This window comes from Apodemus sylvaticus, chromosome 8 (genome assembly GCF_947179515.1).
Source record: "Apodemus sylvaticus chromosome 8, mApoSyl1.1, whole genome shotgun sequence".
Lineage (NCBI taxonomy): Eukaryota > Metazoa > Chordata > Mammalia > Rodentia > Muridae > Apodemus > Apodemus sylvaticus.
This window is the reverse complement of record NC_067479.1, coordinates 21,303,556-21,375,644: the sequence shown is the minus strand read 5'-3', so window position 1 is coordinate 21,375,644 and position 72,089 is coordinate 21,303,556. Positions and strand designations below refer to the sequence as shown.

The following is a 72,089-nucleotide window of genomic DNA, read 5'->3' as shown; positions in this document are numbered from 1 at the left end:
CACGTGGAGGAGGCTCGGCTTCAAGCATCACATCAGCAAACAGCTAATGTCAGCAGCTTGGATTTATTTTGTTTAAAGATTTATTTTGCTTAAAGTCTTCTTTATACCCAGAATCTAGCAGCAAAGTACCAGTACAGTTACTGACAGATATTCTTCAAAAGCAAAACCCAAACAGCATAATTTAAAGGGAGACTTTATTCTTAATCTTGTGACTTGATATTTTTTTTTCTTAGTAGAAAAACCAAATGCAGTTTACAGCTGTAGCATTTAAAAAGAAAATCAGGAAGAAAAATAATGAAAATTTAACGTTAAAGGGTGCGTTTGATTTTAAATATATTGGTAAATCAAATCCTTAGAGAGCTGGCCCATCTTCCTAAGAAAAATATCAAAGTTTACTAACAAACTAGAAGTCTTGACAACTCGGGAAGGTGGAGCGAACCCTGAGAGTATATGTCCGTATATATAATTGTTGGGTGCGAGAGATAATTTAAAAAAAAAAAAAAATCAAAAGATCCCTCTCCTTCCGTGCTTATTTGATTCACTTTAACCTCAGAACTGAAGCTTGAAATTCGCCTGGCCCGCGTTCTCACCCTTCCAGCCCCCTGCTGAGAAGCCACTGCGCCCCTTTTGAACTAGATTCTGCGTGTTTGCTGGGCAAATAAATACTGTTCCGCCCTATTAAACCTTTTAGGTAGTTTTCATCTCTGGATTTCTCAAATACAGAGCTAATAAGGCGACGCTTTGAAGCTGTTTTACTTTCAAACTATAGCCCCGAGGCGTTAAAACCCACAAAAGGTAACTGAGAAGTAAACTGCTGGCAGCGAGGCTGCGCCCTTCCTTTCAAAATCGCTGGGACTCTAGCCCAAAATGGTCCGGGGTTTCAGTGCAGAACCTGGTTCCTATTGGAAGCCCCCCGGGGGTTTTATTCTGGTGCCGCTTTACCCAGGGAGTCAAAAGAGAAGAGATAGGTTTAAGTCTAAAAACCTGGGAATTTCTTGGAGGGAGGTGGAGATGGGTGCCAAAAGTCAAAATTGCTTTCCCTAAATTGATGTTGGCAAACAAGTGTCAGATGGGAGGTAAGATGAGGAGTTAGTTGGCGGTGAACTCTAGGAACCAGTGGTAGAACTTCTGCGGGAGGCGTGGCTCCTTGCTGGCCTTGCTTAAACTCACTTCGAACCTAGGTTAAGATTACCCTTTAGGAAGACTCTGTTAAGGGACAGTTGTTCCCTGCTTTCCCAGTCCCAGGTAAGCTCCAGCCCCCGCCCCCGCCCGCCCCTGGGCACCCAACTTGAGATTTTTATTTTATTTTATTTTTTATTTATTTTTTTTAATAAAACAACCGAAACGTATTCGGTTTTAGTGAAAACCGATGAAAAGCGCTTGCCGCTGAAAGGGTACACACTTTAAGTAGATTTTAGAAGAAAGCTAAGCCTGCTCAAAACACCTCAGTACCACCTCAAAGGCACCCTACCCACCTGCCTTTTCAAATACCTACATTTCCACTGCTAAAACAGAATGCATTTTAAGATTCTGCAGAACCCAGGCTCAAGCTCTCAAACCAATGAGCCCCGAAGCCCCCTTCACATTTAGCTTTGCTTTCTTTTTCTTTCTTTCATCGCAACGATTTGATAAAGTCGCATAGATGATCAAAATTAACATAAATCATTATTAGTTATTAGGATTTGCTCTAAATTACACTGTGAATATCGCACCAGCCCCATCTGCCGCCCCTGCTCTCTCAGCAATAGATTGCAGATAAAATAAATGTCCTTACCCCATTAGAAGGTTCCTGTCTCTGTAGCCAAAAGCCAAACAAAAGCAATAAATACCAGGCTTTTTCTCTCACTATTCAGCTGCGACTCTTCTCATCAGCCCTTCGTCTGGAAAAGCTCAATAGCTGCCTGAAAATATTGCATTTTATATCACCAAAGGGCGATTAATATTGCATTAACTGTATTTAACATTTTTAAGCGCGAGTAATCTACAATGAGTTACTTTCTGTTAGTAAGTACAGGGGCATCAGAACTCCTGCACACCACTTAAGATAGCCTTGTGAACGTATTATTTATCTCACACGTTGTAATTTTTTAAAAAAATAATGTAAGGGTGGGCCGCGCGATGTTTGAAGTAGAAGAAGCCGTGCTAATGGTCTGCTGAAAGTATTCTGACACTGTCTGGAGACGGCCAGGTCTCTGCCTTCATTAAATGTTTATTGTCAACACTTGGCAGGGGCGGGAGGGCGAGAAGAGACCTGTGCAAGTGATTTTCCGCGGTTGGAAATTGTCAACGTTTTGTTTTATTCCGATTCTCTCGTCTACAGAAGTTTGTATACATTGGTGCTGTGCTGAGGCTAGGCGTTGGAGTTATTAAACAAACTTACGCAAGCAGTTAGTTCGTTTTAATAAACGTGCGGTCTCTTTCCTCTTTATCCACCCTCTTTGACAAATCTTCATCACGCTCTCTTGCCAGACCCTTCCACTTCCCTTCACCCCTTCAATTTGTTCGCAGCCACCTCCCTCAGAGCAGATCCCCATTCCACCCGGGGATCTGATGGAGAATTCGAGGGCTTTGCAGCACCCAATCCTTTCGCCCAGTTATAAATCCCTAGTCTGACCAATTCGCACCCGTAGCAGGGCATTGGCCAACTTACACCTCAACAACAAAGCAAAAGCCTAGGTCGTATTCACCCAATTCTTTAAAACAAACAAACAAACAAACAAACAAAATATAAAGAATGAAAATAAAACCTGCAAAACCAAATTTGAAACTTCCGCATCTGTTAACAGACTTTGGATTTAGGCAAGTAGGGATGTAAAAAGAGAATTTTAACTAATATGAGATTTGAGTCTTCTTCCCTTTTCACTCAGACTGATCTCAAAGGCAAGCAGGAGAGGGACTCGACCTCTGGCAGCGCCTAATTTTTGACACCGGGAACTACAGCTGACACCCCCAAGGGTCCTAGGTGCGCTCAGTGCGCATGTGCCGGCTCTGCGCCCTCCTCCCCCCCCCCCCCCCCCCCGCTCCCGCCCCGCCCCGCCCCGCTCCACGCTTGGAGTCCGCGCGGACTCGCCCCCACCGCTGTCAGAGCCGCTACCTGTGCGCACGCGCGCGGGATGCCTTAGCCTTGGGCTCTTAACCCGCTCACATCCTCCCTTGCCTGGCTGAATGCTGCCCCTGACCGGGAAAATGCTGGTTGTCCTGGTGCCTAGGAACCTAGGGGCCAGGGATCTCCAGAAAGAAGCTCCGGCGTGGGGAGCTGGGGGGTCACCCCTGTTAGCTGAAAATACGACCCAGTTACTCTGGTTTGGGCCTGCACACGCTATCCTCCCCGCCCCGTCGTCATGGAAAGTTAGGCGGGTGAGGTGGGTGGGTTGCAAAAGGGCTGCTGCTGAGAGCAGGGAGCCCGCCAGCAGCTCGTGTGGTCACACCGAATCAGAGGAGTGCTCGGATGGCCAGCGCCACCCTCCGCAGCCTGCGGTTTTCAGGGACGGAGTCACCCAGGGCTGTTTCCCATCAAGCTGACTTGACAACAATTAAGAAAGTTTTTAATTAGCTTCTTGTTATCATTCATTTTATTAATTTCCAGAACTCTCAGGCCATGAATTATTCAGAGAGCAAGGCAACCCGAGTGGGGTGGCCGCGCGTCCGAGTCGCATGTGCCTGGCTGGACCGCGGCCCCGTTGCGCACTTGAAGTTGCAGAGGCGCGAAGGTTTGATCAAATATTAAATAACGTAATTATTGCGACAAGGCTTATCTCGCAGGTGAAAGAGAAGGCCCCCGCGAGAACTTGATTTCAGCTGCTTTTAAAAAAAAAAAAAATCAATTAAGCCGGTGGACTCCTTTAAAACAGCCACGAGGGAGGATTGTGTGGCTCCTCTGGTGTGGCTAAGACTGTTGTAGCAATGATAGGCAGAACACTATCTAGTATATTTGTGGTTGCCACATCCCCTCTGGTCATCAAGACCCTTAGAACTGTTGGAAACACTAGTTTTAGCCAGTCAAAGGCTCCTATAAGCGCTAAGTAAGGAAAGCCCACCCACTTGCAAGACAGAATGAGGGTATCAACCCAGGTAACATTCAAGTCCAGAGGCTCAGAAAACAAAGATGAATCTGAGCCCAGGGCAGGGACTTACCAACAGTCTTGATCTGGGTCCTCTTTCTGAGAGACTAGTGTAAGAACCAGATCCAAGCAATCTTAGTATCACAAGAAAGTAAAAACCAATACAATCACTGCAGTGAGTGCCTACTGTTTATTTATCAGTTTATAACTGAAGCTGAGAATAATTTAATAACACGCATTAGACAAAAATCTATCCAGAAGCTAGCTGATGGATGCTGGGGGACATCCTTTCTTAGACCTACAGAAAAAGCAGAATCCCCTGAAGAGTTCAGAAAGCAGTTTTAAGAGGAAGGTAGCATTTCTGTGGCGAGTTCATTCAACACATATATTTTCTTTTTCCCTTTCCTATTCTGCTCCTGTATGTCTAAAGAGACTAAAACAGAATCTAGAGCCCAGTTCCCCTATCTTCTGAAACTTGTGTGGAGTTCAAACTCACACATTTTATTTCCACAAATTAGTAGCTGTGGGAGGAAATCCATTTTGCGTATTTTCCCGACTTTCTGAACCAGAGAACTTGGAAAAGCCGAACTACCACCGATCAGCAAACTATCACCTTCTCTTCAGGAGTTTCGTTTTAAAAATTCCTGTGGGGTGACAGTTAAAGGAGTCTTACAAGAGCTCTATCATTCCTTTCCGCCTGTATACATCCACTCACTAGAAAGCATAACTTTTTAAAAAAATTTTTTGCACAGTTTCCTACTACATAAAATAGGAAACCCTGCAAAGTGATGCGTTTTCATGATGTTTTATTAACATAATAGTCTTTGTTTTTGTACTGGGCAAGGATTTACTTAATACAAAACAAATGCTTAAATTCTTAATACATACATTATCCATTATTATATAATACAAATGTATTTGCCTGCAACATTTCTGTTTGAGCAGATTATTAGAAAAACAACCTTTGTAAATCCTTTTATTTGTTCATTCCTGGATCTCCAACAATGAAATCTGGTCATACTTTTCTATAAAATAATGTGTTCTTTTACAAATGTATTTTATTAGAAACTCTGATGATATTTCAAGTCAATAACAGAAACAAATCAATTTTGATGGAAGAGATCTATTTTAAAAAATACCTCTAGTGCTTTTTAAAATATTAACAACTGTTTTAAAATCACACCTTTTTAAAATGTACTATTCTTTTCTGAACATCACTTTTCTTTCACAGATATGCCGGTGAAGTTAAAAAGATTTAGCTAAAATAGGATGACTTCAGAGGATATAGTCCCAACTATTAAAGTTTGTACATTTGGCATTTGATCTAGTTCCAGGTCACCAAAAGAAAAAAAGAAAATCTGTTGTCAATCTGAAGCAATAGGTGTATGCAAAATGTTCTAAATGAAGAGAAGCATTCGACAAGTTATCAGGCAGATCAAGGATACTTTTATAATTTATTAACTGCCAAGGAAAAGTCGTTTATTACAACATCTTTAGAAGTGTTTTTAGAGTAGAACAGCACATTCAAACCCCTAGATGCCTGTGTCCCTGACCTTCAACTTAAATGTTGTTCAGGTGCCTGATTATTTACAGCTTTCCATCACACTCTGAACGCAGTGCAGTGGCTTAAGAGCGTCTGCAATTAAAATTAAAACTTTGATAAGATGGACAAGTAATTCATCTTACTCAGAGCACCAGTTCCCATGAGTTAACTGAAACTGAATTCTCATTTAGAAAAAAATAAATCTCATCCTTTCACTCCCACTGATTCCCCTTCTTGCTTGTTTTTAATATGTTTGGTTGAGGCTTTCTATTTTATGTGGGTTTTTTGTTTTGGTTTGGTTGTCTTGTTAACCGGCTCTACCAGGACTTGGCTCAATGTAAACACAAAAATGCACCCAGATCATAAAACTGCTCTTCTTTCAGTCATGTTTTATTTGGAAGTGGACTGGGACACATCTCCCTGTTGTATGTTGGCGCACAGAAATGGTTCTGATGGGCTGGGGCGGGCAATAGGACATAACCAAGGGGAAAGCTCTGCGGATGGATGGATGGACGGACAGAACATGGACAGAGGATCAGTCAGTGAGACAGTTCAGGATCAACACTGGCAGTCTGTAACCAGTGTGAGCCTGTGCATGAAAGAAAATATTTACAATAATGTTGTGTTTTCAGTGGAAACAGGCAGTAGACTGTGAAATCACACTATCCACAAAACGGTCTACCAGAAAGCTAGCCCAGTTTAGTGCTCAGTTTCAAATGCATAGAATGTTTTGTGCTGCAAACAATGACATACAACATAATTAAATAAACAACGCCTACCCAGAGTGAGACTTAATCGTGTTTCTTTCTGCACCTTTCGAACCATGCATGATTTCAGTCTTGTTAAACAGTGTTTCCCCCCTTATCTCTTCAGTTTTCATCTTTAGTTATGGTTAAAAGATAGTAACAAACCATTTCCACGTGAGATCCAAATAGTATCTTGTACACAACAAAGCAGGCATTTCACTAAACCACATTTCTCTCTCTCTTTTTTTTTCTTTCTCAAATTGTCTTTCTCATTTTTTTTTCCTTAAAATCCATCAGCAGCTTGGATTATTACTATGAAATACCATACATGATTTTCTATTTTTGGAAACTCATAGTGCAAATTGAAGTTTTCGTGACTCAACATTTTCCCCAGTAATAAATGATCCTTGGATAACAACAAGAACAGGGAAATAAGGTTCTGCTTTTCCCAGGTTAAGTGCAGACCTATTTGAAACGAGCAAGGTGGGAGGGGCTTTAACTCTTTAAATCTCTTCCTTTCTTCTGGGATTTTAGGTGATTTTTTCTTACATGGACTCCTGCCCCCAAATGAAAGCAGAAACTTCTCAGCGTTTCAACAACTTCGTGTTCTCCAAGGGAGACAGGGACCTAGAAGAGTGAGACGGGCTGTATTCAGTGGACATTAGTGGAAACGGAAGCAAGTGTCTTCCCTAAGATCTCCCACCCTCTCTCAAGCTAAATTAACAAGTGTCGAGTTTGAATCCGAACTGAAAAATAGAGGGCACGCTACCGTGAAGTTCTATAAGTAGGGTGGGAGGAAAAAAACACTTTCAGATTATTTGTTCATGGACCCATGAACAAAAACATAAAAGTGAAACCCTACTGTAGATGTTATGCTCACTTAATTACCCCTGATAAATCTGTTTTTTCGGAGAACCTAATTTGTCCTTTGGGCTCTCATTGTCTAAAGGCCCTCACCTGACCAGGACCAGGCCACAAGACTATGGCCATTGGCTCCTAGAAAATGAAGATTCTCGCTGTGAATGCCCAGGCAGCCTCCCCAAGCAAGCGCCTGTGAGCTGAGCCCCAGCTGCAGAGCTGCAGCAAAGCCTTGGAGTCTCTTTGGAGAAGAGGAAATACTTCAGAGAGGGTGCAGGTGGGAGGTTTTAGGAGGGAAAGCTAAACACAGAACTGGCTTCCTCCCCAGGAGCTCCAGGTCCTTGGTTTTCCTGTATGACTCACTCCTGCTTGGGAAGTTGGGAAGGTGGTAGTGATGGTATTGCTGTTTTCTCTTCCTTGGGGGTAAATGAAGCTGCAGAAAACTGCTCCCAGGAGTTAAATTCCTAAAGCATCTTTCTTTGTCTCCCCCCCCCCCCTTTATTTGTCTAGGTTTTGTTTTTGGTGATGGTGGGTAGTTTTGTTTTTGTACATAGTTCCTTGGTCCCCAGATGATTTTGTAAGTGTCTCTGGTCAAGATAACTGTCCATTCCCAGTTCTCCCCCATCTCTCCCTCCCACCCTGGTCCCCAGAACCATCCTGCTTCTCCAACACCCCAACTCTAGTCTTTGCTTTCTTCCCCCACCCCCCCACGCCCTGCTCACCTAAACGTCCCCCATTCTCTCCTGCCAACCCAAACTTTCTTCACACACCCACAACACCCCTGCTCTCTAGGCCGGGGGACGGTTAGGGCCGGGTGCAGAGTGGGGCTGAGGGAAGGGCAAGAAAAGCATCTCCCCAGATGCAGGCAGGATAACAACGGACACTCTAAATGAGGGGAAGTAGGCCAGAGAGAGCCCCAGAAACGCACCCCCTCCGCTCCCCAGTGTGCCCCACCCGGCGTCTCACACCCTCCTCAGTAAGTGGCAGAGAATTTCATCCGCTTCTGCTTCTGTCTCTGGTTGCAAAACCACACCCGCACCACGTTCTTTTTGAGGTCCAGTTTCTCGGCGATGGCGGCGATCTTCTCAGACGAGGGCCGGGGCTGTACGGCAAAATAGGCCTCGAGGGAGCGCTTCTCGGGCGCGGCGATGGAAGTCCGCTTGCGCTTCTTCTCGCCGCCGTTGAAGAGCTCGGGCTTGTTCATTTTCTCACGCTGCGCGCCCTCGGCCTCCTCCAGCCACGCCTGCAGGATGGGCTTGAGCGCGATCATGTTGTTGTGCGAGAGCGTGAGCGACTCGAACCTGCAGATGGTGCTCTGGCTGAGTGAGCCCACGCCCGGGATCTTGAGGTTGGCCAGCGCCGAGCCCACGTCGGCCTGCGTCACGCCCAGCTTGATGCGCCGCTGCTTGAAGCGCTCGGCGAACGCCTCGAGCTCGCGCGGGTCCGTGTCCGAGTCGCAGATGGACGCCAGGCCCGCCGCGCCCACCACCGCCGCCGCCGCCGACGCCGCCGCCACCTGCCCGGCCGCCGCCGCCGCTGCCGCCGCCGCCGCGCCGTGGTGCGCCGCCGCGGCCACGAGCCCGGGGTGCGGCAGCCCGGACGGCATGTTCATGGCGGCCGCGGCCGCGGGGTGCGACAGGTGGCCCAGGCCGTGCATGTGCGGGTGCGGGTGCGCCGAGCCGCCCAAGAGCCCGCCGCCCGGGCCGCCGCCGCCGCCGCCAGGGCCGCCGCCACCGCCGCCACCCCCGGGGCCACCGCCGCCTGGGCCGCCGCCGCCCCCCGGGCCGCCTCCGCCCCCGGGGCCGTCGTGGGCGCCGCCGCCGCCGCCCGCCGCGCCCGCGCCCCCAGCGCCGGCCATGAGCGCGAGCGACGGCGACGAGATGTGGTCCAGCAGGTCGCCGGGCTCGAGCGCCTGGTGGTGATGGTGGTGGTGGTGGTGGTGCGCCAGCGGCACGGTGGACGTGGACGTGCAGGGCACGCTATTCATCGTGTGGTACGTGGCGTCCGGCTTGAAAGGGTGGCTCTTGCCCTGGGACACCGCGATGTCCACGGCCGCCAGCGCCTCGGCCCGCGCCAGCAGCGTCTCGTCCAGGCTGGCGAAGAGGTTGCTCTGCAGCTGCAGGCGACACAAACCAAACCAAAAAAAAAAAAAAAAAAAAAAAAAAAAAAAAAAAAGGAAAAAGAAAAAGAAAAAGAAAGGGGGGACAAACACCAAAGAAACCACAAAACACACACACAAGCCGGAAAGCACGGGCAAAAGGCAAAACACAAAGCGACCAAAATAACAACGGGGGGTGGGGAGAGCAGGGGAAACGGAGGACCAGGGACGGTAGGAGAAGACGCCGGGGGTGGCGGAAACGGGAAGGGGACAGACAGGGGTGCAGGGAAGGGGAAGAAGGGGACACGGGGACACATTCCGGGAAAGAGGGTGGGAGACGACCAAAAGGGCGAAAAGAAGAAGAAGAAAAGAAGAAATGGAGATGTCACTCGAAGCTAAGGACCCGTGACACACACCCGAGCGAGCGAGCGAGCGAGCGAGCACAGAGATCGCCTTGTGTAGGCGAGAGGTTAACCGAGAAAAGTGGAGCCAAGTCGAGAGCCGCGGCCCCCGAGCTCCCCACCGATGGATGGCAGGCGCTGGACAGAGGCACAGGCGGACCGGCCCACGGCCTCCGGCGGCCCCGGGCCACACGTGCCTCCCAGCGGGGTCCCTCTAAGAACAGTCCCGCCCGCAGGAGCAGGAGCGGGGGCCCGGAGCCGCACAGGGCAGCGGCCGCCGTGCAGCGGCGCGGGGCAGGGGGCGAGCGCGCGGGCCGGGGCCGCGGGCGCGGGGCGCTTACCGGCGGGGTGGGCAGGCAGGCCCGCCGGATGGCCTCGGAGCTGGAGTGCAGCGACGGGTACTTGTGCTCAGGGAGGGTGGGATGCATGGCAAAGTGAGGCTGCTTGCTGTTCATGGACATCATCTTGGCGGCTGGGCTTGTACAAATCCACAAAACACTCGCAAAGTCCGCGGCAAAGTGCGCACGCCGGCTCGCCCGGCCGGGCCTCCCGTCCCGAGGCTGCGCTCGCCTCGGCGGCTCGCCGCGGGGGCTGCTGCTACTGCTACTGCTACTGCTGCTGCTGCTGCTGCTGCTGCTGCTGCTGCGCCGGCGAGCGCGGCCCGCTGCCTCGGACCGCGCAGAGCGCCCGCCCGCTCGCCCGCTCGCCCGCCCGCCCGCGCGCAGGTCCCGCGATCCCGCTTCTCCGAGAAGCTCTAGCCCCGGCGCGCCGACGGGCTGCGCTCCTCATACACCTGAGCCCCACTTCTCGCGGCCGGCCCGGGCAGCTCTCGCGAGAGCTCGCGGGCCCCGCCGCGTTGACAGACAGCAGCTGTCTCCGGCTGTCTGGCGCGCGCCCTCCCCGCGGCCGGCCGCGGCGCCGTGCTTGGGCGAGCGCGCGCGCGTTCGTCGAGCCGCGACCGGCGGCGGCGCGTGGGAGCCGCTCTTATAGTGACCACCGGCAAGGACAAGGCAGGTGATGCACCTGTAGCTGGCCAGGCATGCGCACTGCACGTCCCACCTTGCCTCCGCGGGTCTGCAAAGATCAAAAAAAGGCCAGCTATTGTTGAAGGGTGGGCACTTTTTGGAGGAAGAAAGACAGGATGCAAGCACTCTTCCCGATGTGTTTCCTCCCAGAATATATGCGCATTATTTAGGCACACCTCCACTACCGGGTGCCTAACAAGCTGTTATATAATGTATACAGAGAGGCATTTGTATGTTAAATTATGCCCGTGCATTCCTCTGTATACGAGAAAAATAACAACACTGGAAGATGCGCTGTGGAAGATGCTCTTTATGCTGCAAGAACCTGTTTCTTTCATGGTTTATAAATAGGCTCCTGGAGAATAATAGCCATGACAGACAGTTGTTTGAAGCAGTCAGACGCTATTGATTTCCACGTAATTTAATTTCTCTGCATACTTTGTTGTTGTGAATATAACTGTGTCAGGCACCACCAGTGACAGTCACTTAGGAGCCACAAGGAGTGTGTGCTTTCTACTCGGGAAAGGCTGTTGAAATTGTGCATTTCTCTTATTGTTTGTCTCCTTTAACCGTGTACAAACTCACATTTCAAAGGAGTGCTAGGTGATCTGAGGCTTCTAGTCATCAAAAGGGAAAAATAGTAAACAGGGTGTAGCCGGGATCTTTATCTTTTCCTCTACAGTGACACACACACACACACACACCAAACACTTTTTTTTTTCTGGAAAGCCCAGGAAAAGAAATCCACTTCAGAGAAAGGGAGTAAGATGGTGAAAAAGAGAACTTTCTTTTACATCGTTTTGGACCCTTGCTTTTTATATTAGTCTGCTTATTGTATTTTTCTTATCTGGGATACAGAATGAAGCTAACCTATAGGAGACTGTGACTCAAAATATAAATTCAAATAAGATGGAAGGAACTGGTATGCTGTCTAGTTCAGCCTTCAATAATAGTAATAATAGTAACAACAACTGTGAAATCAAGACCTAAGAAGAAGAAATAAATTAATGAACCTGTTATATTACCCTCATGTCGCAGAAGAGCAAGGACCTCTCTGGGGAGACTCAGTCCGGGTGCCTAAGTCCCTAAGGATCCAGTCCTTGCCTAGGGTGATAATAGCGGTCCAGATGTTATCACATCTGCTAGCTAGAAAGCCTAGGAGAGACAAGAAAGTGCTTATGGGAAGCAGAGATCAGATACATAATCTTTTAGGTCACTGGCACACCAAGGAGGTCTGCATTTACACCACAGGGAAGATCTCTTTTCTGCAAACCCAAATCTTTGGTCCAGCAGATTTTATTTTTCCTCTTCTTAAGAGCTTGTATATTTTCAGGATACCCACCAGTTTGTTCAGATTCCAAGAAGAGCCCACGGGCCTCACTGGCTTTTCTTTCCTTTCTGTCCTCCCAACCCCTCCCTTTCTTCTAGCTCTAGAGGGAAGTGAGAAGGATGTTCATTTGCTGGTGCAAGACGGAGCCACTTCTTCATCCATTATGTGTTCTCCTGGGAGCGCTAAATGCAACTTTATCTCAGCGGGAAATGGACTATGAGCAGGACACCGCTGGAGGGAAAGAGTGAGTCCTATGGCCTCAGCCTGGCGGCCCCACCGGGTGTCCAGGCTTCACCTAATCCTTCCTGACACCCACCTCGCATTCTCTTGTGGGGTGTAAGACAGAATGCCTTGCCTTCTTAGTCGCAAGCTCCAGCAGTCCTGGCTCCAAGTCCTGAAGGAAATGCTTGCCTCTAGGGACCTTAAATGGCGCAGGACAGATAGAAAGGAAAATAGAGCAGCTCTGTGGCCAGATGGCTCCACTGGGTAGGGGCTGGAGGGCACGTGTCCTTAGCTCCTGCAGGCTAATCTCAGTTCACCCTCTGCTGACTGAGAAACTATGGGCTCTGAAGACAGGAGTTTCCCCTTACTAACTCACCTTTCTTTGGCAACTGGGGTACAATTTCTTCTTTTTCTTTCTCTAAGTAAGGCCAGACTTCTACCTTAGGAAAAATGGCTTTCTGCCTGCCCCTGCCATGCCCCACTTCCCCTACACTTCCTTTACCCCCACCCTCCCTCCACCCCTCACCCTTATCCGCACCTCCCCCCCCACACACCTTGGGACTAAAAACATAGGGACTGTGGGTCCAATCCAAAGGCCATCCATGCCTTCTTCGGTTTCTGCCATGACACTTGTAACATACAGAGCTTCCTCAGACGATATTTGTACTTAGAAAAGAGGGGGGCTGGTTGGCCAGGGACAGGAAATAAGAGCAGGGCAGGTTCAAGAAGCCAAGGCTGACTGAGGGTTGCAAGATCTGTGAAGGGTTCTCCTTAAGACAGCCTGGCCCAGGGTGCACTTGCCCTAAGCAGATGCCCCTGCCTCTTCTCTTCAGGAACCCCCCTGCACCCCACCCCACCCCCACACACAGCTTCTTTATCACCTTCCTTAAATGTTTGCTCAGTCCTGGTCTGGGCCAGTACAAGAGACTGGGAGTTGCCGCTCTATGAGCGTTGGGAAGCCATGGGAAGAGGGTATATGTGCTATCCGTGTAGCATTTGTGGTGAGAGATTGTCATGTGGAAGTACAATGTGATGCTTGGAGAGCCATCCTGCCCGAGGCTGCACACTCTCAGCTCCACACTGTGCTGCAACACATCCTTACAAAGGGTGAAAGGACAGGGCAGCAGGCCTAGGCTCTGCACCCCACAGCCACACCCACACACCCACTCCCACCCTTGTTTGGCATGAATTCTGGGGCAATTCCCTCCCACCTTCTTCTTGTTTAAAGACCAACACAGATTACTCCCCCATCCCATCTCATAGCGTTGCATATTATCAAGAGAGGGGTAATGAGTGCACAGTTATTGATTTCCAAGGAATTGCTGCCCCCCCCAGGGATGGGGAGCCTATCATTTGGACCAGAGACACATTTCTTTACCTCATTAATTAATTTTCTCCTCCTCCTTTGGCAGCCCTGGTTTTCTCTTTCCTTGGGCAGCACCTATCTGCAGAAGCAGAGAACATTCTAGTTAGAGAACATTCTTGGAGCAAGGCCATTTGAGAAGGAGCCCCCCCCCCCAGGATCCTCTCCGTCTGGGGGGAGAACTCTTTCTCTCGGGTTCCACCCTTTACCCAGGAGAATGTGCCTGACTTCTGCTGCCCATCTGGATACTAGCTTTCTCCTTTCCAAACGATGCTGGAAACTGATTTTCTGCTATAGCTTCTACTTCTGTGGCTGGTCTCCAGGAGGTGACAGGGGGAAGATGTGGGTCGAGGGTGCTTGTGGTACAAGGTCATGCGGGTTGCCCTTGCAGGTGCTCCCCAGACCCTGGTGGTGAAGGAGGCTGTTCTCGGGCTCTGGGGGAGTTAGGTGTCTGCAGGCACTGTCTAGGTTAAAAATGAGTCACTTTTCCAGGCTCAGAGAGAACCGGGTCATAACTCAAAGGTCCAGAACCGTGCTCCTAACTTCAAAGGTCATGCAGTACAGTGTGAAGGTCCAGGCAGAGGAGATGTAGGCCTAAGGCAGGGTTTGAGGTGCCCTAGCAGAGGATGCATCTTGACATTTCCAGTCCCTCCCTCCGTCCTCCCTCCTTCATCACACAGGGAGGACTGGCGCGGTCCCAGGACCGCCTCCCAAGGGCGGTACCTGACTTTTTAGCTTTTCCTCCCTGAGCATCCCTCCAGCTTCCAAGGTGTCCACGCCTTGCCCAGGAGCTCCTCTGGTGTCCTGGGACGCTGGACACCTCAGCACCAATCCTTCCTAGTGACAAGCAGTAACCATGTACTGCATGGTCCATGGAGTCTGATGCACCCCTGAGCTGGACCCCCGTGAACCCGCACTCTACCGCTAGGACTCCCGGGATTTCCGGAAAGCTTCTGTCCTTGCTCTGTACCCCCACTGCCTCATAGCCGCGGTCGCTAGCCTCCCTTGGTCTACTGTCCGGACCTGCTAGGCAATGGGTCCACGGGGACTGGTTTCCCAGACCCCTTGCTCTGCACTCAGATGTGCTGTCGCTGTGATCAAAGCGGGAATTCTCAAGTTGGGAAAAGAGCGTGGTATTGTTCCTTCCTTCCTTCCTTCCTTCCTTCCTTCCTTCCTTCCTTCCTTCCTTCCTTCCTTCCTTCCTTTCCTCTCTCTCTCTCTCTCTCTCTCTCTCTCTCTCTCTCTCTCTCTCTCTCTCTCTCTCTCTCTCTGACTGTTTAATTAAAATGCATCTTCCTTTGGGGGGACATCTTATTGGATGTGACCACCTCACCGAAAGACGACCTTGTGACCTGCATTGGGTATCCCAAGTAAGTTCATTGCAGGCCACTCTGCGCTTAGCGTTAGCGTTGGATACATTGTGTACAGATTCGTGTCCTTTTCCACCCTAATCTCTCCTCAGATCCACCTACCTGAGGAAACCCTCCAAGAGAACATCCCTCACAGAGCTGGGCCTCCCTGCCTGGCCGTGGACAGTGTTACTTTTGCAGGCCAAATGATCACTGCGGACCGGTTAACAAGGCCACCGCTCCCCTGTCATTTAGGTCCCTCAGGACCAGAGGTTTCCACCGCTCCGTTGGTGCCCTGCGGGCTCAAGGATGGAGGCGCTTGCTCAGGGAAGGAGAGTCCCCATCACCAGGTTAAAATAACGACAAACTGGTCCACAGGTACGCCGGCCCCGGACCTCACGGGACACGATGCAAGTTCTGTCGCCTTCCTGTGTCAGTCTCTGGCCGGCCGCTGGGTCCCGGACGCAAACTCGCCCTACCGGAGAGGACCAGCAGTTCCGCCCAAGGGACATTCCGAGGACACAGAAGGGCGCGCCTGCTGACCTCTCTCGGCCTCCAGGAGCTGCATCCCTCGGGGGTCTGGAAGCCTTGGAGAAAACCGCGAGGCAGCCAGTCCTAGCCGGCGAGTGCGGAGCTGGGTCCTGCCGCCCGGCTCTACCGCTCGCCGGCGCCGCAGCCAGCCGCCCCTCCTTCCCGCCGCCCGCACAAATCAAAGCCCCTTGCGAGGGACTGGGAAATAGTTGCCTTGTCATGTAACACATTGCCCTGATTTATTATAAAATTTTAACGAAATCATGCATATTTTAACAGCCTTTAATCACTGCATGAAAATTTAATTCATGGACTGTAGCGCGTTTAAATAAATGAAGTGTTAATTCATTAGGATTAATTAATTTGTTAAAGGATTGTGTGCAAGGTTAAGGTGGGAAGAAAACTCTTTGTTGGTTTCGCGTCTTAATCGCCAGGTTTCGAGAGTGATATTAAAAGGAAAGGAAACCACAGAACCGGCTGTTGGAACACGGCCTGGGAAGGACCAGCCGAGAACGCCCTCGAGAGCGCGGGAAACTTGGGTTGCAGGGATCCGAGGGTGGGTCCCCCTCTCTAGGGATCAAGACGGGGAGGGCTTGGACAGAGGGCAAACTGGCAGGGAACCCACATGGCTGAGTACACACGGATCCGAGGTGGGTAAGGAGCTGTTGCTGGTGGGCCGGACCCCACATCCACACCCTAAACACTAGGAAGCTCTCCAAGCCCTCAGAGGGCCAAGCCTTGGCTTAATGGACAGCAGATAGCCCGCCCCGCCACCCCCCCTCCACCCCCCAAGCCTTCCAGTGCCTAGGGAATCGATGTCTCGCCACCGGGCCGCGGTTCAGGCGTCTGGAGCAAAACTCTTGAGTCTCAGGGGATTGTGAAAAGAGGCGGAGCAAGAGCGGTGGCTGGAACACTACCGGAAACTGTTTTAGGAAGCCTGCTTAAAAGCAAGTTCCTTCCAGGGCACCCAGGCGTGCAGAAGAGAGGGCCTCTTCAGTGACCAACTCCCTTGGTCTAAGGAGAACACACCTTACTGTTCACCTGTAAGAATCAAATAGAACCAAAATTCCATCCCCGAGGCAAACCTTTGCCTTTTGAAGAAAGAGTCTTTGTAGCCTAATACAAAAGGCCCTCAGGTTTAATCCAAGCGTGTTTGAGAGTGTCAGGGGCTTGCTCCCTACCACACCACCAAAGACCTTATCTGAAAAAGAGGAACTGCGCTCAAGGTGTTCTAGACTGCCTGTCATGTCAAACTGAGTTCACCCTAGCTGTGCTCCAGATGGATTCTTAAAGCTGCACCTTAATAGATGCTTCCTCGCTGTGAGTAGAGTTCCGAGAATTAGGCAATAAATGTTCACTCTGCACTCTGAGATCATTGCTTAAAAGGTTTTCTCTCTGCCAAGTATTATTAAGAGGATCGGGTTACATTGTGATAGGCAAGGGCTGCTTCAGAGGGCTCCCGCCCACAGGAATGAAAAGACCTTCGGCAAGGCTTTGGAAAACTCTTCTAGTCTAACGGGCTGCACACCGCAAACTGTTAACTTTAATTTGCTTCTCACTATACCTACCATCCACAGGTACAGAACGAGGGGGAAAATCTCCTGTTACATTTTTAATAACTAGAAGCCATCAAATCTGGAGCGACAAATAGGGTCCTGAAACATTACCTAGCCCAAGATCAAGATCTTCTATTGGCCAACGGACGCTTTAGGGATTAACTACTAAACCCAGGAAAGAACTGTCAGAATCCAGTGTATCTGAATGAGTGTATGTTTTCCCAGCACGGCTTTAGCAAAATGGACCAATATGGGAAATGGACCAATATGGAAGACCTGGTTCATACAAATGTCAGATGTTGGGGACGTTTTAAAGCACTGTGTGTGCCCAACAACTGTACTGCCTGACACCCTAACTTAAACCTTCCAGCATAACAGTGTATACACATGCCACACTGACCTCTTCTGTAACCTAGACTCAGGAAAATAGGCAGGAATCCAATGCTCTTTAGACACAAACACTTCCAAGCTGCTTTAAAAGGGATGCACAATAAAATCCAAACCCACTCGCCTCTTTGTACAAATGTAGACAAGGATGACAAGCACCTCTGCAGCTAGACATCTGCTCCAAGCTCTGGTTCCATTCCAGCAGTGCGGTGGCTAATTCTGCTTGGCTTTTGACAAATTGGAACTCTTGAAAATGGATTATATGAAACAGAGGCTAGAACCACGTGGCTTCAATGTGTGGGGTTTGAATTAGGGTCTTGAGTATTTTAACTTGTTTGTAGTTGAGGATTCATAACAAACAGACGACTTCTTAGATGGAATGACGTTTTTAAATAGATTATCACGTTTTCTGTGTGTGGTTGTTTTGCCTGTGTTTATCTGTATACCACAAGCATACCTGGTGCCCTCAGAGGCCAGAAGACGGTGTCTGATTCCTTGGAACTGGAGTTAGTTTTGAGTTGCTGGCAATGGAATGGAGATCCTCTGGAACAGCAGCTTGTGTTCTCTCTGAGCCATTTCTCCTGTGTTTGAGGTTATGATTACCTCGTTTTTACCTCAAAGCCGCTGGGATCAGTAAGTGTGCTCCAGCACATAGGGTCCACACAGTGCCGGGGATGGAACACAGGCCACTGAGCACACCAGCAAAGGACGTTACCTTCTGAACTACATCCCCAACCCACGGAAGCGTTTTGTTTGGATTGGCCATAGTATGTGTGTTTAAAAAGCTTTGGAGCTGCCTGTTTATCATGAAATCAGATACCAAGAGTAAGGAAGACTGACGCTGTGACTACAGTCAAATCTTACATGATCGTCTTTAGTGGAGGAATAAAATGGGCTTTATAGCTAGGTCCACAAGACTCAAGCTGGTGCCCTCTACTTGGCTACCAAGTCATTAACCCCACTCTTTTACGGCATACTCACTTCTCAAGGGTACTGCATCTTAATATCATTACCTGGGGGTTAGATTTCAATATATCTAATTTTGGGGGGTAATATTCAGGCACCAGCACTTACACTCACCATGACAAAAATCCCCTAAATTCCTACATGGACTCTAAATGCACAACCATATCATCAAAGATGTATTGCCACTAGTTCTGAAACCATCCCACTAGTTTTACCATGGCAAAGAAATGAATTATGGAAATATGTATGATAAAACAAATACTATCCTGTTAGCCCCACCCCCACCCCGTTATTATTACTTCTGAAAGTGGAGAACATGATTCTCTAGATCATAAAAGTGATTTGTTGTATCTTTATGGTTTCATTGGATCCTCAGAGTCTATTATAACAAGGTCAGCAAATTCTTGACTGAAAGGGCAGACAGTACATATTTTAGGTTTCGTGAGCCAGGCAGCTGCTGTTGCAAGTATCCAGCTCTCCTGTTCTTGTCAAAAGAGTGAAGCTGTGTTCTAGTAAGACTTTTTTTTAGAAACACAATTTGAATTTCCTATCTTTTTTTGGTGTGGTATGAAGTACCTCTTTACTATAAAAAAATTAGTGAGAATATTATGACTCTTTTCCTCAAAGACCTTTGAAAAGTAGCTGCAGGTGCGGCAGCCGGAGAGCAGGGGCCTCACGTGCAGGCCCTGCGCCGCAGCCGCCTCTGCACTAGAACCAAAACATGTGCAGTTCACCTTATGTCCATAGTTGGCCAATTGCTGTATTATAACATGAAATAAAAATAGGATTCGGGTCCTCAGAGGCTAATTCATTATCCATGATGACACCAAAAGCAAGCAGTGCATATGGCATCCTTTATTTAATTCACATAAAAAAAGCATGCAGTGCTAAGGTAAGACAATACATGTAAAACGTTCAGTGAACATTAGATAAGCAAGTCATTAGCATACAGACATCTTTATAGCCTATGTTGGCATACCGAACATGTTTAAAATAATGCACTTTGAAAGCTACGCTAACAGTTGTGCTTCACTCTCACATCGTCCCACCCAGACCTGTTACTTTTCATTTAAAAAATGTCCTACATAATAGATATTCACTAGCCAATAAGAGGTTGTTTCTCTCTGGTTGGAGAATGGAGCCAGCGCAAAGGCTCCCATGCTTACAGTTGCCACAGTGAGCAGAGACATGCAGACAAGAACTTTATTACACAGAAGGCTCCCTGTGACACAACAGATCAGAGACCTAACAGACTGCCTGTCTACCTACGCATCTGGGGAAAAAGTTAGGATGTTTAAGTTCCTCCAAATTCAGCTGACCTGGGCCTGCCTTCCAATACATAATGATTTACTTTACACACACACACAAACACACACACACACACACAGACACAGACACACACACACACACACAGACACATGGTCAAAGATAAGCAAATATAAACAACCTGAAACAGTATTTTCATACAATGTGTTCTTTCATACTAGCTCACACAGACACGCACACACAGAGACATGCACAGGCACACAAAATGGACAGAACACAATGTAACACATTGGAACATCTATATAAAACCTAAAAACCGTCAGTGAATCCTCTAAGATCGGAGTGCCTTTTCTCCAGCATGGCCTTGCTAACACTTAGGCCAGCATTAAACATAAATAAAAAGAGGCATACAACAGGACAGAATACCAAATGTTCTAAGAAGCACAAGTTTTGAAGGCAGTTGAGTCTTATCAGGCCACCATATCTACCAAGTCAGATCTGAGAAAACATAGAGCCAGGCCAGATACATAGAACATTGATTAAAAGCAGAACAAACAACATAGAGACAAATCAGATCTTCTCCCTAAGCTCTCTGGTTAAAAAGATGACCAACTGAAAGTGACAGACCAAAGTTTCTTCAAGATGAAGTACCCCGGAGACAGGTACACCCACCGTTCTGACTTGACTCGTGACCGAAGATTATTAGTTCAGGACTGTATAGAACCTTGAGAGGTGACTACAGTAACAGTGAGAACCCCCCCACCCCCACCCCTTACAAGGCTATCTCCTCGGTGAGTCAGCTTTTGGTCGCTTTGGACGGGCTGGCGTTGGAGAGGCTGCTCTGTATCTTTCTCTTGGTGGACTGGTTCACACTCTTACTCCTCTTTTCAGGCACAAAGGCAGCAGACCACGGAGACTGAAGTGGGCTATGGAGGCTCTGCATCTCTGAGGACATCTTAAATAAAGACGATCCAAACCTCTGGTCCTCAAATAATCCCTGGGAACTGCTTAACAGAACACCCTGGGAAAACTCTGTTTGAAACAGACAGTTTTGGGATTTGGTCTCACTAGTTCCTGAATGGGAAGTGGAGTGGAGAGAAAACTCCTCACTCATCTCATGGTCAGATGGAGAAAGGAGAAACAAAGAGCTGGGTTTCCACTCACTCCCACCCTCTAACCCGTCAGTCGCCAGTGCAGATTTGGAAAGACTCAGCTTACTTCCTTCTTGTAACTTGTCAGGCTCCTCGAGAAACTCCCTGCCTTGAGGTGACTTTGAGGACCCCTCCAGCTCCACGGACTTAAAACCGTTATTGCAAGGGCTCTTGCTGTTGTCAGACTCGGACATCATGGAATCTAGCTCGGAGATTTTGTCCAGATATGCAGCATCCATGGACGCCTCACTGGATGTCCTTGTGCGATTCATCTCCAGGGAGCGGAGACAGCTCAGTCTCTTGGACAAGCACGGTCCTGACTTCTCACTCGACTTCGACCGTATTTCCCCAACAGAGTCTGCTATTGTAGTCCCCTCTGAGCCATCAAACTCCAAGCTCTGGGCATAGCTCGTGGGGCAACAATCCCAAAACCCTGACTTTGAGGAAGCAAAGCAGTCCGATTTCTTTTCATTTCCCCTTCTATCATCCTCTGAAGAACTGTTGTTACAGGCATTTGGAGAATCACAGAAATCATCGAATACCAGTTTTCTGAGATGGTTTGCATGCTTTCTAGAACTCCCTGATTTGATCACAGGGTTCTCTCTGTTTTCTGGAGTGCTCAGCTGCAGGCAGCTGAGGGACAAGGATGTGCAGGGAGCTGGGAGGCCATAAAGCTCTTCCTCTTTGTAAGGTACACAGTCACTTGGCTTGCTGCCCCACTCTCTTTCCAAATAAGTTTCCATCGGAGTCTCTCTCGCACCCAGGAGGGGCTCTGTGGGTTTGGGGTATCTGTCTTTGTTTTGGGGACAGTTTGGTTCAGTCCTGCTGGTGCTCTCCTGCCTGATGGAACTGGTGTCAGCTAGTCTGCTGCTGGAAGGTGTGGCCAGGTGAGAAGCAGAACTGGCTGAGCCAGCCTGCTGTCTGGCACTGTCACTCTGATTCTTTGATGGTACACCCTCATCGCTGCTGTTGGGCCCCTTGCCATCTGCAGAGGGTGCCCTCTGGCCAAGGGCATCCATGTCTTCCTTTGCCTCCTCGGAGTGTTTCAGATGTGCTACTTGAGATTCTAGTTCTTCTATATATTTATCGCTTCGTTCTAGAGCTTTCTTGAGGCGATTGGTTTCACGTTCATACTGTTCCACTTTGGACTGGAGAGCAGCAACAGTAAACCTCCCGAACCTGGAAAGAATGGAAGGATGGTTAATGACATGGCTCAGGCTGTCTGCTTTGTAAAATTTAAGTGTAAACTGTCCCCACCCACATATCAGAGACAGTTTCAATCATGTAAGCAAGGTTTGGGAACACTTCCTGAATAGGACAGAAGCAATCCTAGTGTAGTACTGTCAAAAGTGATTATACTTAATAATGAGGAATAATAAGCACATAATAGCACAAAGTCTCTAGCAAGACATTTTAGTAGTAAAGTCAGACTAATGTCTGAAACAAAGGCAGAAACCCACTGACGATTTCCTTTCCAAGAGCTGGCTATCAATCCAGCTCACATATGCATGAAGACTTATCCCCTAAAACAATGGCAAAGATTTATGATAACATTTGAACAGTGGTCCACATCTTGAAATATTTACATTCAATCATTTTCCTATCGCACAGCAGTGTTTTACAATACATTTCTTATACAATGTCACCTTGTCAAACATAAAATGTCAATTTGAAATTCAGAAATCCCGACGTCTCAGGAGGGGAGGTTTTAAATACTTATGTGGCCCCTTTCAATTACAGCGGCTGTGGATATGCCGCTTTCCCATGGCCGTTCTGAACACGGGGCTCCCTCTCATCGCAGCTCTCCCATTTTCTGCATTTTACAGCTGTGTGGGACATCAATCTCATTTCTTCTAACTTTGAAATACGAAGTCAGTGCTTGTGGTTCCAACATACTACACATAAAAACATTTTTATACTTTCTGAAGGGGTATATTTGAGAATGACTAGAAAGAACATCAAAAACGCACTCGTTACTAGGTACTATCTATTTTCCATTATTCCGTCAAGACTGGGTACTGGGTTCAGTGGGGAAAATAATTTCTGAGCAGCTAGTACAGGTTGGAAGTGCATCTGGAGGTACAGACTTATTAGCACTATTCCAGTTCATTAATTCATTAATTCTACCTGATGACTAGTGAGCATTCTTACAGGATACCATGAAAAATCCCTTTATTTCCTCAAGCTCCTTCAGAGTGAGCCTTAGCTGCTTTCTTTATAACATCCATACCAACTAATTGATAAGAATTTGAGAGATGTCTGTGGTTAGAAAGGTATTTGAGAAGGTATGCTCTAACAACTATTCATTTTCTTCCCTTTCTTAATAACAAAAATAATTAAAACTAAGAACATATATCAGCAGTAACCATATGAAAGATTACAAGAAGCCATCAGCAACTGTACCTTGTACAGTCAACTGCATGATCTAGACAGCCAGTCAATGCGGCCACCTCCTAAACCCCTGGCCCAGTTTCTCCCCAGCACAGCACTCTTATGATCTCTGCTCTCTTGCTTCCGACAGAAGAAAGGCAAGAGCAAAGGTAAATATAGAATCATCACGTCTCAGGGCAGAAAGGGCTCTAAAAGATACAACTGCTGAATATTGATCTCGTCACAGCAATGAACTCAAGTCCCAAAGCACACTGCCTTGAGCTTCTGAACTGCAAGACAAAAGCAAGAGACACAATGAACTCGAAAACTACAGAACAACCACTTCATCTTAAGACAAAGTTTGCTACAATGAGAATTTGGTTAAGCAATGTCGAGAGTTTATCTTTGTTAAAAAAGTATTTGGTGTCTAAATATAGTTGATAGCAAAGCCATAGTTCTGCAAAAGAACTTTAGAAAGGTGGACAGAGATCAGCGTGCATTCTGCAAACATGTTTGTGAGTTCCTGATTGAAACCACTCTGGCATAATCAAGTAACCTGCATGATCTTAAATGGGAAAACTGTGTAGCATGTTTATTTAATGCAAAGGGCAATTGTGACAGCCTTCCGTTCACTCACAGAGATTCATTTCTTTAAGTACAGACTTTATAACATAGACATCTTCACATAAAAAAAGACCAAATGGCTAAAAATCAAATAATGCTAGTAGACAACACATCAGAAACTACCAAACTGTGTGTGTATGTGTGTGTTGTGTGCATGTGTGTGTTGTGTGCATGTGTGTGTGTGTGTTTTGTGTGGTCCAGATTGGGTGTCGTCTCACTTTCTGCCTTGTCTCTCGGCTGACTCTAGAGCGTGCTGCACTCTGGACAGACTGAGGGTCCCATGGTCCTCCCACCATCCACAGCAGCATCTGGCCAGGCAGGGCTTTTCTGTGTGCCAGAATCCTTCCCTGGACCCTCATGCTGTGCAGAGCGCTCTTCCTCACTGAACCATCTCCCTGGGCCCCACTTAGTGGTATATTTTAAAATGTAGCAAAGGTTCTACTGATATTCTTAGTCATATTTTTCTATCATTTTATAGTGAAAAGCTGAACTGCCATGGGAACTAACAGACTTTAGCATCAGATAATATATTAAGTAGGACAAGCAAAGTGCAACTCATTAAAAAAGTTAAGCTGTTTTCTGATAGATCAGTCAGTGGTTTGAGAACCCCAACACTGCATTTTAACACCTCACACAGAGTTATAATACCAAGTGATGGAACTTTTTAAACTATGCTAATGAAGCACACTGACAGAAATAGTCAAATCCATGGGAACTGATTTGTCTTCTGGCCCCTCTATCATAGTTAATATGCCAGGGGTTAGAGGGCCTGGGGTCTGCAGTCACTGTTCAGACTGTTAGAATCACTCCTGATATACAGCAGTCCCCTGTTAATTATCGCATATAAATATAAGCCTCCTGCTTTAGGCTGTGTTACTCCATTCATTAAGGTAGAGCCAACACTACAGGATGAACGAGCTAAGTCACTGCCCTTTTATGTGTAAGTATGATAGTCATTGCAGTATTAAGCTAAATACATTTCATACATGTGATTTCTTTTTTTGATTTACACCAAGGAAAGTGATGGAGAAGCACACAGCTCATTATTGCAGACTTTCTCCAGCACACAGCACAGCCTGTTAACTACAGGCTTGGCCTTCTACAGCTCCATCCGGAAAGCTTTCCCTTTTACCTGAGGAAAGGACTGAATTCTTGACATGGACAGATAAGCTTTAGTGACTCCAAGACCCTTCAACTGAATTTGGCAAAAGCTAAGTAAGTTATCATACAGAAAAAAAACAACCAAGCACACACATATAATGGAATGCTTTCAAGAAATAAGAAAATGAACACAAGAGCTTATTTGTCTTTTGATTTTAATATTCTTTTATTCTTACTAATTCCAGATATTTCCAGAGTACATAACACTAAAGGAAGCAATGCCAAGGCCAGCCAGAGGGATTTCTAAGTATCATTTAACATTACTTCCTTTTCCTGAGCACATTTCAAAATGGTGCATTTTTATAAACATTCCATTAGAGACCAAAAAAGCTTTGATTTTCAAAGTAGCAGTGATGGCCAAAGGCTTCATTATGCTAGAGAGACACTGTGAGCAGTTTGGGAGCTGATATTGGAAATACATTTGCCAGAATCTAGAGATGCTTACAGGGTTTTTGAGCCTGCCGATGTTAACCGAAGTATATTTTCTGGAGAAGAGAAAAGGATACAGAGGCAAAAGCCTGTTCCTGGCCCTACTAAAAGACAAAGAAATCAAAGTCTTAATGAATCTGACCTTTGTGAACATTTATTTTTCCCTTTTAAAATCATTTCTTGGGAATGTCATATACAAGCATTTACATCATTCATCCCTCCCTTTCCTCTCTCTATTTCCTCCGATGCACTCCCAGTCCCCCAAGTCAACAACCTCTAGTCCTTGAATCGCTACTTATCTGTGTGTCTACACTTTGAAGTGCAGCCTTCTGAGGTCATTGGCACTCTCAAGTCCTTAGGGCTGCCCTCCTGGGATCCGTTCACCTCCCTGGAGAGGACTCACTGCCCTCTCCCGCAGCCTCAGTGTAGTTCTTTCTCTTCTAAGGTCAAGTCCTGGAGAATTCCTCCTTCCATGTTGGTATGTTGTTGATTGATGGTATCTATCTTTAAGTCTTGTTGAGGCAACCATACTGTTGAGACTGTATCCTTCCTGTTACATGCCAACTATAGTAAGAACATGTCTAATGATACACGGTTCATAAGACCACTTTCCCCATAGATTTTCATAGAAAAGGAACAGAATGTGTTTCAAAGAGGCCAGCAGAAAGCGAAGGATGGCAAGGATCATTATTAGAACCTAGTATTTGAGGAACGGATTTCAGCGTATCGCAGTCAGCTCTAGTTAAAGGACTAAACACAGCAAGCACGGCACTGGCAAGACTACCAAAAACTGCAGAAACGATTTTTTTCTTTTCTTTCTTTCTTTTTGTTTTTCCAGACAGGGTTTCTCTGTGTAGCCCTGGCTGTCCATGGACCTCACTTTGTAGGCCAGCATGTCCGCCTGCTTCTGTCTCCCAAGTGCCAGATTAAAGGCGTGTGCCACCACTGCCCGGCTTTCCTAAAGGTTTCTAAAGTCATAGACTTGTTTAGTTTGTGTGTGCATCTCAGCAAGGATGTGCGAGCCAGAGAATGACTGTGGGTGTCAGGTCTGTCTGTCCATGGTTCTGGTGCCTCAGACTCAGACATCTTTACTTGCTGAGCCACCCTGATCATGCCCTTCATGAGAAACAAGGCATCCCATTAGCATCCTCAAATGTGTAGGTGAATCAGTCACCAGGCTAGGGTCAGAGACCAGGCATCAGCACGCTTGCAGGAGAGTCTCTGACTTCCTATTCTCCCTTACCTACTAACTGAGGTAACGGAAATAAAGTGAAAGCACTCTGGGCCTGGACTGGCTTTTGTGGTCTGGCCTATCTGACAAATCTCAGTGCTATTAAGCATCAAGACAGGCACATCAAAGTCTATTTCAGGATGCTTTTTTTTTTTTTTTAAATCCATATGACTCTGGGAAAAGGGTCCAAATAATAGAGAGCCCAGAGTCAATGTCCAACTAACTCCAAATACCTCAAGAAGAGCACACAGGTTTCCCTACCAGTGGACAGCAGGATCTGATGATAGTCCCTTGAAGAGTTCTCTACAACTTGATAATGAAATAACCAGTCTTCTAGGGATAGTTCTACTGTGCTGTTAAAGGACTTTGTAAAGCTCTGAAAACTCCTTTTACCTCTGGTAAAATTGTTGCCTTACCATCTAGTTAAAAAAAAAAAAAAGCATAATAATAATCATAATGGGAACACTAGCTTCTGTGGCCCAGAATCTCAGAGTGTGAAGGAACCTATGGTTCTACAGTTGGGCCAGCCATCAGCATGGTACTGAAGCACTGAGACCAACCACACGAGCCGAGCAAGCGGGCGATCTGAGAGTGCTTGAGAAAGGTCTCTTCAGGTCAAAGTGACAGGGTTTCCAACAGCCTGCTCCCTGCATGGACTCCTTTTGGCAGCTTGGAGAGAAAGACTTTAAAGACTTGCTATATTAAGGACTTTTACGTTCAGTTCCAAATCCAGTTAGGTAAGTATTTCCTGGGCTGGCAGGAGGGGTCTGCAGGTAAAGGAGCTTGCCGCCACACCTGATGACGACTGAGTTCAGTCTAAGCAACTCATGGTGGATGGAGAGAACTGGTTCCAGTAAGCTGTTCTCTGACGGCCATACATGGCACACAGGATACGCAAGTACCATATCCTCACACCATAATACCCACTCAGACAAAACACATAGGTAACTATGAAAAAAGGAAAAGAAATCAAACTATCCTGAGACAGGAGGGAAGCGATGAAGCACTGTTTATGTCTTTGTTGTCAGTTCTCTCTTTGGGGTTATGACCATGTTGCTTATTGCAATCTTTTGTCCACGCCCACCCCACCTCCATTATTTTGCTGTTATTTTTCCTATCTTAGTTTTTCCTTTACAATTCTTGTATGTATTAAATCTGTGGCAGTATATCATGGCTCTTCAACAGTAGAGATCATCATGCTAACATTGAACCCTGTTCTCAAGCAGTATGTACACTAGTGATGGAGTTTTTCCATTATTTTAAGATTGCAATATTGCTGGGTACTATCTTACTCCATATAAAAAAGCAAATATATAGTGTTTTTACTTTTAACACCTCAAAATCCATGACACATTAAAATCTACAAAAATCATTGTTTTTCTATTACTAGAAATGTATCCTTAACAAAATCAGGTATTAAAAAAAAAGTTTTCAGTACTGATATTCCTTGCTTAACACAGTTCCAATGTGCACATTACCCTAGTTTAGTTAAGTAAAAGTAGTCTTCTAACAACATGGTCTAAATTTCCATTATTCCACCATATTAACTGTAAATAACTTCATAGAACCTCCCACTTCTAGCTTTCTAGTTCACTTACAATATTTACAAATAAAAGATGGGTGTCACAGTTAGCATCCAACCAGGCCACCTATTCCGAAGCCCATCGTGAGCACTGTGCAGCCTGCTACGGTGGGGCAAACACATGGACCGCAAGCTTGTTAAGCTGCCTCCCTGTCTCCACTGAAGTCCTCACATGATGTTTCAGAGAAGCAGACAAACAGCAGGCAGAAGAGGGCAATAAACAAATAAAGGAGCAGCACAGCACTGAGCAGAATTAATGCTGGAAGGAAAACCAGAGCCCAATAAAAATGTAGTTAAGGAAGAAACAAACAACTGTTAGAATGCCACAGTGCTTGACTGTTCAGTCAACTCTAGGTATGCCAGAGAGCTTACAGAAGAAAATTTATCCCAGATATAAAGACAAGTACTGAGGTGAAGGGGATGAAGAGATCTGAAGAAATGACAGGAGGGGAAAGAAAACCCTCGACCACAGAGCATGTGGGCGTCCTTACAACACTAAGAGCAGAGAGGATTGAAAGGTGGAAGTTTATGCAGATATAGAAGTGTGATAACATATCAAAGTATCAAAAAGAGGCTAGCTCACTGTCCTAGCTTTCTTTCTATCTCTGTAATAAATAGTATGACCAAAACCAACATAGAAAGGACTGGTTTGGCTTATACTGTGGGAAATTCACAATTGTCCTATGGATTTGATTGTTTTGTCAAAACATTCTCTATCGCTATCAGCTTAAATGGATATGGACATAAAATGGTACGAGGAATATTTAGTACACCAGTATTCCCATAGCACAGTTTCAATCAGTTGAGATCACATTCCATCACTGAGGGAAGTCAAGGCAGGAAGTAAAGCCGAGACCACAGAGGAACACTACTTAAGGGACTACCCACCAAGGCTTGTTCAGCCTGCTTTCTTATATAATCTAGAACAGAGTACCTAGAGGCAATACTGCTTATAATGGACTGAGTCCTTTCACACCAATCAGTAACCAAGAAAATGTCCCACAGATTGCCAAAAGACAGATCTCATAGTGGCATTTTCTTCTTCCTTTTTATGTTTTTCCACTGGATATTTTATTTACAAATGTTATCCCCTTTCCATACCTCCTTCCCATGCTTCTATGAGGCTGTTCCCCCACCCAGACTCCCTGCCCTCTAATTCCCCTATACTGGGGCATCTAAACCTTCACAGGACCAAAGGCCTCTCCTCCCATAATACCCGACAAGGCCATCAACTCATATCCACTGTGCCATTTTCAGCCTAATAATGTTGTTTTAAAAAGAAAAGAATAATCTATTCTAACTATATTTTATCACAGAGTTGCCTGTGTATGTAGCAATACATGCAGGGTTTGTTTTGTTTTGTTTTTGAAATGAGGCTTCCTTATGTTGGTGAAAGTGACCTAAATTCACAATTCCCCTACCCCTTTTAGCCCTCTCAAATGCTGGGGTTATAGGCATGCTGGTGTATTTTCTTTGTTGTATTTTTTCTTTCCTTGTCTTCTGTATACTCAATACTTCAGTATACACACAAACCACCCATTAGGAAATTCCCTGACTTTCACTTCATTTGATTGAGCATAACATCAATGAATAGGCTACAATATGAATACCTGTGAGGAATCTGAGTCTAAAGGGAATGGGAAGGAAGCACACAGAAGCTTAGCTTGGGGTCCCGCCTTGTACACGCGCAGAGGGCCAGTGGGGTCCCGCCTTGTACATGCACAGTGGGCCAGTGGGGTCCCGCCTTGTACATGCGCAGAGGGCCAGTGGGGTCCCGCCTTGTACATGCGCAGAGGGCCAGTGGGGTCCCGCCTTGTACATGTGCACAGAGGTCTAAATTCAAGAGCGTTTCGGGTAAAGAGAAAGGGAAGACCAGAGCTGAAGAAGCTCAAAATTATATTTGCCGGCAGGGATGAAGATTCAGCTGTCTCAGTGTGATTATTTTCTCGCCTGTCTCCTATGGGTTTGATTGTTCATTTTCTGTCTACTTCATCACTGGATATGTTTTGGCAGGATGCAGAAGAAATATTCTATCTATGTACTACAAAGAACTATGCCCCAACCCACTGTTGGGCTTAGAAACTGAGTATCCCATGCATAACAAACAAATTTTCTATCCCAGCTGGCCACATGTTGCTGAGATATATTCCTAAAAATGTTTTCTCAAATTTTCCTCTTTTAAAAATTAAGCACTTAGGTACATAAATTCATATAGAATTTAAGTATTGTCTATGGCAATGTTTATCATATCTTATTTCCATAAAAAAAACATAGTATAGTGAGGGGGACAGGAAACACATCCTCTAAAAATCCAAGACAACCAGTTTCTCTTCCTTTGCACATCACTTACCACTCAAAGAATAAAACAAGAAAGCAAAGTACACCATTGTCTATAACTTGCGAAGAGTAATTAGGAGAACAAACATTCTCCACAGACAGGGACACTAAGCACTGCACCACAATTTACTGGATTTTTGTTGGCAGGAGACTAAGAGAACACTGGAATAACTCCTCTTCCTTCTACTTTCCCAAAGTAACGCTTCCAAAGCAAGGTAGAAGCTGGGCCTGGCGGTGCTGCCTCTAACACCCACACAGAGCTCACAAGGGAGAAGTGCAGGGTTTTGGCCCCTGGGAGACACCCAGGGCTGTTGGAAGTTATAACTAGTGAATCACCGTTTCCAAGCCCCAATCCCGCCCCAAGCAAGCACTATTCTCTCTATGCTACCAGTGAGGTAAGATTCATTTTAATGTGAGGTAGATCTTATTTTGGGGGAAAAATTTACAAGGACTAACATTGAAGTTTATATGATAATGACAATCTTAATCATCCCTAGGAAAAATATTATTTTATTATCTTTTTACATTTCTCAAAGTATAAAGAGGCACATTGCCATAGTAATCATAACACAAACTCCAGAGCAGAGAACAGTAACCCTCCCCAGGTAAGTGTCTGTATATGTGTGTTTCACTTTGGCTAAATCCTTCCTTTCTCTGTCCCTTCTCTCTGTGCATAAGGAACAGTCAAAAGAAAAAACAAACACCTGTGCTCCAGCTCCCACTGTAGTTATTACTCAGATGAATCACGGAGGACTAATGTGTGCTCAGGGCTGTGGGGAAGTTTACAAGGTAAGCAGAAGCCAGTGTTCCTACTCTTACATATCCATTCACAATCTCTCACAACCACAAGGCTTAGGGAACAACAAGCACTGCAAGCAGCTAAAATATCCTATCAATGCAATAAGGACAAGTTGACAGAAAACTGCAATAACTGGCTATCACCAATTAGCTGCATAACCAGAGAAGGGCCCCTCAGGCACCCAGCCCAGGGGCTGAAGCACAAGTGCCTGTCACCGTCTGGCCTCAGGGTATCATCAGGCTTCCCCTGACAGCCTACAAGTTCCCCTTCTGGGAAAACCGAAGGGCAGAACAGAATAAGTCACCAGATCAGGCTGGGGTCAAACACCAGGAATCACTGTGTTTGTCAGAGCAGAATCTGGAGAAACAAAAGAAGCTGGACTAGCCCCAGCCAAGACAACAGTGCTGCGAAGATAGGAGAGGACGCTGGCATGTGGGTCCCTGTAGGAAAAGCAGACTTCGAATTACGACTGAGCCTCAGCTTAGACACAGGACAGAGAAAGACAATCCAGTTTATGCAGACTCAGAAGAAACCCAGGACTGGAGAAAAGCAATTTCTAATACATCTCCTGTGGTCCCCTCTTGAACTTCCAGTTTCTGACATACCTTAGAGAAAAAAAGCTCCAGAAAATCCTGGTCTCTTCATTTGCAGAAAATGCCAATCTCTGATGTCCTGCTCTCTTAAACCTCTCACAAACTCTTAAGCACAAAAAGAAACTCAAAACTCTTATAATTCTGGTTAGTTTACTTTAGTAGTGGTGCATTTGGAAATGCATCTAAGTGCCCAGCAGAGGAAGTTGCCAGCACAGTCATGTGCTGGTCAGCACACAGCATGGTTACTAAAGAAATGGCTACTGGGATAATCACAAGAATATTACATGCCTCTGCCTAGGGAAATCGTGGAGGTTATCAAAGAGAGTGACATTAGGCTAGATTTCAAACAATGGGGAACCACCACATACCACACAACAACTACAAATGTTGATGATGATAATGATGATAAATGCAACTCCTGGACATGACTAGGGAAGATGAAGGAGAAGTATGATCCAAAGCATGTGAGCGAGCCCAGGGAGAAACCTCACATGCCAGAGCAGAAAACAATGAGGAGGCAAGAGAAAACCAAGAATGTTTAATGGTCAAGCTCTTAGGACCTCACAGACTGGAGTACAAAAATTGAGCTTCACTATGAAGGCAACTGGGAGCCACCAAATGTCATCAAATAGAAGAGCAAGTGGATCAGATTTATAGCCTAGGTTCTGGGTAACAAGAAAGTACATACTCAAGGGTCAAGAGCCACTCATGGAGCCGGGTGGTGGTGCCACACGCCTGTAATCCCAGCACTCTGGGAGGCAGAGGCAGGCGGATTTCTGAGTTGAGGCCAGCCTGGTCTACAGAGTGAGCTCCAGGACAGCCAGGGCTACACAGAGAAACCCTGTCTCGAAAAAACCAAATCCAAAAAAAAAAAAAAGAAAAAAGAAAAAAAAAGAGAGAGACACTCATGGGAACAAAGCAAGTATTAAAGTTAAACAAGAACTTATGTAGACATAGGCTACTGGGAATGAGATGTAGCTCATATGTGGAATGTGGAGAAATAGTTAAAAAAACAAAAACCAGCAACTCAATGAGTAATAAAGTCACTGAGAAGAACACAAATGAACCAAGATGCACATTATGAAGGATGTCAGATATGGTTACTAGCCACACATAGAAACAGCCCTCTCCTTCTCTGTTGCGAGCTATGGAGGGTTTGAATGAGAAATATCCACCCCACATAGGTTCATACATTTGAAGGTTTTGTTCCCAGTCACTGTGGTCTTCTAGAGGAGGGGTGTCACTGGAGGGGGTGGGGTAGGGTCTGAGGTGTTCTCTGCCTCCTGGCTGCAGATAGGATATGAGCTCTCAGTTGCTACTTCACGGCCATGCCTGCTGCCATGCTTTTCTTCATGAGGCCAAGGACTAAACCCCAGAATCCTGTAAGCAATACCCCAACTATATGCTTCCTTTTATAACTTACCTTGTTCATGGTGTCTCTTCACAGCCATAGAACAGGAACTAAGACACACGTTACACCAAGATATAGACTAGTTCCTTCAATCCTCTCAATAATATATTATCTACATAAATTGAGAGTATCAATAAGCTAACTGATGTGTCTAGTGTCATCTCCTTGTTAATATGTCTATGTAATAAACAATAGTTACTAGGTGCTTTCCAGGTGTGAGAGACTGAAAGAGATAGGCTGCAATTCTTACTCTTGAATTCAGAGTTCAGAATCAAGCAGACAACAAAGACATAAACAACTAAACAACACAGTAAGTTCATGGACTAAAAAGACTACAGTGACCATTCTGCAAGACTGGCTGAATATTAACTATGGATTCTGTTCTAACAACATATAAAAGTTTAATTTGCTTAACCCCTAGTATAACCTTTATGGTAGGTAAGTCCCACTGGCCCCATTTCACAGAGGCCCAAAACTAAGATGGAGAGAACCCCCAGGGGTTGTAAGAACAGTCAGTGGTCAGTCCTAAGGAGCTTAATAAATACTAGAGCCCATCTTCCTAATCACCATACTCTGAATACTTCCCTGTATGCTTTTCTTATCCCAGCCTTTCCTTTGACCACTCCAGAAACCGTAGGGTAATAGGAAGCAATGAAGGCAGGGGCTGCCTTCAACAACACAATCAGGAAAAGTGACTCTGATGGTCATAGCTCCATAAACATCAGAAAGGAACACTCCACAGAGAAGATTCCTGCCTTGCATGTCCTACAAACAGGTCAGGAGAGTGCAGAGTGAGCTAGAACACGGAGAGGAAGAGTCAGGTACAGAGGAGCTTATGAGGCTCTGGATTTACTTTTCTGGAAAATACTGGGCAGTTTAAGGCAAAACATTTAAGCAATTTGATTTATACTATAGACAATTTCTGAGTGTAAAAGAAAATGATTTATGCAGAGAACACGGACAGAAGAGTAGCACTGAACTTCGGAATTTGTCTTTGGAGCTAAGCCCTTAACCATCATGCTTTGTGCCTCAACTTCCAAAATGTTATACATCTGTCTTCATATTCTGCAGTTTGGCAAGGAAAGATACAAGATTAATTAAGATTAATGCTGTAGACAGTTGTTGAGATTAGTACACACTTTGCATTGGGACAATAGGACAGATAATTAAAGGTGTTATCCTTCCTTTTGAAAGTCCCAAGGTGTAAAACCGCAAAAACATTCAGAATTCATTTAAAACTAGCAAACTAAAGGAGCCTCTTGCTAGATTAAGGCCACCTAGTGACATGCTTTTCCAGGTTTAACCATGCAGGCAGAGACTTCTGCATATGCAAAGTGGTTATACTCCTTCTTAAGTTGGCAATAGCTTGATGTTGTTCATATGGTGCTGTTGTACAGGCGTATAGAATATAACAGAACAGAAGGCTTGTATCCGATTTCATAAAAAACATACTTGAGGCTTGGTAGTATATGTGGCTGGATTCTGTACAGGAAACTCTTGAGCATGCTGTGAGTTAAGCTTTAAGGTGAAGTCCACGTTGCAATGGAGATCCCAGGATTTTGGAGATGCCAGAAAACTGGTGAAATGGGTATGAGAAAGCTTTAGTGGAGCTAGGTCCAGACAGCCACAAGTGGCCAGGCCATAGCCCAGTGGGTCTCAGATGATGCCACCATCTATCCTGGTGCTAAGCATGGAGCAACTGGATCGAATGTTTGCATTGATGGTCTAACCTTTCTTTGCTCTTCTACAGTTCCTCCCATTTGGAAAGGAATGTCTATTCCATTTTATGTTGGAATATAGAACTTTTATTCTGATTTCACAAGAGCTTACAACTAAGAGATCTTGTTTTAGAACTCTGAATCTTAAGAGTTCATACTGTTCAGTCTGTAGGAACTTTTGAAGTTGAACTCAACACATTGTAGTATAGCAGCTGTTAATGTGCCATCCTTCAGTGTCACAGCTTGGACATGGATGTCCCCAGGGGCCCATGATTTAAGTACTTGGTTGCCTCTGTGTAGACAAACTGTGAAGACTACAGAGCCCTTAAAAGGTAGACCTGGTTGAGACAGGAAGTTACTAGAGGGAGCCTTTGAAGGGTCGGTCCTCCTGCCCTGGGCCCTTGTAGGCTAGCTCTCTGCTTCCTGTTCCATGTCAAGTGAATGACGAGCTAGCTACTCTATGCCCATTGACATGGGTGCAGCCTCTCAAACTCTGACCGATGGGCTGAAATCTCCAAAGCTGTAAAGCAAAATAGTTTTACGCTTCAATTGTTTCTGCCGTGGATTTTTTGGCCACAGTGATGGGAAGGTAACTAACGTAAGTACTTGGGGATATGGGCAGAAAAGACACAAAGGAAATTTTAAACGTGTCATGAGTAGAAATGTCACAGTTCTTTGAGTTAAGTAGTCACTAAGGAGTTCCCAATTCCAGCAAGTACAAATGTCATCATACTTTCTGACACAGCTTAGGACTAGTATTTGGAGTAGAGGGCATTTAGACATATGAAAACTTCAGTATTAAATTCTTCCCCTTTGGCAAGTTCCCATTCTATACCACTATGTATAGGTGCGCTACTCTTGATATTTCTCATCATATACTCAGACTAAGAACAAGTCTTTCAGCTGGGCAGTGGTGCTGTGCCCTTTATCCCCAGCACGTGGGAGGTAGATCTCTAAGTTCAAAGCCAGGATGGTCTACAGAGTGAGTCTCAGGACAGCTAGGACTAACACAGAGAAACCTTGTCTTGAAAAACAAAACAAAAACAAAACAAAATTCCCAAACAATGACAACCCAACTCTTCGAACTTGAAGAAGCAGATGTACTGAAGTTTTGCTGGCCAGGAAGTAAGGCGATGAAGATGATAATCTAGTGGTATAAAATTATAAAATAATTTTGAGGCGGAAGCCTTCATTCCTGAGCAATGGCATGATGTATGCCTACACTGGAGAGGGGACAGGTGCCTTGGTAATATCTGGTGAAGGGGCCACTGAAGGTTTTTAGTAATACCATATTATTACCTGCAAAGAAAAGAAAAAGCCCAAGGATGCTCTTTGTCCTCTTTTTCCCACAAATGTTTATGATTTGTAAACCACTCAATATATGGATATTTTGTTATAGTAGCCCAAAAGGTCCAAGGACCATTTTCTTAACTGTGATACTTACAGTCTCCAGGGCTATGTGTTTCTTTCATTTACTCAACCAGCATGTATTAGAACCAGGACATCAAGGTCTATAAAATGTAAATACAGTTTTGAACAGAAAAACTATAGTTTTAGTTCAAAGAGAAGAAAGACATGACACAAGTATAGTTAGTTGTGATATGTGTTTCCTGCAGAAGATCCCAGTGAATGTCAGGGTTTGGCAGGGCATGATTTTATACAGCTTAAGCCTCTCCTATAAATTTAAATAAAAAGAAACACATTAAATATTTCTGGTGTTGAGTTTTTCAGATGTTAGACTTTGAAACTCAAAGACATGTCACTACCCACTAAGCTCTGGCAATGTCTTTAGCTGGCCTAGTGTAACAAATTTAGAAGGAAAACAAACACTAAAGAGGAAAAAAAGGACTACATTTTCTAAACACTACTTAAGATACAATACACTTCTGACAAAAACTAGAGTAGATGACACTGATGCCTTAAAGAATGTGCTTGTTAGAGCACCCAGATGCCCATCACAGCTCCCTTACAGCGATGGAGAAATGGATACTGTAAGATTAGATATTATTAGATAAGGTTAGTTAAGATTAGATAGAGGACCAAAGGTAGACCAGAAAGACCCAGCAAAAAAGATAAATGATAACTTAGACTTCCCTTATAAAAGATAAAACTACATCATTTGAAACCAATAAAAATGCTCCAGTCTCCATTTCTCAATGGGGGACTCAGCCACAGAGTATCATGTGAAACCCTCTGACTCAGTGTACTTTGATCTGCAAACAAGGTATTCAAGAGGGATTTAAAGTTAAATTAGGTCACAGTGGTGAGACCTAACCCTACAGAATCTAGAATGGTGTTTTTAGAAGAAGAGAGATAAAAACTCTTTCATTGTTTTCTCTTTACTATTTGAAGATATAATAAAAAAGTTGTGGTTGCTAAGTCAGAAAGAGAGCATGTATCAGAAATGACTATGCCAAACCTTCTTCAGCCTCCAGCACTTGTGAAAAAACATAAACCTATTATTTAAGATTTAAGTCGAGCTGCAAATGAATTTTGTTATGGAAGCCTGAGATGATTAAAACACCTTCTAATTCTTTTTTTATATTAGTATCCAAATTAAAATGCAGTCTTAAACAAGTCAGCTCAGGCTGTGGATATTATTAGAGCACACTACTTTGTGTACAGAGTAAGAAGTATTCCTTTACACTTAACCAACTAAATAGGAAAAAAATAATTGGTCAAGGTACTTCCTATGCAGGGAAGGAAATGAATGGCTGACTTCTGTAAGTCTGCATTTACTTTTAAATTCTGAAAACTTCGTACTTGTCTCTACACAAACAGAAGTCCTCTGCGGTGAACCAGATTTGAGTATTTTCAGCTGCAATCAGCTTCTCTCCGAATTCCACCAGGATTTACTGATGCAGAGTAAACAAAGCTATAAATCAAGTGCAATGCATTTAATACCTCAATGCTTTGCAAACTGATCTGGAATAGGGGTCAGCTCAATCCCTGTTCAAGTGAAAATGTTCCCTTCCCATGAAGAGGAGAAGGAACGCAAGTTAAAGATGCGAATATTGCAGTGATACTGGACTCGGATGTGTGGCTGCTTGTTTGCAAGTAGACAGGAGGCTAGATTTCCTCAGGTGAGCGTCTCCAGTTATTTATCTGGTAGAAGTCATGGATATTTAAAAGCATACATCTTTGTGGCTGGCACAGAATTTGAAATCTGGTGGGCAACTTTTCAAGAAATAAAAGCTACAAACAAAATAGCTTTCATTCCATTCAGCGCACTGTGGGAAAGGCTAATGGACAAGCACTACTGTGACTGGCAGGGCAGACTGCCAGAAACAAGGATTCAAGTCCACACAAAAGCAGCAACTTCTCAGCTTATTTCACTAATTTGTCAAAGTAGGACATAATCTGGCAGAAAAAAAAAAAAGCAGGGCCGGAGAGGACGGGAGAAGAGAACACTTAAGAGTACAAGTTACACCTTTGTCTTTTTTTAACCACTGGTCTGTAGTCTCCCTTTGTGTAAATATGATTCACGTTGATCATCTCCTAAACCACCCCACTTTCAACACGGGCTGCCCCTTTCCAGCCTATACTTCCACTACTTACTTATCCCTGCTTCTGTCTTACAATGGAAAATCTACTGTCAGCAAGGAAGAAATGATAACATGCTGACACACAGCCTCAGAGACTGCACACCCTACAGCCATACTGTCCCCTCATCTGCCTGCTTCCTCTGGCTGGTGGGGCAGGGGTGTGGACTCTAAAGATGCTCTCCTCGTTTCTGTCTCCACCCCTCAACTCCTAACTCTTTCTTACCACTTTAGATAAACAAATCAAATGCTAAGTAGGTCAAAACTTACAATGCTGTATCTTCTAACACATAAAAGACTATCACCATAAAAGAAGAATTAATTCACTGTAGTTTCAAATAATCAGCCCAAGATTTGGTGACAAAGCCTCATTTTACGGGCAAGGCTGTACCTCTAGTTGCTAAGTGCTCAGAGCCCGGGGCAGTAGTACCCGGGTTCAGACCCTGCCTGGCCACTTCCTCCCAGGCAGATGGGGATAAGCAGCCTACCTCTCTGTGCCTCCGTCCTCTCACTTCTCCAGAATAACCATTACATCCTACTGTACCAGGCAGAGAACAAGTCACATGACCAAGAGGATGTCAGAAAACAGCTCAGGGGCACTGTTTTATGTCAGTATTCATTAGTACTACGAAATAGTTATATGGAAAACCAAGTGAAGGCTAGTTTGTCTTAGGTAACATAACATTTTTATACATCAAAGGCAGAAAAAGGATAAATTAGTGGCAGTTGAACCTAAGACCTGAACTTGATGTTCAGAACATAGTCGGCATTGCTAACTTAAGGGTCAAATGGGAACCACCACCCATCAGGGAGTTGACTTAACAGCACCGACAAGCAGTGACCTCACTCTGTGAGATACATACTTTTGAGGAGATCTGTTGTCAACTTCAGCCTTCAGCCGTAAATTCTCCCTGAGCAGGCCACCATTTTCCAACTTCAATTTTTTATTTGCCTGAAAAAAAGAATTAAAAAGTATTAAGCCCAAGCTAACACAAAAGTACCTTGTAAAACTTATGACATGAGCTATGTAACAGAAAACTGAATACCAGACGCAGTCCCCAAACCGTAAACACACCAATGGGATAAGGTGAAACCGCAAGTCCAACCAGGTCTTCAAAACCTACAGCAAAAGCACTCTCTAAATCCTGTACCCAGGGAAATAACGCTATGCTAGTTAGCTAGCTCAAAGCCTAGTGAATGGCTAATGGCAAATAAATGTGATCCTTTGTTTTTTTCATTTGACCATAACTGAATGCGCTGAACAAGACTATATCATAAGCAAGAATTTACAAACTAATGCTAAAGAGTTCATTCTCAGTTAAAACATTTCTCTAGTGATAAATCTGACATGAGTAAGGCAATGCTTTTCTTTTAGAAGGTCTTTCTTATTCTGTCTTCCAAAGTCTGATACACTTAAAATTTAGGCAATATAACCTAGTAAGTTCCACCAACCGTCTCTTGACATACATTTGTAAGAAAGAAGTTCTGGTATGGCTTTTTCTCCCTTGATTTTTACAATACCTAAAAATACTAGAACACACTAAGTATCTCACCTGGAATATACACTGTCACAAAAAGAGGAGGAAATCTAGAAGCTCAGGACCACAGAGAGCCTGACAGAGACTGCTCTCAGCTTTTAGAATTTCCTTAAAAGCTTCTTTATTTAAATCCTATTAGTGTATTGGTGTATTACTAACAAACATTAAACTCTCAATATTAGTCACTAAACTGACTTACCCAGCAAGAAAAATGGCTAAACACTATGTTTATACTTAACGAATTGTAGAATTACTAATTAGGAAAGAAGAAAGGGTAACTTAAGAAGTTTTTAAAATATATTAAAAAATTTGACCAGTGCTTTTGATCAACTTCCATAGGTATTAGTTACCTACTTACATATAATTGTGCCTCAACAGTCACAAGAAAAGGTATGGAAAATACTCCTTCGCAGCCTATGCCCTTACTTACTCATGCACGTTACTTCTGAGCTGGTTTACTTAGACTCATCCAGGGTCACCGTGGGCTCTGAGCACCTGCTCACCTTCACAGATGCACACACACCAGGGTGGTGGAGGGTTAATTCATTAAGTGACTGAGACACCATTACTGCCCCCAAAGATATAAGGAAAGCCATTTACTTCCTCATATATACAAACAATGAATTAAGCTTTCAAGCACAGCACCATAAAGGGAGGCACTTAGTGAATATTTTTTGATGATAACAACAAGCTTAAATTAGAACTCACTTGATTTCCTTCCCTGCCCCCATATCCTAAAGCAGGCATGGCTGTCAGTATGTCCTGCACTTTTTAATATTTCTCATTATAGGCTTGGTAGCTTTTAACTTATAGAAGCAAATAATGGTTCCAAACAGTAGAATTTTGTCTACTGACAGTAATATCAAAGACTATAATTTTTGTGCATTCTCAGCTCCGATTGGTAATGATGTTTCATGGTTCCCAACTCCCCTGAATCCAAGAAGCATCAGAAGTCTATTGTTTATACCAAGTTGTATTTTACTGAATCGTTGTATTCCTGCTTCTGACTTATTGTAATTATTTGTGCTTCATGTCTGATTTTTTTCTCTGTAGGCTGTGCTTTTTTATTAATTTATAGTCTATTATCTAATCTATCCCAAGTGCTTCTGATGTCTTAGGATGGCTATAACTATTGGATTTAAAAATGACTTGTGTTTTTATGTAATCTTCTTTTGATATATTCTACACAGTAACAGTATAAGGCCAGGGTGGATTTGCATACAGCTTTATACTCTAAGAAGTATCTCTGCCAAAAATGTGGTTATCTACAGGAGACGATACGCAGCCTGCTGATGGCTCAAGGAAAGGCATGGAAGCCACAGGAGAAACTATGGTTGATAGTAGTACAACTCCTCTGAGTCCTTTAGTTTGTCTTATCTTTTAACAAAGGTAACAGGCTTACACTAAGGCTAGCTGCCAATACACAAATGAACCACATTCCTCTCTCATAAAGGTGCAGTGAAGTATGTGCGTAGTTTCTTTCTCTGAAAGCAGTTTCCCTCTTACTTTCATACTGGCCTCTTATGAACCGCACAGCACTTGTTATGTATCTGGAAAATGGTTTACACTAAGTTGAAGATCTTTCTTTCCTACTTAACCTCACTGCAGATATGAGAGCTAATACTCAGTGGTTCTTCTGTAAAATATCATATGGAGTCCATTAACGATTTCATGGCTCAAGATGCAGTAATTCAGAATAGGAATAGCATTTTAAGGCAATACAGACAGGTTAAAAGGGCAGCTGTAGAAATGAGGGCCATAAAACTATGTGCATTTAGCACCACTGTGCTGTGGGGCAGATGATCCTGAAGCCAAGCTAAAGGCTGGTCTTTGTCCAGAAAGCAGCACCTGCCACCGCTCTAGTACTAATAGCATGCAGCTGTCTCCTTGCAGTATTTAAAACAATCCCAAAAGTTTGCTTCTTCCCCCAACTAATGTTCTCTTTATCTTGTGGGATGGGTAGACAAACAGGAAACGGGGTCTGCGTCCTCTAGCACTTTATTCTTCTGCATACGTGGTCTAAAGCAGGTTCTCACAGCTTTCTCAGAAGCAGTCAGTGACCTAATACATACTCACTCATACCTCACTTTTCAAAATAAGACAACGGTGGTGCTAGAAAAGACCTGGGTAAAACTTTTTGTTCAGCTAGGTACAGTGGGCCACACCACTAATCCTCACACTGAGGCAGGAGGGTGGCTAGTTTGGGGTCAGCTTGGGCTATACAGCAAGGTCCAGACAAGCCTTGGCTACATAGCAAGATCTTGCCTCAAAACTCAAGCAAATACATGCTTTTTTGCTAAGTGGGGAAATGGATTATATTTATTAATGCTCATAAAGCAGCCACTGCTGTAAGCTTAAAAACTTAAGGCAAACCACAAAGAAGGGGGAACGGCCATATCTCCTAAACAGAAGCAGCACTTTCCTATGGAAGCACTATCCATCTCCAGTTATAGTCACAAATGCAACCACCTGATACTTCTTGGCAGCTAATGGCAGCTAATGAGAAAAGCTTCCTATTGCATATATATACTTTTCCAGGGTTTCTCTCTGCTCTCACAAATTAGCTAATGGTGAGTTAAGGCATATGTCTATTTATACTTGTGAAAGTACTTAAAATACTGCAGAGCTTTAAAAATAACCATCGTAGATTCCCACCCGCCAGACCACAACTTACCTCCTTTAGCTTATCCACATCATCTTTTACTTTTTCATATATTTCATTAGCTGTTCTCAGCTTTTTCTTCCACTCTACTACTGATTCTGGGTCAATTTTACTTGGATTATCGGCCATTAGATGTTTGTCTTCATTTTGACTGCCCTGCATCAAAGCTAAAGGATCCAGAATGGTCTTGATCTGTGATTCCAAGCTGAGATTTTTACTTTTAAGTTCTTCTACCTCTTTCTGCAAACAATCTATTTCATCCTGAAAAAGTCCACAAGTCAATAATCAGAGATAGACTAATGGCTCGTATAGGTTAAGCCAGAGTCAATTTGTTCTTGAATATTACACTCAATATTTTTTTTATAAATACATGGATGCTTTATATATAGTAACAGTTTTGTAAAGAAAAAAGTCAATTTAAATTCTTAAAATGTATTTTGGCCCTCATAAAAATTGGTACAACACTTACTTAAAATACTTAAATTCACAGACAGGTATGGTTTTTAAAAAAAAAGTCACAACCCTTTGATTTTGTTTAAGTTATCATCAAGAAACTAAGAAAAAAACATGAATTTCAACAAAAAAAGTAGATTCCAATCCTGGACAGACCTCATACAAACCCTAAGAGAACACAAATGCCAGCCCAGGATACTATACCCAGCAAAACTCTCAATCACCATAGATGGAGAAACCAAGATATCCATGATAAAACCAAATTTATGCAGTATCTGCCACAAATCCAGCCCTACAAAGGATAATAGATGGAAAATGCCAACACAAGGAGGGAAACTACACCCTAGAAAAAGCAAGAAAGTAATCTTCTTCCAACAAACTTGAAAAAAGAAGACACCCACACAAACATAAAAATAAGATCAAAAATAACAGGAAGCAACAATCACTATTCCTTAATATCTCTTAACAACAATGGACTCAACTCCCCAATAAAAAGACATAGACTAACAGAAATATTTCCCATGTAACTCTTCAATTTTATCAGAAAATGTTTGTAATTCCCCTTTTAATTTAGTAATTTTTTTATGTCTACCATTTTATCTGCATTATTTTTCATGACAATCTTTAATTTTAATGTCTTTCTATACATTTCCTCTATTTTATCAGAAATGTTTTCAATGTAAATCTTTGATTTTATCACAAATGTTTCTAATTCCACCTTCAAATAATTTAGTTTTTGTATCTACCATTTTATATGTAAAAATTTCCATGAAATAGTCAATTTTAATGTGTTTGTCTATATATTTCTTGAATTTTACCAGAAATATTTTCCATGTAAATCTTTAATTTTATCTGAAAATGTTTATAATTCCATCTTCAATCAACTTAAAATTATCTTTATGCCTATCATTTTATCTGTATAATTTCCATGATAATCTTTAATTTTAACATGTTTTTCTATATATTTCTTCAATTTCATCAGATATATTTTCCATGTAAATCTTCAAATTTATCAGAAAATGTTTATAATTCCACTTTCAATCAACTTAGGAATACTTTTATGCCTACCATTATTATATCTATATAAAATTTTAATAATCTTCAATTCTAACATGTTTTTCTACATTTTTCTACAATTTTATCAGAAATATTTTCCACGTAAATCTTCAATTCTGTCATAAAATGTTTCTATTTCACATTTCAATTAATTTAGCAATTTTTTTATGTGGACAACCTTACTCTTTAATTTTCCATGAAAATTGTCAATTTTAACATGTTTTTCTATGTATCTCTTCTATTTTATCGGAAATATTTTCCATGTAAATCTTTAATTTTATCATAAAGTGTTTTTACTTCTTTTCAATAAAAAAAGAAAAAAAGAAAAAAAGAGAAAAAAAAGTAGATTCCAATTCAGAAGAAACATTTGAAGCATGTTAATTGCTTTATAGAGAGAAATTTAAAGTGTTGGTCAAAATAGTCAATCAGAATTTTGTTTGATAGTTTTATTTTTGCTTCTATATCTGAAGTAGAAATAATATCTTTTCATCCCAGATTAATACCAACAGTGGCTCTTCAAACAATAGTCAGCTATTCCAAAAATCTAATTTTCTACTCTGGAACTGTTGTTCTTAAATGTGATTGCAAACATTTTCAACACATTCTTCTGTGTAGTACCATTTATTCATCTAGAATTGACATATTATCTTAATCTGAGACTTAAAAATTCTATCAGAATGTAAAATTCAAGTATCTCCAAATGTCAGGTCTTGTCTGAATGCCCCTCCCTATCTCCTGCTGAAATGCAACTGCCATTGTGACAACATTAAAGGGGGAGATAAAACTAGAAACCAGTGTTCTTGGTAGTCCCACCTGTCCTCAAACTCAGTATGTAGACCAGGAAGACCCAGAATCAGAGATCTGCCTGCCTCTTCCTCCCAAGCACTGGAATTAAAGGTGTGTGCCACCACACCCAGCATAACAAGTTGTGTTCTTTAAATTGATATAGTGATGAATGAACAAGCATGCATTTATACATTCACAAATGTGGAAAACACGTGTAGGAAAAAACATTTATTCCATCACTTATGCTCCAGTATATTAAAAAATATAAAACTGTCTGAGGCAACTGACTGAGCTCACAACAAGCTGTAACTCCAGTTCCAAGGGATTCAACCCCTCTCTCCTGGCCTCAGGCACCTGGTACTCAAGTGGTGCATAGACATACATGCAAACAAAACACACACATAAAATAAAAATCATAAATTAAAAAATAATTTTAAAGAAGGAAAAGAATAAAGAAAAAAAATCCTTCCTTTTCTCTGAAATCCTAGTCTCCCGTTCTTTACTTAATTAAAACCATTTCTGTATTTAAAAGGGAAAAGGGAGAATTTATCAAACATGTGTAGACTGGCACTACAGGCTTCAGCCTGGGCATGGTGGTGAAGGTATGCAATCTCTGCACTTGGAAAGCAGAGGCAGAGCTATCACAAGTCCCTCAAAAACCAACCAAACAATCCCTGATGTCACCCCAAACCTCAAGAAAGACCTGCTGGGGGAACCTGCAAAGCTTCCTTGATTCGGCTCTACGGCATACAGACACTTAGAGCTCTTCTGCCTTCAGCTCTCTGATGACCTCACTGAGGTGTGGCGCTTACCTCATACTCCTTATGCAGGAGCTCCAGTCTGGTCCTCCGAAGGTGCTTCCTGACCGTGTGGCTCAGCATAGGCTCGCTCTCACTTGTTCCTCCTACAGGGAGAGTCTGATTGGTGCTTGGTTTGGGTGCAGTGAACATGAGCCTGTTTCTTTTCTCATACTGTGCTATAGAGCTTCCCAGATAACCCCAGATATAAAATTTAGATAGATTGGAGACTCTGGTCCAGTTAAGGATAATGTGGACCTAATTAAGGTTTAAAGAAGATTGATGCTGAATTAGGCAGGAGTGGGGAGAGGAGTTTCAAACAGGAGTCAGGTTTAACACATTCAGGGACTCTGGGTGTTTCACTTTTACTTCAGGGGCTTCATTCTTGTTTTTCCTTAGTAAACATTAAAAGAGAGTCTGTAAGTAGCCATAGGTGGACAATATCTTTCAAAACACTTAAGAAGTAGTTGTAGCGATCTTAAATTGGGGGAAATTGTCTTAAATGCTGTTTTGTGACAGAAAGGGAGAAAGAAAGATGACCAAGAACAAAGGACAGGGACTTTGGGATCATTTTGGCCTTTCTCTTCCTTAACCCTGAGGAGGAGACAATATCAACTAACAGCATAAGAAATACCTTCAGCAAAGTATCATATCATGTTAACTTACCTACACACCTAGCATTAAGGTATCAATTTTTAAATACAGCAAATCTAAGAACAATTATTAAATAATAAAGCCAATCACTATATTTATAAGATTGCTGTGTATGTATGTGTGTGCTTATGCATACATACATATGTATGTATGTACAGGAGATTGAAACAAATCTGGGTGCTGGTGACACAACTCTCACTGACTCTGATGAACAGTTACAATGGACTGGCTCTCATAATTAGCTGTGTACCCCGACTTGTGAGAAATACATCCAACATGAATTATTTCAGAGAGCTCTGAACTAATCCTGGGGTTATTGCCTTTGTAGTTAGCAGAATTATTACAACAACAATGACAAAAGTAATATATTCTTTTTCAGGACAGTCTTTTCAAGTGCAAAGATGATAGGTGACATCATAGATAGTTACTTCAGAGAGTTCATTAATATTATTTAGATAGGAATGAATGAAGCAGGAAGAGTGTGATAAAAAGCTAAGAAAAGCCGGGCGGTGGTGGCGCACGCCTTTAATCCCAGCACTTGGGAGGCAGAGGCAGGTGGATTTCTGAGTTCGAGGCCAGCCTGGTCTACAAAGTGAGTTCCAGGACAGCCAGGGCTACACAGAGAAACCCTGTCTCGGAAAAAAACAAAAACAAAAACAAAAAAACACTGAATTACTTTAATTATCAATTTTACACAAAAATGTAACTCCGTAAGAAGATCTGTAGTAGCAAGCTTAACTCCGCTGGCAGCCACGCAGCAGAGAGTGAGGCTCAGCCAGATGTCCCAAGTCCCGCTCAGTCCTTTGCTCTTGGTCATGCATCCTTCTTTCCATTTTCATCACAAATAGTAATTAAGACAATTTCCCCTAATTTTAGATCTACGATTACTTTTTAAATTTTCTGTAAGATGGATTGGAGATATGGCTTAGCCATTAAAGGCTAGGCTCAGAACCAAAAATATAAATTTACTGAAAGATGTTGTCTAATTAGACTCAATTTTAATGTTTAGTAAAGAAAAATGAAAGTGTAGCCCCTGAAGTAAAAATAAAACACCCAGAGTTTCTCTGAATGTGCTATTTCTAGTGCCTATCTCCAAGTCCTCCCACCTCTCCTAATATGGCACTAATTTTCCTTTTTAAACCTTAATTAGCTCCACGTTATCCTGAACTGGATCAGTCTCCAATCTATCTAAGTCTTGTCTCTCCTCTATAGTACAGTCCACACACCACCACCCAAGCAGCACTGCTAGGTAATACTTTGGGGTACACCACTCTCCCACACTCCAAACCTAAAGGTCACCCACTTCATCAAGTGGCTGGCTCTCAGAGTCCCTCGCCTTCTCTCCTACACCCCGGGACCTCGACTTCCCTCTCCCCTCCTCAGCTGCTCTGACTTTAAACCATCAACATTTCTGTTCTCAAGCAGTCTCAAATGTACGCTGCATGTGACATGTCACATGTGCATGTGACCTGAGGGTGATTGCAGGATCCTTCACAGTCTACTACACTAGATACACAGATATAATCACTCATGAATCACTAGGATATTGATCTGTAAAAATGAGAACTTTATATCAGTCTTCTCCCAAATATTTATAAGCTATCTTAAATCTATTCTTATGTACATATAAAAGTCTCATACCAATAATCTCTTTGCAAGGGTTTTCAGGAGTGATAGGGACTCTGCAGGCTGGACACTGGCTGTTATTCTTCAACCACAAGTCGATACAAATGGAACAAAACACATGGTTGTTGGTGCATACCACAGGCTGACGGACCTTTGGAAAAAAAGAAACCACTTTTAGTACATGACAACTGTAACAACTAGATTCCCAATATGATCTTGTTTAGAATAAACTGTTCCTCTCAAGTATAGCTGTGTGTGGGGTGAGAGAAGGCTTAGGACTGAAAATGATGCTTCTCTTTAGCACACTATTTCTTTTTTGTTGTTGTTGTTAAAGATTTATTTATTTATTATATGTAAGTACACCATAGCTGTCTTCAGACACACCAGAACAGGGGTCAGATCTCATTACGGATGGTTGTGAGCCACCATGTGGTTGCTGGGGTTTGAACTCAGGACCTTCAGGAGAGCAGTCAGTGTTCTTAATCGCTGAGCCATCTCACCAGCCCAGCACATTATTTCTTATATGTCAGAGAAGCTAGCTGACAGAGCTGGTCACAGAGTATGCATCTTTGACCTGATTTGCTTATTATCATTTAACATTTATAATCAAAAAACACAATAATTTCTATTCACTGACTCTGGGACATTTTTTTCACTCTAGTTCTTTTATTTTTATTTTTCTATATTCTTTGTTTAGATTCCAAATGATTTCCCCTTTCCCAGTTCCCCCCTCCCCATAAGTCCCATAAGCCCTCTTCCCTCCGCCCATTCCCCAATCACCTCCTCCCACTTGTCTGTCCTGGTAATTCCCTACATTGCTGCATCAAATCAAGCCTTTGCAAGACCAGGAACCTCTCCTTCTTCTTGTGAATCATTTGATATGTGAATTGTGTCTTGGGTATTCAGAGCTTCTGGTCTAATATCCACTTCTCAGTGACTGAATTCCATGTGTGTTCTTTTGTGATTGGGTTACCTCACTTAGGATGATATTTTCCAGTTCCAACCATTTGCGTAAGGATTTCATGAATTCATTGTTTTTAATTGCTGAGTAGTACTCCATTGTGTAAATATACCACATTTTCTGTATCCATTCCTCCATTGAGGAACATCTGGGTTCTTTCCAGCTTCTGGCTATTAAAATAAGGCTGCTATGAACATAGTGGAGCATGTGTCCTTATTGCATGCCGGGGAATCCTCTGGATATATGCCCAGGAGTGGTATAGCAGGATCTTTTGGAAGTGAGGTGCCCAGTTTTCTGAGGAACCACCAGACTGATTTCCAGAGTGGTTGTACCAACTTGCAATCCCTCCAGCAGTGGAGGAGTGTTCCTCTTTCTCCACATCCTCGCCAACACCTGCTGTCTCCTGAGTTTCTAATCTGGAAAGACTCAATGCAACAGTACAGGGGAATACCAGAACACGGAAGTGGGAAGGAGTAGATGGAGGAACAGGGGGAGGGAAGTGGCTTATGGGACTTGCGGGGAGTGGGGACCCAGAAAAGGGGAAATCATTTGAAATGTAAATAAAGAATACATGGAGGGGGGGAATCTTAGCCATTCTGACTGGTGTGAGGGGAAATCTCAGGGTTGTTTTGATTTGCATTTCCCTAATGACTCATGATGTTGAACATTTCTTAAGGTGCTTCTCAGCCATTCGAAATTCTTCAGGTGAAAATTCTTTGTTTAGCTCTGTACCCCGTTTTTAAATAGGGTTATTTGATTCTCTGGAGTCTAACTTCTTGAGTTCTTTTATATATCGGATATTAGCCCTCTGTCAGATGTAGGGTTGGTGAAGATCTTCTCCCAATTTGTTGATTGCCGTTTTGACCCAAAAAACTCCACCAGAGAACTCTTACAGCTGATAAACAACTTCAGCAAAGTGACTGGTTATAAAATCAACTCAAGCAAATCAGTAGCCTTCCTATCCTCAAAGGATAAGCAGGCTGAGAAAGAAATTAAGGAAATGACACCCTTCACAATAGTCACAAACACTATAAAATATCTTGGTGTGACTCTAACCAAACAAATGGAAGATCTGTATGACAAGAACTTCAGGTCTCTGAAAAAGGAAATTGAAGAAGACCTCAGAAAATGGAAAATCTTCCATGCTCCTGGATTGGCAGGACTAATATAGTAAAAATGGCAATCTTGCCCAAAGCAATATACAGATTCAATGCAATCCCCATCAAATCCCCAACTCAGTTCTTCATAGAGTTAGAAAGAGCAATTCTCAAATTCATCTGGAATAACAAAAAACCCAGGATAGCTAAAACTATTCTCAACAGTAAAAGAACTTCTGGGGGAATCAGTATCCCGGACCTCAAGTAGTTCTGCAGAGCAACAGTGTTAAAAACTGCATGGTATTGGTACAGTGACAGGCAGGTAGATCAATGGAATAGGACTGAAGGTCCAGAAATGAACCCACACACCTATGGTCACTTGATCTTCGACAAAGGAGCTGAAAACATCCAGTGGAAAAAAGATAGCCTTTTCAACAAATGGTGCTGGTTCAACTGGAGGTCAACATGCAGAAGATTACAAATTGATCTATTCTTATCTCTTATACTGATCTATTCTTATCTCTTATACTAAGCTCAACTCCAAGTGGATCAAGGACCTCCACATAAAATCAGACACACTGAAACTAACAGAAAAGAAACCAGGGAAGACCCTTGAGGACATGGGCACAGGGGGAAAGTTCCTGAACAGAACACCAATAGCTTATGCTCTAAGACCAAGAAGTGACAAATGGGACCTCATAAAATTACTAATTTTCTGTAAGTCAAAGGACACTGTCAAAAGGACAGTCTATTTCTACTAGGATTTAGGACGGTACGATCATCACAGATCCAGTCTGATGCTTGAATTCTTCAGTGCATCCTGCTACATCATAAAGCATCAACAGCCACCTAATAAGTATTGCATAGGAACTGCTCTGAATTCAGTGTGGGTTGTTATTACTTAATTCCTAATATCATGAAATTGGGGTATTAGGACCTTTAAGAGAGGTGATTCTGTGTTGGGAGAAGTAGGTAGTGAGTCAAGTCTTGGTAAGAACTTAGCAGCTCCACATGAACTGGTTGATGTAAAAGACCAAATCTGGCCCTCTCCCTAGTTTCCTGTTTCCTACCTTACCATATAACTTTTTCTTTCTCTTTTTTTCCCCTCCTTTTCTCTCTTCTCTTCACATGACTGAAAATTCAGGTCTATTGTGTTTTATGGATGTTCTAATTTTATCTTCTGTTCATAAAATAACTCAAGAGCACCAGAACACCAGAATTCCACATACCAGGAAAACAGTACCATATTTATTCTATAGTCCCTTTTTTTCAGTATTTCCTTGAATAGTAGTGATTTTTTTTATTTTTATTTTTGTGGAGCTAAGAAGAATGGGTCCCATAGGCTCATATATTTTAATGCGTAGTTATCGGGGAGTGGAACTGTTTGAAAAGATTTGGAGGTATGACTTTGTTGGAAAAGGTATGTCACTGGACTCTGAGGTTTCAAAAGCCTAAGCCAGGACCAGTCTGTCTGCCTCTCTGCCTATGGATCAGGATGTGATTCTAATTACTTCCCCAGAACCATGCCTGCCACGTGTCTCTGGAAGTCAATACTGAAGACATAAAACCAGACACATTATATAAGAGGCATCAAGATACTTCACTTTGTAAGAACTAGGTAAATGCAACCAGTGAAATAATTAAAAGCAGTGAGAATTCTCTATGCATTTGGTTGAAGAGATCGCCAATCTAGAGGATGGTTTCGATCAAATACACACTGGTTGGCATAGTATTTACTAAAGTGTCAATGACAAGAGAAACAGATTTTGTATGTGGTGAAAGTGCAAGTAATGTTTTAGTCATGTTATGTTTCTTACATCACTGAAGTAGGTAAGCCTGGCATTAGGAGGATTTGAGCGCCACTGGGATAAAAGACAACAGCATCTAAAACCACAGGACTGGAACAGATTCCCAGGACAAGCAAAACGGTTAGAGGAAAAGAGCTCTTAGCAAGTACAAGAGGAACATCTAGAAAGGGAAGTGAGAACAGGGCCTGTGTATCAGGAAGGAAGATGAGCAGCTATTAGAGAAATCAAAGCAAAGTTTCTCAGTAGGAGGCAGTGCACAAGGTAGATGCTGGCAATACTGTACAGGCCAGAGATGTAATGTTAGAGTTTGGATCCTGTATATTCCCCAAAGGTCCACATGCTGAAGGCTTTATCCTCAGCCTGTGACTCTGAGAACACAGCAGAACCCTGAGAAGTCACTTGTGTGTGCCCTTGATGGTTACTGGGACCCGCCTTTCTGCTGCTGCTCTTTGCCTCCTAGCCAAAGAGTGGGTTCCTTTACCATGAACTCCTCTTTTAATGTTCTCTGTTTCCCACAAAAGGATAAACTAAAATAAATAGTTACTGCTTATATCATATTTACAGTGCAGGAAAGGCTACATCTTTGCTAACTGCACTTTTTCTTTTAATGCTCACTTCTCTGCTTTGTGTCTTGCTTAGAAAACTGGTCATTTCCACTTTCCCCAATAGACTTAGTCGTTGTATCTAATTACAGCACCTAGTACATTGCTTTGAAAAATGGTAAGATTAAAAGAAGTAAATTTTGATACAGTAAATTAAAAAGTGAGATAATGCTGCCAAACCTGTCTTCTCAAGCAAAAGATCTAGTCAAACAGTAAGGAAAAATGTTTAGCTTTCTACCCAGTGTTCCTAAATGACAGACAAGAACCACTCCAGACAGACGGCATCCTCTGGCTGCTTGAGCATCAGCAAAGCTCCAAGCAGGATGGTCTGCACTGCTGGGAACTGCTATTATTGCCTACACGTTGGAGTTTTAGGAGCTACCTAGTCCATTCCCCCGGCAGGCTGCTCATCAGGTGGTGCTTTGCAGAGCGTAGTATAAGAGCTTAGTGACCCTTCAAATAAGATGGTGTGTTAAGAAGAAAAACCTGTACAAGAATAGACCATTCCAATGCAAAAAAGGAGCTTCGGAAATGTACAAACTGGTGATATAATGGCACAGAAAGCTAAGGAAAATATGGGCAATTTGTGAAAAATGCAGATTCATCCACGGGACGCCCCAGCAAACTAGGAGCCCCAGAGGCAAGGGAACGCCAGCTAGGGTAAAGAAGGCTAAGCGTGGCTTCACAGCCCATTAGTGGGCAAGTTCTCTACTGTCCCCAAACTCCCCAGGTTATATCTCCTTCTCTGGGTAGGCAAGGGTCAATCTGAAGGGGGCTCCCTAAATGCAATGGGAATAGAGAGCTGGAGGATGTGGATGCTTGAGTTTTTCGCTGGAGCATCAAAGATTTCTGAATCTACAGTAATGAAAAACATACAGGTAGGCCCAGGCTTGGCGCTATTAACTCCAGAATTATTCTCAGTCGGAAGAAACTGCTACACAACAAAAGGGAATAAATGGTCAAGAAGATGTAACAATTTTAAATATATATGCACCGATTGTATTGAACAAATACTTCAGAGTTAAATTACATAATCAATCAAGTTGAATAAATACCTAAGAATATTCCATCTAATAGAAACAGGATACATATTCTTCTCAGCTCATGTAACCATCGCTAAAATAGATGACATTCTAGGTCAGAGAAAAATGTAAATGTGAAACAAGAGAAGCAATCTCTTGAATCTCATCAGGAAACAGTGACCTAAACCTAGACATTAAAGACAACAGAAGCTAAAGAAACCACACAAATACTTGGGAGATTGAAACATTCTTGATGACCAGTAGGTCACTAAAAAAAAAAAAAAATCAACGTAAAATTTTTATAGAAGCAAGTGAAAATTAACAATTTCCCAGCACTTGTGTTATACAATCAAGTGACAGAACACTTCCTAAGACCAAGGTTTACAGCTATGAGTGCTCACACTGGAAAAGAGATCTTAAATAAACAGCATAATGATGTACAATGAGTCATAAAAATGAGAACAAGGCAGCCAGGAATTATAAAAACTGGGGCAAAAAATGAATTAAATGGAGACTAAAGAACAATAAATGAAATCAAACAAAAAGGTGGTTCTTTGAGAAGGTAAATGTGACTGACAAACTCTTAGCCAAATCAGAAAAAGACCCACTTTAATGAAATCAGAAATGAAGAGAAAACTTATAACAGAGTCCAATGAATCCAGAGACTTGTTGGGGAGAATTTTGAGACACAAATACCACAAGCCTGCATAATCTGTAAGAAATGTACAAATCTGTAGACACAAAACCTAAGATTAAATCAAAGATGATATCAACAACTTAATCTGATCCATATCAACTGAGACTGGAGCAGTAATTAAAAACTTCACAAAGTAAAATCCCAGGAATAACAGACTCAGGTTCTGCCAAAACTTTGAGAAAGAGCTAACAGCAATATTCCTCAAACTGTAAAACAGCAGTACTCCTCATATTACACCGCTACACTGTCACACAGTTAGAAAGTGAAGCTAGCTAGCGTTAGCACAATACCAGATCAGATTATGGCCAGAAAGGAGAAAAGCAAGCAGGCTGCAGGAGTGATGAGTACAACACAGAGCTGCTCTACAGAACACAGTGAGGGAGGGAGGGAGGGAGCCGGGGCAATGGAGCAGGCTCAGTGGGGAAGAGCACTCACTAATCTTGCAGAAGACCCAGGCTTGGGTCCCTGCCTCTGTAGCAGTGGTTTTCAACATATGGGTCTTGACTGCTGTAGGGTTGCACATCAGATATTCTGCATAGCAGGTATTTGCATTATGATTCATAACAATAGCAAAATCACAAGAACAATTTTAAAATTATAAAGAAGCAATGAGATCACTTTATGGTTGGGGAACTACTGAAGGGCCACAGCCTTAGGAAGGGTGAGAAGCACGGCTCTATATGATGGAGTACCAGTGTAAGTCCAGTTCCAGAAACCACACCTCTGTAGGAACAAACTTTACACACGATGCACATAAGCAAAATACCCATACACATAAATTTAGAAAAATAATTTAAAACACATTAAGAAGGTCATATATCATGACCAAGCTGATTTCAGCCTAGGAAGGGAAAGCTGGATCAATATATACAATAAATATAAGAGATTAAGTTAAAGATTTAAAAAAAAACCACATCATCACATTAAAAAAAAAACATGAAAAAAAAAAAACCTTGACTAAGTTCACTATCCTTTCACAATAAAAGTGATAAACTAGGAATAAAAAGAACATATTTCAAGAACATAAACCTATGCATAAATTTACAGGCAATATGTATTGAGGGAAAGCTGAAAACATTTCCTCCAAAATCATGAAGGAGACAAAAGTGCCCACTGTGTCCACTCTTACTATTACTGCTTACAGGTCTCATTTAGAGCAGAGAGATGGTCCTCCAGGAAGAGCACAGCTCACAGCATCCCTGTGTGCAGATCATGTGGTCCTAGATTTAAAAGACTTTACAGACTCCACTAGAACATTCTTAGTTCAGATAAACACCCTCATTAAGCATTAGGACACAAAATCAACATATGCTAATCAGTAGCACTCATACAAACTTAAAATGAACTTTGCCAAGAAAGAAATCAGGAAAAATCTTATTCACTGCAGCTTCTTCAAAAATAAAATAAAATATCTCAGTGTAAATCTAATCGTGAAGGTAAAAGGTCACAATAAGAACTTGAAGATGTAAATGAAATAAATTATAGATGACAGGTAGATAGATGGCTCATGTTAATGATCAGGAAGAACATTGAAAATGGCTAAATTATAGAAAGGAATCTAAAAATTCAATGCCATTTCCATCAAAATACCATTTTCCACAAAACTAAGAATTAGCAATCTGGAGCTACAGAGACAGTTCAGCAGTTGAGCAAACATAGAAATCTTGCAAAGGATCATGGGTGGGTGTTCAGTTTCCAACACCCACATAATGTAGCTCACAGCTGTGACTCTAGCCCCAGGGGATTCAATACCCTCTTCTGGACTCCATGGGTATCAGGCCTAACATATGTACAGCCCCCACAAATATTCATATAATTTTCTTAAACCTTAAAATTCACTTGAAGCCCCAAAAGACCTACAGTACTTAAGCAATCCTAAACAGAAAGAACAATGAAGTATCATAATATCTGACTCTTCCCATTACACTGAATAGCCACAGTAACAATGACTACATTGTAGTGGCACAAAAACACACATCTAAGCAACTGCATAGGATAGAAGACCGAGACAGCTGTAGCCACCTGATTCTCTAGGATGATTTTAATGATTAAAACATATGTTCTTAAGTGTTTGCCAATATGAAATGTGGATATTACTTTAGTACTACTACCACCACCACAACAACAATAAAACAGTTATTAGTGTTCTACTGCTGAGATGAAACACCACAGCCAAAACAACTGAAAGCATTTAACTCGGAGCTTCCTTACAATTTCAGAGGGTTAGTCCACAAGCATCATGGTGAAGAACCTGACAAGGGGCTTTTGAACCTTCTAAGTTCACCCCTACTGACAAGGCCATATCTCCTAATCAACCACCTAATCTCAACAAAGGTGTCAAAAGCATACACTGGTGCTGGGAAAACTGGATATCCACATGTAGGTGAATCAGACAGACCTATAGCTCTACCCTTGGAAAAAGCATTGATTCAAAGTCAATCAGAGACATGAGGATTTGAAAATGCTAGAGAAAAATATAAGAAATATATTTAAAATATAGGCAAAAGGAAAAAGAGAAGCAGTCCTGAATAGCCAAGGAAACAATCAGAGTGAAGAGACATTATAGAATGGGAAATATCTTTGCAAACTATACATCAGACCAAGCCTTGGGAGCCAGAATACATAAAGAACTACACATCAAAACGCCAAATCATCCAATCAGTGAATGGGCTGCTAAAATGACATAATAGGTCTTAAATGAAAATAGCCAATGTATTCTTGAAAGTGTCCTACCTCCTAAGCCATCAGGAAAATGAAAACTAAAACTTCCAAGTGTCCATCTTTCTCAGAACAGCCTCACCAAGAGAACTAATGCCACAGACACAAGTGGTAACCGTTATTCAGGGCTGGTGCGAACATAACTGACAACCACTCCACAGAAGTTACTGTGTTGGCTCCTCAAAAACCTAAAATTAGATTATGATTGAGATGTGCCACTGGGACACACAGCAGGATTCTCAGAAAACATACTACAGAGATGCCTGCACATCCGTATGTACTGCCGCAGTATCCGTAACAGTCAAGATATGAAACCAATTCAGATGTCCATCAACAGTCAAATGCATAAATACGTATACAAGACAGAGTATTACTCCATTATAATAAAAATGTAGTTACATCTTGCAGCAAAATAGATGGAACTGGACATCATTATACTAGGAGAAAGAAGCAAGAATCAAATATACCAACTGTGTTCTTTCAAATGTGTAATCTAGACAAGTTGATTCTGTATAGATAATGAAAACAGGAAGGAGACAATGCGAAGTGGGGGAACTACCATAATAGGGAGGAGAGCTTATAGAGTACATACATGTGGAACAAAAGCAGGAGAGTCGACTGGGGGAGAAGAGTCCATGGAAAAATGAAGAAATACATATGAAATCTATTGCTTTGGATACTGTAGTGGTTTGTCAGAGAATTGTCCCCTGTAGTTCCTGTAATTGAACATTTTGTCCCTGGTTACTGGCACTGCGTTTGGGGAACTTGTGTGTTAAAAGTTATAGACCCTTTAAGAAGTAGGGGTATCTAAAGGCAATACATGACTGGAGGCCGATTCTGAGCGCTTACAGCCTTGCCCGGCTTGCATGTCACTCTCTGCTTCCTGTTCGTGGTTGAATATGGGACCTCTCAGCTTCCTGATCAGTCCACCTGCTTCCATGCCACTTCTGCCATGATGGCCTCTCCCTCTGGAACCATAGCCCAAATAAACTTGTCCCTTCCACAGGTCACAAAAAGGAACTAATACACAAGTTGGTATCAGGAGACATGGGATGCAGAATGCTATAAGCAGACATTAAAAGACCTTGGAATATGAGCCTAGAAGACACCACTGACAAGCACGATGACTGTGGAGAGCTGGCTCAAGAGAGTTCAGAGAAGAAGACCACTATGAGCAGCTAGCCTAGAGAGCATCCCTGTGATATTTCAGCAAAACCATACCTGCCTTCTTCCCGTGCCTTAAGAACTTGCCTATAGCTAAATAAAAAAGGCATTTCCTTGGCAGAGGGAGTTTCAAGATGGCATAGTAAGTCTATGGTATAGTTATTACTAATAACATATAATTCTACAATAAAAGGAACAAGTGGGAACAAAGAAATTCTAAAAATGGACACTTTGAGGGGAAAAGTTTCAGCCAGGGCTTGTGCTGAAAATGAGGCTGCAACTATTAAAGAGAAGAGCAGTAAGAGGAGGCCTCCTGCTCTACCCTGAAACAGTAAGGACAGAGTTCTGAGGCACCATCTACCTAGTCAAGCTTCCAACATACAAAGGGAGAAAACCTAAGGGGTAGCTTTCCTAGAAAGCAATTGCTTCAACACACGAAAGCTGCTGCTAATATGGTCAAGTGGGTTGAGCATCTAACCCAAGATGGCAGCCAAACCTGGTGGTGTCTGCTATGTGGTACTTTGGAGGCTGACAAATATTTAAGAGTAAGGTAGTCATGAGCTCTTCCTCTGTGGCTTCCGTGAACCACTGAAAGGTGAAGAGGAGGCAGAGAGGGCTAGAGGTTCTGAGAGTCCACTGTGGGTGAAGAACCAAGACACTGGAGATGTCCACACCCCAAGACATCTGACAGGAGAGTTGCATACAGGGAGTGGTACTACCCAAGGGATTTCTGTTGCAGGCAGCAAATCTGGGGAGGCGAGCCATCACGCTTCTTGATATTAAACTCAGCCTCTGTACAGAGCTGCCAGACTTATGCGCTGCTGGGTTTGCTCTAGTGTTTCCTCACTATGCCCCATTCCTCTCTTTTGGGATAGGGATGTATAGTCTATCCCACCTTATATTGGAAACATGCATTTTTTAAAGTATTATTTTACAGAGGGGTCACAGTTAAGAGATTACCTTGAGTCTCTGAAGACTTTAGTTTTTAAAACACTGTGGAGATAGCAACAATCCGTTAGGACTTTAAAAGTCCACTCATCTGTTAGGCAGGGCCATGAGCCTACTGAAGGCAAGGGGTGAAGCGTGGTAGGTTGAGTAACAGGCCTCACTGGAGGAGGTACATCACCAGGAGAGGGCTTTGAGAATGGATAGCATGACCTCACTTCCTTTTCACCTCCTCTCTCTGCCCGCTGCGCCAGCCCCAACTCCCATCCTCCTCCACCATTGTGGACTCCCCTTCTGGGACCAGAAAGCAACGTACTCTCTTTCCTCCCTTAGTCAATTTTGTTCCTGGTGTTTTTATCACAGCAACAAGAAGTAACTAATAAAAATACTCTTAAAAATAAGGTTTTGGGGGGCTGGAAAGATGGCTCAGCAGTTAACAGAGGTCCTGAGTTCAATTCCCAGAAACCACATGGTGGCTCACAACAATCTGTAATGGGATCTGATGCTCTCTTCTGGTGTGTCTGAAGAGGGTGGCAGTGTAGTCACATAGGATAAATAAATCTTAAAAAAAAAAATCATCCCCATCCCATTGTCCCTCCTCTCTTAAAAAAAAAAAAAAGTTCTTTTATTTGACCATACTCAAAGTAATAAAATACAATGAATTCGGTACTCCTTCAGATCTTGTCGACCCACATTCTTTTATCCTGATCCTACCAAACAAAATACCCAAACATGCAGAGGATTAAAAGTTCTAAGACACAACAATAATCATAATTTGCTAAGATTATTAGAGATTATTAGTCTTTACAATGAAATTTCTCTCAAATGAGATCTCTAGCAATAAAACAGTTCTCTTAAACACTAAAAAGGCAGGATCACAATGGCAAAGGTTAAGTGCCATTTTAAATAGCAAACTCCTCAGAGTATACATGCTGGAGTATGAAGCACTGTAAGACAATGTTTCCAAGATGAAGAAGAGGAAGAGAAGAACGAGTAAAGGGCACTGTGCTCTTCACGCTGAATGCAGAGGAGTGGCAGTCTTTGGTATAAAGATTAACCCTACTGTCTGTCTCTTTCCATCCTTTTTAATACAGAATTTTTTTTTTTTTTTTTTGAGTAGCCTTGACTGTCCTGGAACTTAATCTGCAGACCAGGCCAGCACTGAACTCAGAGACCTGTCTGCCTCTGCCTTCCGAATCTAGGATTAAAGGCATGTGCCCGCACATTCTGCTTCAGTTTTTCTATTATGTCATTTTATCCCTTGAATGACCAAACACTCTTCCTAAAACTGCAAATGTATTTGAGGAGTCATGTTTAAAACTCCTCTTCCTCAATAGCACTGCTTTCTTGGGCTCACCAATCCCTATCGGGGTTAAGGTGGTGGCTCTTCATTTGGGGTTTTCTGCACTGAAGGATTTTTGTGTTGTATATCGTAGGAGATTTAGCTAGCAGCAGCTCTGGGATCCACCAATCAGATGATACTGGCGTACCCCTGGGGGCAATCAAGAAACTCTCTACATATTCTCAGATGTTCCTGGGGAATCAAAAAATCTATCTCCACCCTACTGAGGACCGCACAAATCCTTCTAACGAGTTAATGGGGTTGATAAAAGTAAATACATTTTCAGCTGTGGAAACTGAGAAGCAAGGAAACAATGATACTGATTATAATTGGGAAAGCCTGAATTGTATCCAGCTAAAAAAAGAAATTCTCACCTGGAGCTAGGGAATAAACAATAATCTAGACGGAGGTTTTTTATAAAGTATGTTTGAAAGAAGCAAAAGATGGCACTGATGGAATCTATGGGTATGAAGAAAATATCGATCAGATCACCAGCAGCTCAGCTCAAACAGCAAGTAGAGATCAAGCAAGCCATTCTTTCTCACAGCTCATGTGCTATTTCACTGGCCTTTTACTCTGACGCTAAGGCTGGAAGTTGCTTGCAATCCTAACTTGCTTTTATTTATTGAATCTGGAAATCTATGTTGAACCTCCGACACCTAGAAGCAGGGGCCCTCATTGGCTGGCACTCGCTTTCTTTTTTTCTTTTTCCTTGATAAGCCTGGGGCTGTAAATTGCAGTTTACATTTTCAGACAGGCCACATACAAAAAGCAATGCCGAGGGGGAAAAAGACTTGTATCAGTTCTTTTCCGTTCTTGAACCACGCGGTAAAGGCACGCTCTTTAAAAAAAAAAAAAAAAAAAAAAAAAAAAAAAAAAAAAAAAAAAAAAAAAACTGAATCGGAGGCACAAACGGAAATGAAAGGGAATACGAATGCGTGAGAACATTCAAAACTCCGCTTCGAAAACCAAACTACTTTCTCCATGTAGTTTCACAAACCCATGAGCACCTCTTGCCTACTGTGACTGATCCTACCTCCGAGTTGAAACCACGCTTCTCATGCTAAGCAGCAAGAGGGGAGAGGGGGACACGTACCACCCTTGACTTTTCACTCTGGAACACATGGCAAAAGCCATCCTCCAGTCGAGGATAAGAAAAGGGAAGGACTTTAAAAATGGATCGTGCTTCCCCGCCCCCCGAACAACCACATTGAGGGGGTTCGGGAGACCAGGGAACTCGGACAAGGCTCCTGGGAACCTGCCTCCGGCGCTGCACGCCGCACCGGCTGCAGAGGATGGAGGCTGCGGCGCCCAGACGCTGACCGGCTCTTCGCAGGCCGGCTGAAGCCGCCGCAGGCCGCCCAGGCCCGGGCCAGAGGCGCCAGCCCAGCCCACCGATCCGGGTCGCCCCCGCGCCCCCCAGGACCGGCCTCCCGCCGCCGAGGAGCTCGCAGGTCAGCCTTCCCTGGCACCCTGCGCCTCACGCCCCATCCCCGCCCAGCGCCGGGCCTCGCTCGGCTCCCGCGGGCAATTGGTCCTCAATCCGGTCTCCTAGCCGCACCCATTACCTTCCCCAAGCAAATGTGGCACGTGATGGGCAGAGTGAGGGACAATGTAACGTTCTGCACGGTCTGAGCCATGGCAGCGTTCAGAATCCCGCCAACACGGAAGTCCCGCCGACAGCAGCTCTTCGCCACGCTGGGAATGCGCGAGGCCGGCTACGGCGGCCTGGCAGGGCCATACCCAGCCGGGGCGAGGGGGACGGAAGCGCGCTTCAGAGACGCGCAGTCGCCCCTCATTTTCCCTTTCGCAATTAAATAATGACTATCCAATAGGTCTCTGGGCCAGGAGCTGAAATTTTGCTGGGGACGGGAAGGAAGATGGTTTACTAGAGGTTTTTGAGACTTCAAAATTTAAGACAAGTGTAATTAGTTCAGGAAGAAGAGAATGCTATGGTGTTTCACTCTCACATCTTTCCCAAAAGTAGGGATGGGGAGGTGGGCTGCAGGTCTTGAGACAATGGAACTGTCAAACATTTAAAAAATGTGAAAACGACAGTTCCTTCTTAGTTTTCTTCCTATCCCTAAAGCACTTAATTGATTTAAAAGCGATGGTTTTCTTCATACAGAATCATCCAGAGGTATTTGGGGAAATTTAATGCCCTTGAAGACAAACTTTCACTAGCTCCTCTGTGTTTTCCTAACCAGAAGGTTTAAGGATTCTCCTCACTTACACAATACATTTTAACTACTTCATTTTAGGTACAAGAAGGATGTGTGAGGTGTTATCTCCAGGAGATAATTAGTGAAGTTACAAATTTTCCCAGGATGACAAAGAAAAAGAAAAAGATCTAAATGTTTCCAAAGGAATCTTAACGTGTAAGATTTGAGATTTAACTGCAACTTAGTCTAAACAAGAAAGAGCTAACTTGAGAGTGATACAAACTATGGTAGTGTGTGGGATGGCAAATTTACAAAGAGCAACTTTTGCTAATCTCTCTGAAAAAGAGGCAGCTGAAAGAGAAGTTCCTGACAGAGAAGACATCCCTGCCTGGAACAACTTCCTAGGTCATGACCTCACGCAACATATGCATGTGTGTGGGGTATGTGTGTGTGTGTGTGTGTGTGTGTGTGTGTGTGTGTGTGTATGGGTGTGTGTGGGTGTGTTGTGTGTGAAATGAATGTGGAGGCTAATCATCCTGGCTCTAAAATAACCAGGCAATAATGCAATTGGTGAAGTTGGCGACTGGTCTGACAAAGCCCAAATACAATTTAAAACTGTCTCACTAGTGGCAGTGAAAAGTATCCCAAACAGCTCATTATCCTTATCCCTAAGAATCAGAGGCTATCTTCAGCTTGGAATTGAGGACCAGGCAGGACAGTCACACTGACTCCCTGCACAGTGGACACTACAGGATGCCGGGCTCCAGAGCTGCTTCTACAACCGTGGTTGTTTGAAAGCAAGGCCATCATTATTCCAGATCCAGAATTCACAGGTTTAGCAAATGTATCTTTCACAACTGAGTGGGACAGGGGCTGAGAATGGAGGTGCCCTCCATCCCTAAGACTATGGTGGCAGGGGATAGATACGTAGAAGACACCTCCCTTCAAGAGGTCTACTTCTTACCTGGCACATTTACAGTTACAGTTCCCCATGTAGTGACCCTTAACGATAAAGTTACTTGTGTTGCTACTTCATAACTATAATTTTGCTACTGTTATGAATCATAATATAAACATCTGCATTTTGGATGGTCTTGGGTGACCCCTGTGAAAGGGAGGATTGACCCCCATAGGTCAAGAAATTTACTTTTTAACTATCTTTAATCTTTCTTTATAGTCCAGTCATTATCCCCCTCCTAGTCCAGCCTCCAACAGTGACAGTTCATCATCCCATTCCTCGATCTCCCCCCACAGTCTGCCCCCCCCAAATCCAAGAGGGTGTCTCCACCCCCTCCCCCACCCCACCCCACCAGACCTCCCCACTCCCTGGGACTTTAAGTCCCTTGAGAGTTAGGTGCCTCTTCTCTCACTGAGGCCAGACCAAGCAGTCCTCTGTTGCTATGTGACTGGGGGGGATGGGCTTGGGAGGGATGTTGGACCAACTAGTATATGATGCCTGGTTGGTGTCTCAGTGTCTGAGAGATCTCCTAGGTTGAGAATTTTGAGAATTCTCTTTTCTTGTTGGTGGTTTTGGTTGTTTGTTTTGTTTGAAACAGGCAGGGTTTCTCTATGTAGCGCTCCCTGACTGTCCTGGAACTCACTTTGTAGATTAGGCTGGCCTTGAAATCAGAGATCTGCCTGCCTCTGCCTCCCAAATTCTAGGATTCTGGGATTGCACCACCACTACCTGGAGGAGAACCTCAGATTTTGATGATTTATGTCAATACCTAATCTCAAAGATAAATCTAAAAATAAAGTCTGTTTTAATTAGAATAATAAGATCTAAATATTTCCAACAGCTCTTCCTGCTTTTCTATTCTGGGCACAGCTTTCTAATGCTCTGCCCATACTGCTTTGTCTGTACTGGGTGAATTCTATTGTAGCAGAGTGGATTATGTGCTCATTACCTTAACAAATTAAGATTTTTGTTGTTTGGTTAGTTGGTTGTTTGGTTGTTTGTTTTAGACAGCATTTCACTGTAACCTTGACTGGTCTGGAATGTGATCTGTATACCAGCCTGGCTTGAAACCTACAGAGAGGCAGATCGAACCAGGCCCAGGATCACCCTGTGTTTCTTGAGTTTAGGGACTGCATTTAATTTTTTTTTTTTTTGGTGTATGGTACTAAGTGATTATTTTATAAATAGTGATGTATATTTTACTTATAGGCTGCCTTTTTATAAGTACAAGTTATTTTATTTTAAACAATGTCTTTGTTTTGGGTGCTTGCTGTTTTGTGAGAATTATAAAAACAGTAAGATTGAATTCAATTTTGTATTCTTTGTTTCTTTGTTTCTGTTTCATTTTTTTCTTTTCCTTTTGTTTTTGTTAGTTGAGGTTTTTTCTTTTCTTTTCTTTCTTTTTTTGTTTTTTCTTTTGTTTTGGTGTTTGTTTGTTTGTTTGTTTTAAGACAGGTTTTTTCCTCTGTGTAGCCCTGGCTGACATAGAATTCACTCTGTAGACCAGAGTGGACTGGAACTCAAAGATGTAGCATGTGCCTCTACTCTGCTGAAATGAAAGAGGAGCTCCACCACCACCCGGTTCTTTCTTTATTTTTAATTGAGATAGATTTTTTTTATTAAAATCTATCAAAATATTGATTTGTATGTGCTCAAGTGAGTGTGAAGGTCAGAGAGCAACTCCTCTTACAGCACGAGGGTTCTAGGGATGGGGCTCAGGTTGGCAGGTTTGGGGACAATCACCCACCTCTGCCTTCTGAACCACTTCACTGACGCTGTGCGAAGTTTTCCTTCTGTCTTTCTTTCTTTTTTCCATTCTTCTTTGTTTTTTTGTTTTGTTCTGTGTTTTGGTTTGCTTGTTGGTTTGTTGATTTGTGTTTTGTTTTTGTTTGTTTTGTTCTGAGACAGGGTCTCTCTGTGCAGCCTTGGCTGTTCTAGAACTAGCCCTGTAGACCATGCTGGACTTGAACTCACAGCGATCCTCTTGCCTCTGTCTCCCTAGTGCTGGATCAAAGGTATGCACCACCGTGCCTGGATACAATATATTCTTAATGGCCTTAGAAGGGACCCTGTGAACTAAGGAGTTCAGTTACAAATGGTACCTGGAATAGGTAAATTAAGACCCCTGAATCTGTAGAAGCAGTAGTAACACCCAGAAGGCTCTTAGGGGTAGTTATGAAGGCGTCATTTTTAACAGCTAGACAAACTGAGGCATGGCTATGCTAACACAGCAGGTAGTGAGTGGTAGAATTGGAGCTAACTTCTAGCTCACACTTGAGGCTCTCCAGGTTCTTGGCTCAATGCCCTTGTGTAAGCCCAAGATGTATTATTATTGGTAAAGTAGTTCAGTAATAAAAAGTCAGTCATAATTGAATTTCTTTGCTACGAAAGCCATCAAATAGCCCTGGAACACCTTTTACCCCTTGTTTAACTCAGATTCATTTTAATGATAAATTATTTAAAAGCAAGTTTTAAAAAAATAAAATCTTAAGTGCTATTAAAAATTGATTAGAAATGCATTATTCTCTCATTGACCCAGTTTAGATTGTTTTTTAAGTTTGTTTTTGGTCAAAGCTAATAAATTTGAGTAGATGTCTCAGATAGACGGGTTGTAATCATTGGATCACCAGTCAATTAATCACAACTTCATAAATATTGATATCTTATTAAAGTTAGTTTCCATTCTTGAAAGACCATTTTTTGTTTGTTTTAAATTTATACACCCCACCTAGATTGTGGTTAAAGTTAAGACAGCTCATAAGAATTATATTGAAAAATAGTCAGAGGTACTGGCCCAGTTGCTTGGGCGTTATATGAGAGGTATCATCCTCTCAAAGGTCAGGGATTATGAGTTAAAACATCCCAAGATGATGGCAGAGAAAAAGGGTTTCTTACAGCAGCAGAGAAGTTGGGATGTTCTGCAGTGTCTTTGTGATTTATTTATGAATACATTGATATGTGTTGTCCTCTTTCATTTCAAAGATCCATTCATGCCTTTGTTCATTCAGTGCCTGTTCCTTAGAAGAATGAAGGAAAGATCACTCAGAAAAAGTTCTCTCAGGGAGCTTACATTCTGTCCCAAATGTTGTCTACATTGGCTTGAAGCAAAATCTGGCTCCTTGGGTAGCAATAAAAATTGTACATTAAGTTCAGATGCAAGCACAGCATAATGGCCGCAGAATGAATAAGCACAAGGAGTTGTTAATTTGTTCACTACACCAACATTTAAGTACTTTCGTGTGCTAGGCACTTGTCTAATGACTGGGTGTAAAACTGTGAATCAAACAAACAAGATCACTGGCATCATTTATCCACTGAACAAATATTTATTGATTATCAATAATGTGCCAGTCACTGGGCTAGAAATGAGGCATTTTATGAATCTGTCAACCGAGTCTAGCATGTGTATTACATCCTAAAGTAGCTAGATCTTCAGAAATTTCTCTCCTGGATAATCTTATTGTTGGTTTGCTTCTGGGCATTGTGACATAGCAGGTTATAATATTAAATATTTTAAAATGTTGCAAATTGGGTGATTGCTTTAAATTATGTCATTTTAAGAGAATATTTTATTTCCCCCTCAGGCTAAATGTTGCTTCACAAATGTTTTTGAATGGTTGGAGATAAATGACGGAAATATCACATCCGTGAATATTGTAACAGGAATCACTAAGGCTAGAGACTTTGTAGAGTTGCCCAGAATACTATGAGGAATAGGAAACCAACCTCCAGATAGCTGTTTTCAACATTTGTTGACAATGTGAACACATTTATTTTCTTCTTGCTTTCATTTTGTGTGTGAACAAAAGTTCCAAGTGATGCTCCTGCATAGGAACCCCAAAGCCAGACTATCCTAAACAAAGTGAATAGTTTTAACTCTTATTTCCTGAAAACCCACAATTAATTGACATCTATTTGAGAACAGCTTTCCCAAAAGAACATCCTGAACTTGACCATGGCATCTTCAAGCAGCTGCCTTGTCAAGTCTTGTCAAGCCACTTTTCCTAGAAACCAGAGCTTTTTTGTTTTGTTTTGTTTTGTTTTTGTTTCACAAATTATTTACATTAGTTATATAATTGCTGAGTCATCAGTCACTGATTTGCCCCAGGACCATAACTGTCATATAAGGTATGGCCCCTATCACCAAAACAGAATGGAGTTATCAGTACCAAGGTTGCTGCTGTATATTCAGTCTGTGGTGCACTTGAGACATACTGTGGCCCTCAGTGGAACATTGTTTGATTAGTTTTCTGCTGGCTTTGTTCCATCATGTGATAGGTTCCTGCTGACTCTGTTTCACCTCCCCTAATTGTATATAAAATGCTGTACTTCTTAATAAACTTGCTTGGCATAATACTTAGCTAGTGCCATATCTCCTAACCCCATCTTTTTTGTCCTCCTTATTTTCTCATTCCTTGATCCTCTCTCCCAGAAAAAACCATTGAAGAAGTACCAGTCTAGGTCAAGTTCCAGCAGGTGGCTGTTTAGGGAGTCTCAAGGATGTGGTCTTGCTGCAAGAGGCATATTTGTCAATGATGGTGGGTTTTGAGGTTTCAGAAGACCTGCACCATTTCAGGTTCTTCCTGTGTTTCCTTCTTCCAGCTGAGGATGTGAATACACCCCTCACTTTCTCCTATGAGAAGGGGAGACCCTGCCCCCTGGGTCATCAACCCAGCCTGGCACATCAAGTCACTGAAGGACTAGGCTCATCACCTACCACTGAGGACAGATAAGGCAGTTCAGTTAGGGGAACAGGATCCACAGGCAGGCGTCAGGAACCACTCCAGCTCCAGTTGTTGGGGGAGCTACATGCAGACCAAGCTGCACATCTGCTACATATGTGTTGGGGGCATAGATCAGGTCCATATATGCTCTTTGGTTGGTGGTTCAGTCTCTGGGAGTGCCCAGGGGCTATAAGAAGTGTAGGGACAAAGATGGAATTTCCATTTTCTATAATGAGGCAAGGCTCCCAGCAGTAGAACTGGTGCTTCATTAAGACGCTTTGTAAAGAAGAACTGAAGGCATTTTACAGAAAACAGAGATAGCCTACATCTGAGGTGACTAAAGGGGAATAATGGTCCTTCTGCCCCAACCGACAATGAATCTTAACTCTCACTGTCCTTGTCTCAAATCAGCTACCTGGTGGTCAATTTAACCAAGAAAAACTAATGAGCCAGCCAGCTGGAAATACAGCATATCTCCAGGCAGCTTTCCCTAAATGAGGCAACTCTCCAGGTGCTGATGACTCCTGAAAATCCTGATTGTGCCCCCCCCCCAAGGAAGTGATTGAAGCATGGATGGCAGAGATCCGTGAGACCACCATGTAGGCTGTTCCTTATCCCCGCTTGTGTGGTGTGCCTCTGGAGTGATATCTCTTTGAGGGCTGGTAGTCAATGACAGGTAAGACCATGGAAGACAGGACAACCTAAGACAGACACAGTCTAGTATACTGGGACTTCTCCAAGTTGGGATCAATAATGTTGAGGCAATGACACCCACCCCAGTTCCCACTGGGGTGTTAAAAAATCTAAAAACGAAAGGGAGGATATGTAGCAGGAAAAGCAGGGATGCCTCTATGTAAATGCTGGGGGCCATGCAGCTGCAAAGGCATCTTCTGCAGAAGGACCTAATTGAAGAATGCCTGTGACATCAGCATTCTTGCAGGAGGACCTAATTGAGCACTGCCTGATAGAGCAGGGATTGCTAGTGTAAATAATGCCAGACAATCAGGGATTGCTGTTTAGAATAGGTACCTTCTTGGGACCAATGGGGGCGTGGGTGGAGGGTATGAAAGGAGCTTGCAGCAGTCTCAGATGAGCTTGCTGCAGTGTTTCTCACCTGTTCCTGGAACCTGTGTCAGTTGACTCTTTGCCAATTCATCCCCAACCCCAAGAGCAGGTAAGGTCAGGCAGAGAGCTGTCTAGGGTACAGACAACAGACTTGGACATCAACCCAGCCACAAACCCTAATTGTTGACTAATTGTACTTCAGAGCAAAAGAAAGTGGACAGAATACGTTTGGATAAACACGTGGGAATCAAAGGAGTTTTGTTTTTAGCACAACTCTTTTCTTAGAAATAACTCCAGCCAGGCTTCAGGGGTAACTGTCAAGGATAGCAAGTTCTAGAGTGTGTGTTATGTGTTCCTTTCAATAACTATAGAAGACTAACTGCCCAAGTCCCTGTTTTAGGGTCAGAAAACTGAGGCTCTGAAGAGTGGCCATACTACAAGACATTAAGGCTTCTGAGGGACACTCTGTCCCAGTAACTGTTTATTCAAAGACCAGTTGTCAAGATAACATGGTATTTGTTGTCAGGGATATAGAGTCCCTTGTTGACTTAAAATTTGATTGAGGTTTAAGGCTATAGCTTAGTGGTGGGATACTTGCCTGGCCCTTGTGAAACCCTAAATTCAATCCCCACAAAAAAAAATAAAAAGAAATTTATCAAATGGAATATAATAATAAGATAATATAGCCATGACTGCCAGCACATAGGGAGCCTTCCGTTTGGCCTACGTAATTCTATAGGACCTTAAGAAGATCCCTTTCAGGCTAAAGACTGTCAGAATATACTGTAGCAAACAAGGAAAGGGCTCTCAGATCCAAGGAGACTGCATACACAGAGAAACTGGCTTGGCAAGAGGGTACCTTCTACCATTAGATTGCACATAAGGTGAAACAGAATTGGGATTAATGTAAGGAGTTTTGCTTTGAATTAAGGGAGTGGGGCACAGAACACAGGCAATTAATAATTATAAGTTCACTGAATACTCTGTACTGTGTTGCATGATCTCATTTACATGGGAAACCTCAACATGTCAAACATACTGAGTGATTACAAGGGCTGGAGGTGTGGCGAAATTAGGAAAGATGTTGGCCAAAGGGGGCAAGTTTTCAGGCATCTAGAAAGGACAAGTTTTTGAATGATTTTTTTTTTACATAGAATGATGACTGTTATTAATATAAGATAACATGTGTTTGAAAATTGCTAAGACTGGATTTAAAATGTTCTTACTGAAAAATATAGACTACACTATATATATATATATATGTATGCAAAGTTAGCTTGATATAATCATTCTAAGATGAAAATATGCCATTGCTCTCCATAGGAATATGATCAATTTTAGTTAATTTAAATAATTATGAGGATGATGAGGAAGAGTCCGTATTGGGGCTTTAGTATGATTACCTTATTTCCTGAGAAACAAATACTTTGCAGCCTGTATGTTAGTTTTGAAGCAGGTTGATAGTCTCCCTGAGTAAACTGTGGTAAAGATGAATAAGTTAGAAACTTCTCCTGTATCTCTAGTTTCTTTTTGGAAAAACCAGAATACACCATGGTGTGTGTCATTGCAAGATGGCTAAACCTTAAAGGATAACACACGATTGTGATAAATATAAATTTTTAAAGGAGAAAAAGTGAAAGTCTGAGATTCAAAACCTGATGTAGGGGCTCAGTGTTTATGCACACTTGTTACTCTTGAAGAGGACCTGAGGTCACTTCCCGCCGTCCATGTGGTGGCACACAGTCGTCTATGACTACAGTTCTGGGGACCAGGCACCCTCTTTTGGCCTCAGGGGACATAGGATGCATGTATATATACATATGTACATGGTACATATACACACATGCAGGCTAAACATACTAATACATGTTGAAAAGCAAACAGGCAAACAACGACAAACAACAACAAAACCACTACCAACAACCGCAACAACAACAAAACCTAAATGGAAGAAATTGACATTTCAACTGCCAACGGTCTGTCTTAAAAATGTTGACAGTATTTATTTAGAATGTGTTACACTTTTTAGGGAAATAAAAGAAGTCCTGCTTTAGAAAAGAAATGCAAGGCTGAAATCTGTACATTTTGTATTTGTGATGCTTCTATGAACCTGAAAGTTTTAGCCTTAATTGTTTAGTTGTGTAGAATGGAATGGATCTGTAGGTGTGTGAGGGTGTTAACTTTGCTTTGTTAGCAGACTGTGGTTTTCAGAGCACTTTCAACACATTGTCTGATTAGCTCATCATCATGGACCAATGAGCAGATTGGAAAGACAGGAAAGTGTTCTTCAAGTTCTACATTTAAAGAATCTAAGGTTAAGTGCCTTGCCCTGAATGCAGAACTAACGAACATTAGGACGGACACTCAGAAGTTTCCCTTCATTCAAATTCTGGCACAGCTATGTCTGTTTAAACACAAATATTGACCTTGAAATATTGACCTTGATAAAAAGGTCTTTATTAAGGTTTTGATGTATTCGAGACAGTATAAAGAAAGATACACTGAGTATTGACCGAACTTGCTCTTGTGGTATTTATTGTCCAGCAGGGGCATAGAATAGTATACACATTGAACTCCTAAAAAGACATAACACTAGCTAAGA

At 43.0% G+C, this 72,089-nt stretch overlaps 2 protein-coding genes across 2 annotated transcripts; both read right to left on the bottom strand.

Moving 5' to 3' along the window:
- Window positions 1-8,168: 8,168 nt before the first annotated feature.
- On the bottom strand, window positions 8,169-10,319 carry Pou4f1 (POU class 4 homeobox 1). Its single transcript, XM_052190485.1, has 2 exons — window positions 10,049-10,319; window positions 8,169-9,324 (listed from the first exon to the last, which is right to left on the bottom strand). The coding sequence occupies exons 1-2, from the start codon at window positions 10,169-10,171 to the stop codon at window positions 8,182-8,184; spliced, it is 1,266 nt and encodes a 421-aa protein (XP_052046445.1). The 5' UTR covers window positions 10,172-10,319; the 3' UTR covers window positions 8,169-8,181.
- An 8,951-nt stretch (window positions 10,320-19,270) lies between these two features.
- On the bottom strand, window positions 19,271-62,295 carry Obi1 (ORC ubiquitin ligase 1). Its single transcript, XM_052190739.1, has 6 exons — window positions 62,147-62,295; window positions 48,238-48,373; window positions 45,958-46,049; window positions 42,863-43,111; window positions 39,514-39,602; window positions 19,271-22,032 (listed from the first exon to the last, which is right to left on the bottom strand). Exons 1-6 carry the CDS (start codon window positions 62,216-62,218, stop codon window positions 20,499-20,501), a joined length of 2,172 nt encoding a protein of 723 aa, XP_052046699.1. The 5' UTR covers window positions 62,219-62,295; the 3' UTR covers window positions 19,271-20,498.
- Between the last annotated feature and the right edge of the window lie 9,794 nt (window positions 62,296-72,089).

What these genes read in the sequence shown, in the direction of transcription:
- Pou4f1 (XM_052190485.1), bottom strand. Translation starts at nt 10,171, where the DNA reads ATGATGTCCATGAACAGCAAGCAGCCTCACTTTGCCATGCATCCCACC. An exon ending in CCTGCCTGCCCACCCCGCCG is followed by an intron (nt 9,325 to 10,048) that starts GTAAGCGCCCCG and finishes TGTCGCCTGCAG; the next exon opens with CTGCAGAGCAACCTCTTCGC.
- Obi1 (XM_052190739.1), bottom strand. Translation starts at nt 62,218, where the DNA reads ATGGCTCAGACCGTGCAGAACGTTACATTGTCCCTCACTCTGCCCATC. An exon ending in CCCTTGCAAAGAGATTATTG is followed by an intron (nt 46,050 to 48,237) that starts GTATGAGACTTT and finishes CTCTCCCTGTAG; the next exon opens with GAGGAACAAGTGAGAGCGAG. An exon ending in GACAACAGATCTCCTCAAAA is followed by an intron (nt 22,033 to 39,513) that starts GTATGTATCTCA and finishes CATTCTTTCCAG; the next exon opens with GTTCGGGAGGTTTACTGTTG.